The following is a 72089-nucleotide window of genomic DNA, read 5'->3' as shown; positions in this document are numbered from 1 at the left end:
TGTGTGCCAGTGCGTTGTTCGACATCCCCTGGTGCGGGGATTTGCCTGTATGCTATCAGTATCGCGCAGTTGCCGGCCGGTATATGACTCGGTTGCTGCTTTGATAGACATGATGCAACATAACGATGAAGATCAATCGCTTGATTATTGGCGATTGGGAGTGTGATGTGCCGACTATAAACAATACTTTTTGCTTTGCCTACGAACTTATAAAGTTGCAAATATACGAGTATGTTGCGCGTATATTTTAGAGTGATTTTCTAAAAATCGATTGAAATTGAATTCCATACAAATTTGTATATTGACACGTTGAAAATGCCCAAAATAGTTTGCACATACGAGTATTGGATTGTACTAAGCGCTCGCACTGTGGCACTGCTAATCGGCCGAGCGTTTTATTACAAGCTCATCGCGTTGCATAACATATAAAACAGCGCCAGCCCAATCATTCGAAGTTCACTTAGCTGTGGCCAGCAATACAAATCGGTAACGCATCGGTCAACGATTGTGAACGCGTACGCTTTCGAAATCGAAAACAGTTATTTTTTGTTTAGTCGCAATAAAGGATAATCACGATGAGAACGATATTTGTGCTGTTGTTGTTTGTTGGCACAGCTTTCACGGCAACTCATGTCAACATCTCGATTGCTCAACACCCGGCCACAAATCCGGCTGATGTCACCTATTTAGAGGGTACTGCACCAGATGAATTGAAAGCGGGTCCAGCTAAGAAGCCAAGTGGAGAGGAACGTTTCGCAAAGTTGCGCGCAGCAGATGAGAATGATAAAGCAGGCAAAGTTCAGGTGAATAGTGAACAAAAGCAAGAGGAGGGTTCGAGTTTCGTTAGTAATTCAAAACCCGCCCAGCAAGTTCAACAGAATTCGGAACAATCGAACGTGTTTAGACCACAGCAGCAACGGTTCTATGGTCGTATACGCCAGCAGAATCGGCAGAGTCAATTCCGTCAAGCCAATGCGCAGGATAAGCAGAATCAGGAGTTCGAGCGTTATATACAAAACTATCACAGTGGACCGACAGTAGAAACGGTAAGTGAGAGTAGTTTGTAGTTTGCGAGTATCATATACAAATGATTAGAAAACCTACACGCTTTTATTTTGCATTTATATTTATAAAACTGATAACGTAATTGATAATGATAAACCCAAACATAACTGTTCCCAAAAAAAGGCGAAATCGCCAAAAAAAAAAAAAAAATAGGACCACTTGTAGAAGGGAAAGTTTGATTATAAAACTTTGAAAGGATTAGAAGATACCTCTTTTCAGAGTGTCATATAAATAATATAAATATCTCAAAAACGGTTAAAACTATCTGTGTCCAGTTTAGTGAAAATTTTCGGGATAATTGGCCGATGGTATCAAAACTGTGATTTGGTACCGAAAGGAAGTTATATCGATTCATTTTTTCCCTTGCAGGAATAAATACGAATTTATGTTATTCCACTTGACTTCAAAGTAAATATTTCCGATATTAAGGATTACACCTGAACTAAGGTCTTTCTTACTTGTTTTATCTAATTCTATCACTTTAATTCCTTAGGTATTCGAAACAGCCGATCATTCGCCGTCTGGACGTTATGAGTACTCATCGTCGTCCTCGTCTTCGGCTGGTCCTGCACGACTTGTTGCTATCGATACGCAACCTTCACAGCAACACACCTTTGAAAGGCAAGTTGCCCTTCCCGCTGCTATAGCCGCATCAGCTTCAGCCGGAGCACCCGTGGATGATCAATCGAAATCAGCGCCCGACGCGAAGATCCAAATTTCTCCTGCATCCGTACCTGCACAACCAGCTGTTGCTGCCCCTGTAGCTGTACATGCACCAGCACCAGCTGCGACTGTTGCAGCTGTTGTGCCAACTGGGCCTACAAATACACTTACCACTGTACACAGTGGTAGTAGTGACGGTGGCAAAGTAAGTTTTGGAGGTGCATTTGGTAGTAGTTTTGGCGGTGCTAGCAGTGGTTCCCATGGTGTGACATTTAGGGTTGCTGGTGGTGGTGGATACAGTCCACCAAATTACGACCAAGTTCCCAGTTATGCTAAGCCTGATTATGGGCAACCCAGCTTTAGTTATGATCATGGAGATGCCGGTGGTTTTCTAAACGAGTATCCACCATCTGTAGATGAGCCAGCAGGTGGTTATGATGGCTTTTATGGCAACCAAGAAGATAACTACCATTCGAATGGGGGTTACTTGCCTGTAAACCCAAATGTGTATCAACGGCCAGTTGTCACCAAAACTATACAAATTGCCCAGCCAGCGCTGAAAGCAAAGAAATTTGAAGTACGACATCCAGCTATTCAAAAGGAATTTTACGACATCGAAGAACGAGTTGTGATTAAACCAGCTGGCACGATAGTTGTTGAGCTGGAGCATCCTGTTGCGAAAATTCCAAAAGGTGAAACGGTGCTACCCCTCGGTCATCCTCATCCAGCCATTGCTGCTCAATATAATATTAATAGTGATACAGATATTGAGACTGAGTCATCGAGCGCGGGTTCCTATAACAACGGCGTACGCTCGAACTCGAATCAAGTTTATTCAAATGCTGCGAGAAAAAATCCGGCACCTGTAATTAGTGGTACAAATATTGGATCAACAGTGACCGCTACACCAACGAATAACCAAAATGCCAAACGCGATTTTGTGGAAGCCAATCTACGAAAACAATATGGTGAGGAGGCGCAACTTGTAGCTCCTACTGACACTACGCTCGGAGAGCAAAATTCACGGGGTAAAACCTTTTACATACCTGCTGACAGTCATGATAGTCAGCGTCAATTATCTAACAGGAACTTCTCGCCTAACACATTTAGACGTGAAGAGAGCAACTACCAACGTCCAGCACGTGTTGATGCCCAGCAAAACGAGCAAGTATACAGACCAAGGTTTTCTAAGAACGAAGAACAATCATTGCAAAATAAATCGCCGGAGGTGCCAAATGACTTTAACAACGATAATAATGAATATAAGGGTGAGTACATCACAGGTAATTTCTATAGTGCTGCTAACAAAGACCCTAAACCTGCGCGTCTACAATTGGAACCGGCGAAGAGTGAACGTATTACATCCGAGCCTCAGACACGTATCATAAAGCATGAGCACACAATTAAATTACCACCCTCGCAGCATAATATTTATTTAGCGCCTAGTCGGTATGAAGATCGTCCAGTACTTGTACAGGCACAACGTAAGCAGGCACCATCAGCTAAACAACAGCCTGCACATTTAGAAGAAGAACCCGCTCGCGTGAGTGAGGTTAAATCGTTCTTGGATCGCCAGCGTGACGGTGTTGTTGTATATGCCATTCCTGCGCGTCGTCCAGTGGCCGCACAACAGCGATATACACAAAATGAACGTCGGCAACCGCAATACGTTGCACCACAACGCAGTTACGAACAATTACGTTACGATCCCGACGCCGATGTCGATTCAACAGCAGTAGAATATAGTGCTCCTTACTCACATATGCGATACGATCCAAATGAATCAGCACGTCTTACTGCTGATGAGGAATATCAGCGTAGTTCAAACGAGAATGTGCCGCAAAGAACCGTAACAGTATACTACAATCGTGGTCCCGAGTCTAATGCACGCCTAATTGTGCAAAATAAATCAGAGTCTGAGACAAAGCAGCCCACAAAAATAGCGGAAAGCAATGAAGATGTGAAACCAAAAGCTGAGGAAATTCGCCCACTTGCACATATTCAATTACAAGTGCCATATGGTCCACAAGAAGCCGATGAACCCATTAGAGTTATGTCTTCAATTAACCCCCCTAAGGAACGTAGTCGCACTGCGAAAATTAATCAGCCTGATGCTAAAAAAACCGCCGATGAAGAAGTGGAAAATATAAATACTGAATCAGCTCCTAATAAGAGTGATAAACAACAAGAAAATGCCTTACGTTCGGAAAATATCGAATCACAACCCGACTGTGTTCAGAACGCAGAGAAAGTAAGTGCACGTTATGAAAACCCACAACCAAGTGACAACGAAAACGTGCAATATGTTGCAGAACCTCAAAACAGGGCACACATTAAGTCCCAACGATTAATAGACACTAGTAACTCAAATGCTAACAACAAAGAAAATGTTAAAACGGCATCCTCCGATGCGGAAAGTATTGACACAAATGGAAAAGATGCAAGTGCTCAAGCCACACCACCGGGGTCACGTGTAATTGCTGCTAATCCAGCGCCTAACGATGCCTCCGCAACTAGTGAAAGCTTCCATAAACGTCGCATTGTGGTAAACCATCCTTTCCAAACTGTGCGTGAAGTCGTCGAACATGAACCCATCACAAACTATCATCAAATACAAGTACATGAACGCGCCTCACCAGCCTCCGCCTACAATAAGGCGCCCTACTTTGCACCCAATGGCCAACTGCGTCAATTCGAAATGGTGCGTGTTCCAGTTATGTACCATCATCCAAGCAGCGCAACGCACGGCAATTTAGTTTACGCCTTGCCTGATTCTATTCCCGTGCACGAAGACAACGCCGAAGTAGAGCCGAGCTATCAGCAAAAACGACAGCGTGTGCGCGCTTAAGTCTGTTGGTTATTTATCAGTAAATATGATGCGGGTAATTTTTGCTGTTATTGCAGTGCTTGTTGTTGCCATTAATTAAGGACACTATGCTTACAAACATATAATTAATCAAATTTGAATACTCGTATTTTAACTCTTTATTGTTTTTAAGAAATATTATATAGTTTTAACCGATTCCACTAAGGTTGAAGGGTTAACTTAAAACTTACACTAATAATTGCCGGACAGCGTATTTACGCTATTCTTAATTAAGCCTCTAAACTCCATGTATAAGTTGTCGAATAAAAATGCAAATACGAATGACGATAGAAATATTTTGAATTTATTGATTTGAAGAGCTCTATAGGGGTGTACCATCATGTGAAGACGACAACAATATCATATATGTTGACTTAGATATTATACTCGAGACGGCGACAAATGTGGTCTTGTTATTAACTTACCTATTATGCTATAGTATATCCGTTCTTACCTGTTTTAAATTACTGATTGCTTGTAACATACTTGTAATAAACCTAAATATCAATCGCTCGTGGGCCTGATTTGTTTTGTCCGCATGTGAAAGCGGATGTGTCCCCGAAACAAAATAATAATATCGGTCGGTGATTAGATCATTTATTTTGGAAGAGCGCAGAGAAATCCAAAAGCACTTGGTTACAGTAACTCTTCTTTTTCGTTGCTGACCGTCCAAAATTGGTTTAATGAAACCGCACATAGATTTGATAAGGAGCCAGCTTCCATAAAAAGGATCGCGTAGGAGCACAAGATACACAGGATATCTGAGACAGTGGGTGTCTTAAAAGACCGAAACATCGGGTATGAAATTTGAAAATAAGAAAGCTGTTGGCCAGATGGGTGTCACTATTGTTTACTCGACGATACATGAATACACTGATACACACCAGAGACTAAGTAACCGACTGTAGAGTGGACTTCGCCCGGCAAATCTTCTTCGAACAATGCGAAGGCTGTCCTACCGGCTCACAGTTTTCAGTGACTTAGATTTAGTGGTTACAGGGCTCTACTATGAAAAATAATTTGGCCTATTAAACACCAAACTGCGGAGAGAATGCAAAGAATAATGTGCTCGTCCAACATAAAAACTATTCGGTTCACCCTACTGCTCCACGCACTGTATTCTCCCGTGTTGAAAAGTTCACTCGCCACCCAGAAATTTAAGTCGAATGAGAATGTTATCGCCGTCATAGAGGCTTACTTTGCAGACCTCCAAAAATCTTATTTTCAGGCGAGTTAATGAAGTTGGAGCATTGTTGTGTCGCACTAAAAGGGGACTATGCTGAGAAGTATCTCGTTGTTTTTTCGTTTTTCTTTTGTAGGATAAGTACCTATTGGACCGCCCTGCAGAGTCATGTATCTTCAGACTCTTCGATTTACCACTTTTTTATTCGTTATGTTTGAACTCTGTTTCTGTCCTGTTTGTTTGAAATTCGCGAAAATAGGACCATAACCACACTTCTTTTCAATATTACGACATCACTTCACTTTTTAGATAACTGAAAAACTGCTAAACTAAACTAAAGTTATGTTTTTACACGGTAGATTGGTTCTAAAAAAACCATGTAAAAAATATATTGATCATTTCGTTCATTTTCGTTATTAACAATTGCTCTGACCAGTAAACTTGGTTGTATCCACAAAAAGGGAATTCCTCTAAATTTGTGGTATGAACATATTTCGAAAAGATTAAATCTGAAAAATAAAATTTAAGCCCAAAGCATATTGAATCGTGCTAAATGGTATAAAATGGCGTAAAAAAATAAAAATTGTTTTATTTTCAGACCGTGTTATAAAACCTGAAATAGGTGTACCTATTATAAAGGAGTCATAAAAAATCACTCATACGCACTGACGTACAGCAAATGCTTCCTAATTCTATACTATTGAATGTTGAATACTATCAATATTCAATGCATATAATTGCATAAATGTGATCCAACAAGACATTACCAACATTACTATACATTTTATTAATAATTATTTTTTAAAGTTTTATAAACCGTAATTTATTAATTCTAACAACAATAAATACTCTTTTCAACAACTTACAGCTACATAGATATGAGCATTATAAAATATAATTAGATGAGTGTAATTGGCAAGAGATTAACAACAAAAACAAGACACATGCTAAGCAAAGCACTTCGTTCTCAACTGAGCGAATTGTTACATAATGTACAGCAAACGTGTCGTTTACGCCCAACCGGCATTGTGGAAGATTTTATAAATTTGATTGCGATCGATTTTTTCTGCTTCTCGATCGAATACGACCATCTCTTTGGGTGTCAGTAGTGATTCTTTGGCAAGTGCAGCGGCGATACGAGGATTGCTATAAAAGCGCCGACTCTTCGACAATTCGGGTGGTAAAAGTGAATCCCGCTGAGCATTTGCTACAACTGAAGGATGCGGTGGGCCCTCCTGATTGGGCTCAGATATTGGTTTGAAATCTGGTGGTGAAGTAGTATATTGTAGGTATTGATGCTGTTGATAGGGCAGTTGCACTGGTTGTTGGAAATAAAATTGAGCGCTGCATGAGATCGTGAATAGGGAGAGGCAAAGCAAGGCTGAGCGCATTTTGCTGAAAATAAATATTATATATTTTGAACATTAATTTAGATATAGCTTATATTTTAAATGTATGATTTTAAATGCTTCATATTTTGTTAGTTTATTTATGCCACGACTTAAAAAACAGTTTCAGCTAGTCTTGCCAGTTACGAATAACAAAAAATACTAACTGGTTGGGAATTTATTTAGTAACAAATAACGTTGGATAACAAATAATAAATATTGATGTCTAACTAATACCATATCTCCAATCATAAAAATATCGTTTTGCAATTTACTATATATACATACTTGTATATAATTATATTGAAAAATAAGCAAAAACGGTGTCGCCTTGTCTTGGAAAATAATCCATGTGAAGTTTCGTAAAAATATCTTGTCAAATAAAAAAAAAATTCCATACAAGAACTTGATTTTTATGAATCAGTTTGTAAGGCAGGTATATGCTATTGTGGAGCTATAAAGGGAGTCAAGTAAGTGTGCAGATCGACATCTAAAAAAACTGAGGGACTAGATAACGTATATACAAACAGATGGTCATATGGGCATTGCTAAATCGACTGAATTCGTTCTGCTGCTCATATATATATACTTTAAAAGGTTCCCGATATTACCTTTGATGTGTTACAAACTTCGTGGCCAACTAATTATACCCTGTTTTGGGTATAAAAATGGTTTCCATAGAACTTCACTAAATGTTCGCATCGATAAGTTATAATTTCACACTGTATATTTCACTTTTCTGATGGAGCAATTAGCCCAATGGATATTGGTATTAGCGGGGGGAATGAGAAAATTTTAGTGTGCGAGTACTTTGTGTTTGCAGTATCGAAAACAAGTTTTGGAAATAAATGTTAAAGATTTTTAAATGTTGTTTCATTGTAATAAATTCAACGGTAATTTTCCAAAGTATACGAAGCAGAAATGCCAAATATGTGTCTTTATTTTGAAGTATGACAGCCACGCTGTACTACTGTATCTCTAAAAACTCTGCCAAAATATTGCGAATTCACAAATTTACACATTGAGACCTCTTCCTTAGCAACAATAGAACCAAGCTGATTTTTACTAACTTAAATTGGCAATTTGTAGGAAGTTTCCTACTTCACGTAATAAGAATAAAAACGTTTTTCGTAAAGTCTGTGAAATAGGTGATCTTAACAGTAGTTATGGGATAATAATACTCTCGCGATATACTTTTAGCCCTCATTATCTATTTTTCTTCTGTTCTTCCTTCTGTTTTACAAACGTAATTACGCATTGATATTATCCAACAACTGATGGACAGATGGACACTATTGCAAGGTTTTCTTTGTCAGAAATACACTGGAAGCATTTCAGACACACCAACATGGCACGGCGGCTGAGTTATTAAGGACCGCCAATTCAATATAGTTGGAAAAGATTGACACTATTTGACGTTTAACTATGTATTCTGTTACAGAAATAGGTAGGCTTACCTATGTCACATTCTAGGTCAGTACAAAGTATTTAGAAAAATTCACCCTTTTGAATAATTTCACTTGTATCATAGAAATTAGTTTAATAACTTTCTATGTACGATGCTGAAGTCTTGTAAGAAACACATTTTTATATACATTATTCTTATACCACTCTTTAGCACTCTAAATTGTATTATATGTATTATATTTTTAATAGTCCTTTCACATTCTAAAAATTACATATAATCACATTATTATTGATTTCGTCCAGAATTCATAATCTTGTATTTTAATTAATATTACTTAAATATCCCTTTTCTGTGCACCCACATTGAACTTACATAATTTTCGAAATATTTTTATAACAACTTTTGTATTATTATTTAAACTTTGTTTTTTTTACACATCCACAAGTAAACAGACGAGTAGTTGTTACAAGATAAGCAACGTTTCAGCTACAACTGATTTTAGAATAACTTCGAAACGATCTTTTATGTTGAATGAGTTTGAATATTGAGCGCAAAGCAAAATCAAAAATCAAAATGAAATACTGAAACAAAAAAAAAAAGTAGATAATTGTGAATTAAGATTTCTGCAATGTTAAGTAATAAGAACACAACCAGTGCGCTGGATCGACGTGTGCTATTAGCATATAGCGTTTTTTCGCTGCGAGCCAACAATGTATAGTTACAAAAACAAAAAGCGTATTAAAATTGAAAGCTTTTGCGCATGCGCATGTGCAACAATCAACGAACAGGAGGCAGTACCAGCAATAACAAAAAAAAAATCTACAGAGGTAAGCAAGATTAGCGACGGTTGTGCTCTGAGAAGCAGTAGCAACAGAGACGACAAAAGTCGGTTATCTAGCAGCTAGCAGCTAGCTAGTTGCCAACAACCGGATGGGGGTTATGAATGAGTTTAGCATTTTGTGAGAGTTTATAGTCGGTGGATGACGTCCCAGAGAAGTGAACGCAATGCCTAATAGGGATATAGCACGGCTATATTTCAATTGTAAGTACAATACTGGTAACAGCGGTAAAAAATCATATAAATGTAAATTTGTTTACACACATACACGCTTACAGTAAACAAGTTATTCTTCCAACGTGTTCGCGGTGAACTTGAAGTCATTCTTATATCTAAAACACATAATTATGTGCACATTTACCACTTTTAATCAGTTGTGTTCAATTTAATTATTTTATATTAAAAATTAACATTCGTTTTGCTATGAATAGCATTTTTCATATTTTTTGCGTTATTTGTGAGTATCTATCAAAATAACTCCTTTCTCTGAAAATCATATGCTTGACCTTTTCAAAAGGTTAGCTTATTTTCTATTGATCCAAATTACATTTGCTTGTACGTTTGTCCGAGCAATTAATTGCACGCAGCTGATCAGCAGCAGCAGCTGTAACAAATTTAGAGCCAATTAGTTGCATTAATATATAATACTTATGTATACCATATGTGTCTATACGTAATTGCTATTAGTTGATATAACTTGTAAGTGTATAAGTTTTAGGCAGAGCTTAGAAAAACTATTTAATATGTGTTTTTATATAAAATACTACAATTAATTTTGTCTCTAACTGACGTGGCGAAAAAATATATGGTTCAAGGTCAAACATATCCTCAATTCGAATCGATTGATTTTTAGTTTACAAATGCTCATACATTTGTGCAATAAGAAAAAAGTTACAATTCTTTCGTTATGAGACCTTAACTAATTTCTATTATATATGCATATATAAAATATATTACGTCATTGTTGCAAGTCAACCATGGTATGATTGGTGATTTTCTGAGCAATAATAGATATCACTAATATTAAGCATAAATAAATCTTAAATTCAGTTCAACAGCGACTGTATTTAATTAATAACTTATTCTATATGCGTAGCTCCCCAATATATTGCACAATGCATCCTAATTTTTTCACTTAGGTAAAGTAATACCTTAAAGTAATCAGAATATGAATAGCTTTATATACACATTATATTCAGAATGACGAATCGAATAGATTACGTGACAAGCTGAACGTCTGTTCGCATATAATATAACTTGAGTAAAAACTGGGCTATCTTAGTGAAACTTTCTCTTAGTTTCATTACTACATTTTACTACGTGTTCAAGATATAAGTGATATAAAGTCAACTAAAGCGGCTAAATATAATGTATAGGGTATATGCTCTCTAAATCTTCTTAGACAAGTCTCAGATGAACCGAACGTGAATACTGTGACGGCACTCTTTGTGTAAAAATTTATTTCTATATCTTTATTGTTTCTTGATTTGCATACCGTAAAGTAGAATAATAAAATGGAATTTAAAATTATAATATGCAGAAAGTAGGCGTGGTTGTGGTCCACTTTTGTCCATTTACACACCATAACATATAGATATTAAAATAAAACAAGTAAGGAAGAGCCAAGTTCGGGTGTAACCGAACATGTTATACTCTTGCAAGTTGCGTTACGTATTACGTATATGGGAGATAGGGGTAGTATTGACCTGATTTTTTCTATTTTTGGATTTATGACATATTACTAACAGAAAAAGATGCACTCTGAGTTTCATTAAAGTACGTCACATACCATCACCAATATATAAGGAGTAAAGTCAGCCGGATGTTTCAAAATCCTGAATATCAGTTATACAGGAGTTAATTCAACGTTTCACCCAATTTTATCCATTTTAGGCATAAAGATGCACCACTATTAGACGCGTTTACTCAATTTTATTAAGAGGGATGCCGATACTTGGGGAATAACGTCAGTCGGAAGTTCGATAATCTTTATATTAGGTATTTGGGGGCTAAAGGAAGTATTGATCCAATTCAATTTTTGACTTACAAGCAGAATTTATCAGGAAAATACTTTTTCCGAATTTTAATTAGTAATAATATTATTGATGGTTGAAGGTATGGGCCGGTATCACAAAACTTTGAGACCGAATCACATTAATTTAAGCCATATATTATCGCTTTGTTTTATGAATATGAATATAATTTGCATATGAGGACTAAATGGGGCTATGGACCAATTTCATACATACATGGCAACAAACCGCATTTATGCAAAAATAATTCCACTATCCATTTTTAAGGATACTAAGGAAAATGGGAATTACTTGCGCAGTCAACAGACAAACAAACGAAGGGAGTGGCAGACGTTCGGGTAGCAATATTCTCGTAATTTTTATTAATTTTAGAATATTCAGGTAGTAATATAAAGCAAAAACATAGTTTTTTAATATTTAATTTTAATATAATATATTATACATACTTGTATATATATAATTTTGTTTGTTTCTGCATTACTTCAGGCTAATTTAGAATACTCAAACTGATAACTTGTCTCAAATTGCCATCAGCCAGTTCTTACAGGGCAAGCATTTCGAAATATTAGTTTTACTTTCAACAGCACAGAAAATGTTAACAATTTGCATACGTGTATAAAAGCACATTAGTACAATATATTGTTAGGTTAATAACTTGAAAACCTTGGCAATGATTTGATGATTGAAGTTCGAATTGAAATCTGTAAGTATTTATGCACGAATACACGAATATCATAAATGCGCTCACGTAAATGTATGTTTATATGTATGTATTAATTAAAAGTGTAATAGCAATTTGTTAGATATATATATAATAATTTGTATGTATGTATGTGCATGTATGGTTGTAAGTTGATTTGTTCGCAAAATACGTCAAAAGTTGGATATAGCAACAAAGTTCACAAAAGGTCGGGTCTTAAACGCGGCACACCCGCCTCTACCAGTACACTCCTACATACATATATGACCACTCAATTCACTTCACACTAAAATGACCAACGGCATGACAGAAAAGTGCGCCAGCGCACATTAACTGAGTGTTGTGGACAACATAAAGTTCATGGATAATCAAATATCATTTGATTCTGTTCTTTAGTGGTTTTACTGCTGCGGCTGTGTGTCTTGTGTGTAAATATATATAAATTTTTAAAAGTGGATAATTTGTATGCCAGTAGTAGGGCTTTTGTGAATTGTCTACAAATGCAATAAGCTTTAACGCTTCCGTTGTGTGTGCAGTCTGCAGAGCATTTATTTGTATGTCCGCAATTATCTTTTTATCAACTAACTTATTCAGTTTCATGGCCAAAGATGACTGGAGGCAAACATTACATAGCGTTTGAGGTCTGGAAATGTAATTCACTTTAACTAATGAAATGTCGAGCTAATTTACAATTTGTTTTATTAATAATATATATATATATATACATATATATGGTACATACATATGTATTTGACTTAGTTTTAGTGACATTAATTTTGGAATATTTAATGTAAACGTCATATGGTTCAATGTGTAAGAACATAACAATAAATTTGAGTACTTAAGTAAAATCAAGCAATTACAAAGTAATTACATAAAAACTATTTTGAAACTAGCTAAAGGAAGGGAAGCTAAAAAACAATAGTATATAGTTCGATCTTATCTATTATTCATAATCTACATTAATAGTATTGGCTTATCAAATACAAAAACATTCCAAGATCTCAATTTATTGTAATATTAATAATCTGTGCAAAATTTCATAAAGATACCTTGACAAATAAAAGTGTTTTCATACAAGGACTTTAGTTTGATCAGTCTGTTGTATAGCAGCTACATACATATATGCTATAGTTGTCCGATCAAAGGAATTTCTTCAAAGATTGTAGCGATGCCTTGGATAAAAATATCTCCCAAATGTCTTAAAGGTACCTCGTCAAATGAAAAAGTTTTCTTTACAAGTAAGATGTCCGATATCGGCGGTTCCGGCAAATGAGCAGTAACATCCTTTTGTGTGTTACAATCATGGCGGCAAACTTAATATACCCATAAATAGTATCTTATAAACATTTTATGTTAGTTATTTCATTATCAAGCCTGCCAACATTGAGGACCGGTTACTACAAGAGGACCAAGAACTAAAACTTACTTATAACTTAAGCTTTGGTTTCTGGTGACTGGTCCAACTTTAAGGTACAGGTAAGATTGCTAATATAATAATTGCTAATAAAGGAGCATCTTGCTGCAGAGTATAATAGTTTTGTTTACCTAACGATTGTTTTTATCACCTAACACTAATCGAGATTGATAAAGCGTTATATACCAGGTGACCGCCATCAGTTTGTCTGAGCAAGCTGTCACTTGGGTAAAAATGCGATATCGTAATCAAACTTTGTACACATGTTCCTTGGCAATAACTGGACCATTTCCACGCCCATTACCCATTAAACGAAAACCATAAAGTGCCATAACTAAGCACTAAACTAATATATAAAACTGTGTAACCCCGTCCTCTCGCCATATAACGGATTTGTTAAAAACTACTAAAAGCGCGATAAATCAATAACTAAATTCGCCAGAAACATTAAATTTTACACCTAAGATGATATAAGAAGGCTTTAGAGAAGTCAAAATCAAATTAAGACAATGGGCATGGCACCGCCCACATTTAGTTCAAAAGCCTTATCTCGGGACCTACTCGACCGATTTCAACCAAATACGGTACACAAGATTATCCTGACATTTCTAACATACATTACAGTAAGAAATATTTCTACAACCACGCCTACTTCCCATATAAACAATTTAAAATTCTAATTCCTTCCCTTTCCAGTACACAAGTCAAGAACCAATTAATATATCCGGATAAAACTTTGCACAAATAGTGCAGCTACCGAACATGTGGATCCCAGTTCCGATTGCAAACTTTTTATCGAAAATGTTGGTCAATCTGGGAAATACATTGAAATTCAGAAAAAGTCTTTCCCTGATAATATTATGCTTGTATGTCAAAGATTAATTGAATCGGATCAATACTTACTTTATCCCCCATATACCTAATATTATATAAAGATTATCGAACTTCCAGCTGACGTTATTTCGCAAGTATCGACAAATAAGTGAGTTACCTTTATGCCTAAAATAAATAAAAGCGAGTGAGAACTTGCCCTAACTCCTGCATAACTGATATTCAGGATTTTGAAACATCCGGCTGACCTTACTCCTTATATACTTGTATTGGTGAGGTACCTTTAATGAAACTAAGAGAGCATCCTTTTCTGTTAATAATATGCCATCTCCGCCTTTGTGCCACACAAATTGCGAGAGTATTAAATCTTCAGTTACACCCGAACTTGGCCCTTCTTTACTTTTTTAAATTATAATTAACATTTTAATTACAAAAACTCCAAGAATTAATGCTAATCTGACAGTATTTAAGCGGATATAACGCCGGATTGTTTTGTGACCGTGGAAAGAACCGGCTAGTGAGGCTACAGGCAAAAGCCGTATAAATTTTAAGATAAATAAAATCGCAACTAGATGGAACAGCTGCTGGAATATATTCGTTTGTTAATATTTTACAATTTTCGATTGATTTCTATAAACATTCATACGTATGCATTTTCCAAATCAACATATGTTATCAAATTTTAAAATAACTGAATGGATAATAATTATTTACCATAGAATTCTCATTTTCCTGGAGTGCCAGTCGAATTCGGTGCGAATCAAATCGGCCAAATAATTGGTAAGATCGAAAATTCACTTGAAAGTTTTCAGACGAATGTATTATTATAGTTCTGAATTGCGTAAAGGCAAAACTTTTTAGAATTTTTGCAGAATATTTGTGACTAGGGTACTATTTAGCAATAAAAGATTATTAAGATGAGATTGTACGATATGTATATTGAAATATTTCGTCACCTTAAATGTAAAATGTAAGTTTACAGGAGAAAGAAAAACGATAAAAAATATAAGCTATTTTGACTTTTGATTATAACTTACTTATATCTGATAGCAAACGTTTAAGCTTGTGTACATATATATATGTAATATGATGTCGTGAATTGTAATTAATTAAAAAAAATGAATTTCGCATTTTTTGAAGGTACGTTGCTTTGCATTTTAGGTGACGATATATACACATATATTAAGTGTAGTAGGGAGAAATCCATTATTTTGGCATGAAATTTAATGCTTTAATTATTACTTTTCGTATCCAGCCTTATTCAAATGGTTCCAAACGATATTTTGTACAATGTTTAGGTCCTAGACGTCCGGCGAATTCCATTATTTGATCGATTTTTTCTATAATTGGTCTTTCACAGCGTGGTGCATCTTTGACATCGAAATTACCGGAATGGAAGCACATGACTGCCTGTTATAGTATCAGGACCATAAACGATATTCTAATTTTCAGCCGCCTGGCTTGCGTTTTCGCCCTTATCAAAAGAGAACTGTAAAATATAGCTATTTTCTCTTTGCTCGTGTCCAATTTTGATGCGCGTTCAAAAAAAAATGAATCTACCAATCACAAAACGGTCGGATAAGCTTTTTTAGTACGAAATATCATCTTTCTAACGCCATTTAGCCGAACCCGATCGGACTTATACAACGCGAGATACAGATAAATAACGCCATTTACTGGAAAAATAATGGATTTCTTTTTACTACACCAAATTTATATATACCATATATATGTAGGTATAAGTAAATTTTTTATATATTGTATATTTGAAAATCTACAAAACACAAAAATCTGGAATGGGAAATTTTCAATTAATCTTATCTATTATTAGATATTTAAATTCTTTGCGTTGGTTACTCATACGCCACCGGTTTTAGCAACTTCCAATATTTTTGTGCAGCACCAACAATTAACTAAAACCGGCACACATTCCTACCCACCAAAAGCACGACGTAAGGTCAAGATCAAAGGAACGTTTTATTACACATACGCTGAAATTAACCCACACAGTCAAACCTTGAATCCGTTCAGACGCGAATATCCTTATATGAAACTGCATGTACACACATATTGCAATACATATGTAAATATATACCATATAGGTATATACATATGTATAACACAAATAAGTCGACTATTTTTGAACCAACACACAATTTAACCTTACATATACACTTAAATGTGCGTATATATGTGTATGTGTGTGATTATAGCAAAAATTGTCGTTTGCTCCAGAGTTGCTAGCAATGACATTGGTCGTCGCATGTTCGGCATTGAAAAGTCGGAATGTCGATTTTAAAAGTGCGCTCGTGCGTTGCATTGCACGCAGCAGACCAATTCATACACACGCTATGTGTGTTCATACGTATGTATGTGTGTGTGTATTTATGTATGCTAGTATGTCCATCTAACTGTTTATGCAGTAATTTATGTTTTGAGTTTTTTGCATTTTGCATTTACATTTGCTTACGCATTAAAAACCCAAACATGCATGCATTTTATCTAAGTCTACAACAAAAATATTACATGTTTTGTATATATATACATATTTATTTATCGTGTATCATAACAAAAAAGCATGAATGACCGGTTGGAGACAAATCTACCGCACTTAATGTGCATGTATGTATAAACGTACGTATATATACCATACATAAGAGTGCGGTGGCCGACTAAATGTAGAAAGAGGAGGTAGTGATAGCAACTGCACCACCGAACAGCCGTTTGGTTTGCTGAATCTATGGCAACCAACAAAAGTAAGCCAAGTGCAATAACTGTGTATGTTTTAAAGTATCTCAAGGATACACATGCATATGAATTTCAAGTGCAGTTGGCATTATGGTGAGCACAGTTGGCTGAAATTAGTTTATCTGAAATAATATATATTAAGTAAACTAATTTCGTTTAGATAATAAATAAAAATACAATATTAAAAAATAGCGTTATATCGCTTATTTTGATTATTATTTTATTTAGGTCTGATATCTTTATCTAATACTAACAGCTGGTAATATATGCTAGCGAATATTAACTATAATACTATTTATAAAAGATTTCGGATACCATATGCCATACTTGCGCCACCAAAGCTCTTGTATGGAACACTTTTTTATTTGACAAGATATCTTCAGGAAATTTGCAACGCAACAATATCCTGACAAAATTTGCAGATCAGACCATTATAGCATCTACATAGCTGCCATACAAGCTGATCGATCAAAATCAAGTTTTCGTATGGAATTTTTTATATTTGTGAGGAGTATGCCGAAGCTAACATACGAAATTAAATTGTTTTCTTATTTTTCTTTTTCTTTTTTATCTTTAACAATTAACCGATCGTAACAACATTATAATGATTTTATAGACTTTTGAAAAGTAGAATAAAATTTTATAGAAGTTACGATAGAAATCTTACATACTTTAGTTTCATTATTTTATACCTTTATATATAAGATATGTTTTTATACAAAATGTTGGGAAAATGTAGGTTAATTACTGCACCGAGGAACATTTTCCTAAATTAAGAAATCTGAGAGGAATATAGCAAGAAGAAGACACTACTAAATCTGAGCTTTACTAATAAAATCCTCAAAATTTGAACGTTACAAGTATATACATAAATATAAAAGTTGAAAATTAAAATCTAAAAGTTTTACAAATGAATGCAACCATTTATCGGAACCCCCTTATCTTATGATTATCATGCGCAATGAGTTTTGTAAGTCACTGTGGTAAGTAATTACAAAATTTTCTATACTAAATTTCTCTGACCAAAATATTTCGTAACTCAAAGTGCAACCAAAATGTAGCAGGTCATGCAGAAATCAGCTGAAGTTAACGAGGAAGTCAAATACTTTCTATTCAAAAATGTCATCTTTGCAATACAGTGTTACTGCTAAATGGCATACCCACATGTACAGCTGACTGGCTGCGCACATATGTCCATACATAAATATGTATGTATATCATGCATGCAAACACACGAGTAACATATAAACATAAACAGTGACATTGGCAAATCATCAAAATTGCTCATACGTCATGTTGTCCTTGAGCTTTAATGTGCAATTGCAACTAGTTGACATTTGTTTTGGGCTCACTTCTGGTCGTGTCTATGCTGCTAAGTTGCCGGCTTTACAAGCTACATAACCACATACTCAAACAATTCAATAGTTATTTTGCTTATTTTTGTTTTTTTTCTTGCCATATGGCACATTGTTAATTTTTTGTTGTTGTTATGAAAAAAACGAGACATGATTTGATGAGGCAGAAAAATGCATTTGAAAAGTGCACAGAAAAACAAATATGAACCGGTCGCACTTAGACTAGCGCCAAGGCAGTTGCCTTCCCGGCAGTAGCGACGCCGCCGTCAGCGTCATCACTCACACGGACACGCATAGGCATGCATACCGTTTTAGCACTTACAGTTATTGGCTAGTGCATTTATTGCAACTGCATAATTGCTCGAGTTTGCCGCACATGCATCCGGCGCTTGAGAATTTAGTTCTCACTCGGCGTTTGGCTCAAACAGAATGTTTGCAGATTTTTAGAGCATTTCATTTTTTCTTTACCGTAGAATTTATACCGTCACGAATAAGTGCAGCGTGTGTTGTTTTAGTTGTGTCACAGCATAATTAAATAAAATAAAATAAAATGAATTGTTTACAAACACAAGTGTAGCGAAAAATTATGTCACCGTGTTACGAACGAAAGTAACAGTGGCACGCTTAGTTTGGCACATGCCAACACATGTGAATACCAGTGATGAAGACCGCACATGCCATATGTACATATGTACATGCGTGTATTTTGCTTGCCCCTTAAATGAGTGAAAATCGTCAAACGAATTTTCTCATAGTTTTGATTTTTTTTGGTTTTGTTTTTGTTTTCGATTTTTTTTTGTTTGTTTTTTTATTGAAGTTGCCGTGAAAACTATGAACTCAGCTAGATTTTTACAACTGCAGCAGTTTGCGTGAATACGCCCATGTGTGCATGCGTGTGCATGTGTTTGTGTATATCGCTGCGCTTTGCGGAAATCAACGACTTATCACCTTTTTAACGGCCGTAAAAGCCGTGCAGCAATTCGATTTCCACGCTGACAGTTGGTGGAAAACCAAAGAACGTATCGTGCGCCTTTTGTAACGGTAGCAAAATCTGAATTCTTATAAACTGCTCCTTCGTTGAACTTCCGGCGAAGTTTATGTGCAAACGTGTGTGTGAAAATGGACGAAGTCAATGAATATGGCGAGGACGTGGAAACTTTGTGCAACTATGTGTCTTTAAGAAAAGTGATACCATTTGATGTTAAATATTGGCGTTGCTCGGCTGGCAGTGGTCTAGGAGACAATTACATGTCCGTAGTTAAACGTATAGAAGTGAGCACGCATGAATTTGACGGCGGCGTGACGGAGCGTAAAGGTGATATAAATACTTTGGTTCTTTTTAATTGTAAAGACATGTCAAATATGTAGTTATTACCCAAACAGTGGTGAATTTTTAATGAAATTGTTGATTAGGACAACGTTCTTCATGATGATGCATGATTTTTAGTCAAGAAAGTTAAAATAAAAAAATAACTACCTGAAACTGTACCCAAACTGTAGCAGCTCCATTAAGTTGTTTAACATAATTGAGTCGTAATCAGCATTGTCTTCCGGAAAATTGTTCTACAGTGCTTCCCATTGCATATAATATAATAAGGCGGTACAAGGAAAGTTTAAAATTGTATTTATCATGATATCCTGGGAATTTGCTTGCATTTCAATATAGCGTCATAATGGGTAATATCCGAACTTAACCACGATCATCCCACATAGAATTGTTAATAACTTTGTAACAAAAATGTCGAAAGTATTACATTTAAAAAAGGTTAAAATAGAAGATACCTGCACTTTACAATAAAAAAATGTAATTTCAATGACGGTGTCGAAATAAAACTTCATACACTTCGTTCTCTGTGCGCCAACTCTAGGCAAACTTGGTGTAAATCGGACATATTCTCCAACAAATTTTCGTTGTTCACGCTTGTTATAATAACGAATTTTAAATTTATAGCTATGCAAAAATATTTATGTGCACCCCAATATAGCCCCCCTTATTTATATTTATACAGGGTATATTAAATTTGCCACGAAGTTCGTAACAAATGTCGGAGACCCCATAAAATATATACATATATGCAACATGCTAAGTTGATTATCCGTCTGTCCGTATATACGCGAACTAGTCTCTCAGCTTATAAGATATCAATATAAAATTTTACATACATTATTTTCTCTACAGAAAGCTGTTCATTTTCGGAACCCTCGATAACAGCCCATCATAGAATATACATATGTACAAGTATGTACATAGTTGCAAAACAAACAGATTGATCAAAATCATGTCATTATATGAAAATTTTTCTTTAACTTACAAGATATATATCTTCGCGAAATTTGCAAGGATAATTGTCCAAGGCTACGCTACAATCTCTTGTTCAGATCGAACCACTATAACATATTGCTATCATACAAATTTGGCAGGGATTATTATCCAGGATAACAGTACAATCTCCGAAATTTGTTAGGTCGCACAACTATAGCATATAGTTGCCATACAAACTGACCGATTAAAATCAAGTTCTTATGCATTTGTGAGTTTATAGTTTCGGTGCAACCGAAGTAAATGTTTTTCTTGTTATATTAATTTTTACTTGTGTAGAATGAAACATTCTTTGTAAAATAGTTTTATCTACATACATACATATGTAAGTGCATACATATGTATGTAAATTGTTTCTATACAACGTCAATATGCATTTTTCGCAATGACCTTGCGCAACGTCAATTCGTTTTGTCTGCGCTATCGCAAATGTCTCGCACACACATGTAACTAGAAACGAAAACATTAGAACTGCGCTCAAACGCCCCCACCAAAGAATCTGCTCAATCCATACAGAAAAATCTTCTCACTTTCAAAGCGCGCTCATCGCATCTCTTTCATAAATATACGAATACTCTCCAATTTGTTTTCTAATCTCGCTCACGAAGGTCATAGCAATTTTGTTTGTTTTATATATATGTACCATGCATACATACATATGTATGTAGTATGTTTGTATCAATTTAATAGAATTTATACACATTGTTCGTTTCACCGCTATTTTATTTTTATTTCTTGAGAATATGTAAACAAAAATCAGCTGTGCATCAGAGTGCACCTTGCTCTCATATGTAGTATACATATGGTTCAGGTAGGCAAATATTTTCGAACAATCGATTTTTGGTTTATTTAATAACAGATAATAATTTGAAACGGACAAAAAATTATTTTAAGTATTTTATGCCGAAGGCAAGTAAACGCTTCTGTTGAGAAATTGAAATTTGTGATGTTTCAGATATCAGCCACAAACCAAAACAATGTGCCTAAGCCTTCTTAAGTTAGGCATTTAACAATTTTATTTTCATGATTTGTTATTATTTATTTATGGTTAGTCGTTTCACATTACTTTAAATGTCTATTAAATACCAAAATTTTGTTTCAGGTTCACAGTATTTTAGTTTTATAGTTAAAAGACAAATTTTAAGTAAATCGCGCCGCCTTCTATTTCGTTGCGATGAAGCATTTTACAATGAAATAAATGCCTATACTCATGTGATACCTGCGCTAGAAAAATATTTCATCAACGGAGACACAGTATTTCCACAATGCTATTATGCCGGCACGGATAAGAAGGGCGAACTGATAGCGTTGGAGGATTTGAAGCGGCTCGGCTATCGCATGCCAAATCGTTTGGTGCCGTTCGATCTTTATCATTGTGAAATAGTGATGAAGGCAAGATAAAAACACATGTAGAAATTTATATTAGTAAAACTACACAAACAGTTCTTCCACCTTCTTCTACAGGAACTCGCCAAGTTACATGCTACATCTATAGCGGCTAAACATTTGGACGATAGCAATTTTCGTGAGCGCTATAGCAAAGTTAACGAAATTGTGTATTGTGACGAGGCGGAAAGCTTTTATGGCAATTTACTCACGTCCTCAATAGAGGAATCATTGAAGAGTTTACGCGAATCCAACGTTGATGGCAGCCTTTCCGATTCAATTTATGTGATAGAGCAACTAAAAGCTGAATTGTATCAGAAAATTATGTATAGTATTAAAAATGCCAGCGATTGTGTTAGCGTAATGTGTCATGGTGATTTGTATGTCAACAACATAATGTTTAAAACCAACATGGAGGATGACAGCGCAAGCCAAGTACCGAAAGCGGTGAAATTCTTCGATCTACAGGTGAAACATTGAATTTGTCATCCAAAACTTATATGTATGTATATTTTTCAATTTTTTGTTTTCAGGCAATGCGTTACACATCGTTTATTTTCGATATTCTGCATTTTATGTTCACCAGCACAAAACGTGAACTTCGTGATGCGCATACGAATCGTTTGCTGGAAACCTACCGAGACGCTCTACATACGCGTTTGGAACAACTTTTAGTTTCAAATGAGCATTTAGCATCAGTACGAGAGACATTTTCATTAGAAAATATTACTAAAGAATTCACTGCACATGCTTTGTACGGCTTAGCTGTATCCATGTGGGTATTGCCTGCAGTTACATTTGATCCTAATAATATACCAAATTTAGATGCCATCAGTGAAGCGGTACCAAATGCCAACGAAATTAAAGTTACACAAAAATTAACCGAGGAGTATCATTCCAGAATAAAAGATCTGGCGTTAGAGTTTCATCAAAACGGCTACTTTGGTACTTGGTTAGGGAAATAGTTCAATGCACACATGCGTATACCTATATGCATTTAGTAAAATTTAGCAACAATTGTTTACTTTTAGTAGAACAAAGACATGTGATTAGCGTTAGACCTTGGTTCTGAAAGCTATTACCAAAATGACTAAAATACATATATATATATTTTTTTAAATATACTGTGTATATATAAAAACCAATGTTTTATTTCACAATTCACTTTAAAAAAGTTTATGGTTTAGTTGATTCCGAAAAAGAATCAACAAAAAATTAAATTTAAAAAAAAAAAAAACATTTATAAAAAAAAACAATTACCGGCACTCGAAATTAACTGTTCAATTAGCTTGTTTCAGGATGTACGAAATGCATCTCTCAATTATAAGTTTGTTCTGAACTTTTTTTCTGATTGCAATTCCACTAACTGCTTAGACAAGCATGCAATATTGCATTCATTTTGAAATTAACTAAATAGATGTTTAATGATTTTCGTAGCATTTTTAAATGTTGTTACCCTGCTGGCGCCTCATTTCCGTCCACCCCAACCCAAAAATCCTTTGACAAAACCGGAAATCGATGCGCCGGGCGACTGCAATTTATCATCCAGTGATGGTAGTTCAATATGACCAATCGCTAAATCAAAGAAGAGTGGCTTGCATGGTATTGCCTCCATTTCGGGTGTCATCTTGAACACATTTGGCGTTTTAGTGTGCAGAGACTGATCTTCCTTGTACTGCGACAAGCGCTCGTATAATGGCTTTGTCGATTTTTGAGACTTGGATGTGGAAACCGAATCGTCGGAAGTATCGTTTTCAAGCACACTGTATGCATGCGCAGAAAATTTACAACCATCAATAGTCGACACAAGTTTTTTCAAATCGTCGGTTAACTTGAATTCATCACTGACTTTACCGCTTAGTGCTTCATTTGCATATTTCGATGAACGTTCGTAAAGAGCAACCGCTTCTTTCCACTTTTTCATATCAATTAGAGTTAGTGCGATGTAATAACAACGGAATGCTTTAAAAGTGAGAGCCAAATTTTCCATTTCGTCTTTGTAAGCGGCATCGTCTTCCATCCCTTGAATTTGCAGCATTTCAGTGACGTTTTGCAAAATAATCTCGTATAAACGGGCAAGATCTTGTGCGCGTACACGCTTGCCTTCGCCGACAACTTTTGACTTTTGATTTGGGTCATCGAAGTTACATTTAGCCTAGGTACAAATTAAAACAAAAATTTAAGTTTTTTTTTTAAATTGCTGTTTTAACACTTACTTGCTCTACAAGACAGAGATTTCGTTGCAAAGTACGACTGTGTCTTATGTATGACAAATATGCTAATAAATATTGCACTCCAGTCACAGTCTGACCTGTAGTTAGCGAGCGCAACTTCGGATCTTGTTTGATTTCTTCTTTAACTGCTTGTATGGCATCTTTGCAATCCATCAAAATACGTTCAATCAATTCAATTTTTGAGTCTACTTTAGTAGTCTTTTCTAGCGACTTATCGACTTCTTGTATACTGAGCAAAAAGAGGCGAACTTTTTCGGGACGTACAGTAACCTTGCGATTGCGCCATTCGATGGTTTGTAGACCTTCGCTACTATCCATTTTGGTTTGACTAACTAATAGATCCAGATTTTCCAATAATCCCTGTGCACGCAATTCGAGCAAATCATCAATTTTATTAGTGCCACCACCACCTCCACCAATATTATAAGCACAATAACGAAGATTAGGCGTGAATTCGTTCACTTTAACACGATACAGTTCTTGTTCGTCCTCGGGCAGAGCCTTGGCAAGATTTTCATAAACTACTTGAGCTCGTTTCAAATGCTCTAAGGCAGAACCCCATAATTGCAATTCAAAGTGTAATGTACCGTGCATCCAAGCAACATAAGCTTCACATTCCAGCTTTGTGCGCGCATCAAATGCTTCAGACTTAAAGGAAATTTGTATATTAAAAAATGTTTCGATATTCAAGGCGTAAATAAAATAAACTTACATTGCAAATCTCTTGTAATTGTAAAGCATAGAAACATGCTCTACGGAGTTTATTTATCAAACGGAAACGTTTTCTTGGTTCCGTGTTGGCTTCTTGTTTTAGCTGCATTGCATACGACCATGCACGTTCCGCGCTTATTAATGGAATATGTATGAACCGTTCATCTGCTCGTTTTCCTGTCAGCTGAGCTAACGTCACATCTTTCCGTTTGAAGTGACGCTTGTCACCCTGAGGGTACTTCAAGGTTTTCCTCAGACGACGAATGCGACGAGTGCAATAAACACGGTAACGTTGATAGTCACCATGCCTCAAACCATGTTGTTGTTGAGCATCTTTCACCATATGTAGAACTACAATATGAAAAAATATATATTTTACACAACAAATAAGAGAAAGTCTAAGTAATGGCAAAAATTAAACTTCAGTTTGTATTTCTAGGTTAAGGGTAGTGTCTGAATGAACGCAGTTTTATCATCTTACTTTCGACAGTGAATATTTTGATGGGTTCCGGTGGCGGTGGAGCTTGCTCCGCTTCAGAGTTTTCCACATTTTCAGCTACAGAGGTTTCTTCCACCATTTTTAATTATAATAACAATTTTAAGACGTGTTAATTTTGATTCGAATGCTAAAAAACGAAATACAACTATGGACTGTAATGCGAAATGTCAAAACGTCATCGATTTTTGACAACACCTTAAATTATATGTTTCACATAACGAAGCTTTGTGTGGAATTGTCATTTTTTAAGTTATTACAAAAGATTTAAAGTTATTTCCATTAAATATTTTTAAATAATTAATACAATGAAATCTTCTTATCCATCAGGGCAGTTGGTAATCAACAGAATTTATGTAGTAATTTAAATTATATTAATAGATTGTATAATTTAAAATTACGGTACTATCGACAGAGAACGTATATACGTTCTCTGCTATCGATCAAAATATGAAGGTAACGCAGTTCTCTTTAATGACGTTTCCATTTTGACATTCCCTTTTGAAATTTCCTTGGCGAGGTGTTTAGTTCGCCGTATTTAGTAAATTTTTTAATCTTTAAGGTATTACAACTAAATATTCTATAAATTGTATTGCCTTAGTAATTAAGTTGAAAATCAAGGAATTTGTGTGTGCGTTATACGAGAAATTTGTGATTAATTTATATTAAACAAAATTGAGGTTATATTTTGGGTGCTTTGGTTGACCATGATAGTCTGTCTGTCTGTCTGTCTATTGCAAATGCAATGCCAACCAGGCTGACTTGTAAATACGCGTGTATGAATAGTTGGGGCGGGGAAGAGCACAAGTAGTGAGAGTAGATTGCTTCGTTGTCAATGTACATTAATACAAAAAGAAAACACGTTTTCACTTTAAAAATACGTATAATATTCGCATATTTCTCTCTTTATTAGCATGTCGCGTAGAAAAGACCACGAGGAGACAGATAAACAAACGCGTATTGCTATAGTTAGCGATGATAAATGCAAACCAAAGCGTTGTCGTCAGGAGTGCAAGAAATCATGTCCTGTAGTGCGTATGGGAAAGCTTTGCATTGAAGTCACGCCTACTTCCAAAATTGCATCTCTTTCAGAAGAACTTTGCATAGGTTGCGGTATTTGTGTTAAGGTAATATTATTTGTTACTAATTTTTGCAACACTTACTACAATTTTTATTTATTATAGAAATGCCCATTTGAGGCCATAACAATCATCAATATACCCAGCAATTTGGAGAAACATACAACTCATCGTTACGGCAAAAACTCCTTCAAACTCCACCGTCTCCCAATTCCACGACCTGGTGAAGTGTTAGGATTAGTTGGTCAAAACGGTATTGGCAAATCGACCGCTTTAAAGATACTCGCAGGCAAACAAAAACCTAATCTGGGAAGATATAGTGACCCACCAGACTGGACAGAAATTCTAGCATATTTTCGTGGTTCAGAATTGCAGAACTATTTCACAAAAATATTAGAGGATAATTTAAAAGCGTTGGTAAAGCCGCAGTATGTTGATCAGATACCTAAAGCGGTCCGTGGCTCTGTTGCGGAATTACTCGACAAAAAAGACGAGCGCCAAAATCAGCACGAAATCTGTGAAATGTTAGATTTGCTGCATATACGAGATCGTGATATAGCACAGTTATCGGGAGGAGAACTGCAACGCTTCGCTATTGCTATGGTGTGCATTCAGGATGGTGATATTTTCATGTTCGATGAACCATCGTCTTATTTGGATGTTAAACAACGTCTAAACGCCGCTTTAACAATCAGACATTTATTGCACCCAACAAAGTATAAAAATACACTTTTTAATGTTTTAAAACCTATATTAATGTAAAAACTTAATGCAGGTTCATTATTGTGGTGGAGCACGATTTGTCAGTCTTAGATTACCTCTCTGATTTCATTTGCTGTCTCTACGGCGTACCAGGTGTTTATGGCGTGGTTACTATGCCTTTCTCGGTACGTGAAGGCATCAACATTTTCCTGGACGGATTTGTGCCGACCGAGAATATGCGTTTCCGTACTGAATCGTTGACTTTTAAGGTAATGGGCTCTAATTTGTGGTTGAAATAAATAAATTTGAAAATAACATTTTAGGTATCTGAATCCGCTACCGAAGAGGAAATTAAACGTATGAACCACTATGTATATCCTGCCATGAAAAAGACATTGGGTAAATTTGAATTGACCGTGGAGCAAGGCCATTTCAGTGATTCGGAAATTCTTGTGCTATTGGGGGAAAACGGTACTGGCAAGACCACATTTATTAGAATGTTGGCCGGTAATTTACAACCAGATGAAGAGGTTGATTTGCCAGTTTTGAATATTTCTTACAAGCCACAGAAAATTTCACCAAAGTTCCAAAATTTGGTGCGTCATTTGTTGCACGACAAAATTCGTGACGCCTACGTGCATCCTCAATTTATTGCGGACGTTATGAAGCCTATGAAAATCGAGGAAATCATGGATCAAGAAGTACAGAATTTGTCTGGTGGTGAATTGCAACGCGTTGCTTTAGTTTTGTGTCTGGGAAAGCCAGCTGATGTGTATCTGATCGATGAACCGTCCGCTTATCTAGACTCTGAACAACGTTTAGTAGCGGCTAAAGTCATTAAGAGGTAGGCAAACTAATTATTTTCTATATTACGTTTGATTAATTTTTGTTGTATATTTTCATAGATTCATTCTACATGCGAAACGCACAGGCTTTGTTGTAGAGCACGATTTCATTATGGCTACTTACCTTGCGGATCGCGTTATTGTGCTCGAAGGTCAACCCTCAGTGAAAACTACTGCTTTCTCACCGCAATCTTTGCTAAATGGCATGAATAGATTCCTGGAACTCTTAGGTATTACTTTCCGCCGAGATCCCAACAACTTCAGGCCACGCATTAACAAAAACAACTCGGTTAAGGTACAAAAATTATTTTCATATACACCCGCACATATATACAAACATTGATATTATTTATATTTTTCACATGCAGGATACCGAACAAAAACGTTCCGGTCAATTCTTTTTCCTGGAGGATGATGCCGGCAATTAAACGGATATGCTATCCAATGGAAATACATTGCATTTGCACTCGGAACCGTATATTGTTTAGACATAAATGTTTTTATGCACTCAACAGTTTTGTAAGCTTTACAAAAAAAGGCGAAACAAAAAAACATAGCTCAACCCAACCAAATTTTGGTTTATATTAAGTGCGGATTTATATTTTTGTAATGTTTTTTTTGCTTGATACCAATTTTGTCTTGTAATGTTATCTATATTCTTCAAGCATTACAGAGTTTTATGTTACAAACTATTTTATACAATTTTTCAACAATACTAAAATCGGAAAATTTGTAATAGAAAAATAAATTGTTTACAAAAGCGAACTAAGAGCCGACAAGATGCATAAATGAAACTGTGTTGTTATTTTATAAAAGTTTTTTTTATTTTTAGAAATTTGCTTTAGAGTTCCATCACCTGTTGCATCTGATAAGAAGCTGCGTTCCACTTTTGCTCCTCATACTTCCTGTTATCTATTGATTTATACAAAAAAAAAAGCAGCGCATTAAATTGATTCGAAAACAAAAAATTTAGATGTTAAATTACATTAAAATTTTTATTGAGACTCCAGGACTAACTAAGTAGTATTTTTGTTTTCTTATAAAACATTTCGCGTAATAATAGACTTGAAAAAGCAAGCTTGTAATACTTTTGAAATAATATTCTATAGCATACTAATGCTTTCTCCGCTTTTTAATTTCATTTTCATATTTGAAGATATTTGCCGAAATTGGTAGTTTCCGTTACATATTAGGTAGAAGGCAAACATTTAAGATTATTGGTCCTACTCAAAGATCATGATCATAAAAAGTATGAAGTTTGATTTTTTTTTTATGATTGAAGCACAGTTGATTTATTACAATTGAAGTACAATAGTGATTCGATAAACCGAAACACTAAAGCATTTATATTTTTAACAAAATTTATATACGTTAGGGACTTATGGCACACGATAAAAGTAAAATTTAGTCACAGAAAGTTAATTTTTTAAATTTATTTTATTCTTTTTTTTTTCTAAAGAAATTATGTTATTTTATTTACTTTTATGGTATTACCCGTTCGCCTATCGAATTATTACCGCAACGGTATTTTGATTGTTTAAAAAATGCTTTCCGTTTATAGAAAATAGCACCTTTCTGATGACCACGATGTTAACTATAGTTTGGAAAAATATTAATATTATATTACGATTTTTATGTCTGCTACTCTCGAAGTTTTTGAATTATTTCAGTGCGTCTGTCTGTTTTTCACATTTTTAAATTGGCTTTTATTAAATTTATACGCATGTATGTAGATGTGTGTACATGCTAAACCATCATACTTATTGTTCTCTTGCAATCGTCCTCCAAAACGGAATTAAATTTTTGATTTTTATTTATTATTAGCTTAAGTATTAACTTATATCAAATTACAATAAAAATGCGCCAAAAATTGACTCAATTTACAGGTGTGCACACCACGGTGGCGCGGTGCAATGCCAGAAGACAATTCGAATTCATTACGTTCGTATATTTTTTTAGAGAGACACTTAGAGAGCGAAGTTAAAAATTTGAACTGCATATTGCAAAAATTAGTTTATCTTTCCTTATTTAGCATTGGAAATATTCACTTGCTCTATGTTAACTGGTGATGACCACGAGCGGTTGCGCTGATTAATCGGATATCATAAGATCTTCCATTTCATTGCTTAGATCTGAAGCTTGCTTGCGTAATCGTATTGCCTGTGAAAATAGATACGTAAAAATTTTTGAATTCTAAATGGGTACATTCGGAATGTAAGTGTAGTCTTACTTTCGCACGCAATTCCTTTTCCTGCGTGACCAGTTCTTGTATTTGTTGCATAGTTTTTGTATTATTTTTCTGTTCGATGGTCCAACGCAGATAGAGCTCTAGAATTTCGGGTAGTAAACAATTTATAAATATTAAGGAGTAACTTTGAAGTCAATCAAAATCATTACCGCTCCACAATTCCAATGAGATCGGTGCCACACTTGGCCAAATTACACTTGAATTTGGTTCGTACAATGGGTTTAGCATGTTTTTCAGCACATCCGGTCGGTTGAGGTAAGACCACAAACTAGTGGTGCGCGTATGTACGCCCAACTCATGACGTTCGCGTTCAGAATCACACAAAAATGTACCATATTGGGAGAAATAACTATGCTCATAAAGTAATATTAGCATTTGTAAGCTAAACTCGAAACTGCAGGGGAATTGTGTATATAGCTGGTAAATGCAATCCAGAAATAACACAAAGGAGGCACCAGAGTTTTTCGGCCGATTCTGTGCAGGCGTATAGCAGCCATAGCGATGGCGTGATGCAAAAGGATGACCGGCCTGTATCCATTCACGTTCTATCAAAGCTTGTATGCTAATTAAAAATGAAGCTTTAATAAGAAAAATTCCAGATAGTAGCATTGCCAGAATTGCAAGCATTACCCGCGCACTGTGCGGCAATCAGGATTAAGTATTATCTGCACCAATGACGTTATAATTAGTGTGGAGTCCAAACCTTTAGAGCCATGCACCAACACCGGACTTCCTTCTTGATCCAGACATTGCGCAACTACACAGGCAGCGTTTAGTGAATTCAGCACGAGACTTAACCAGCCGCTTGCTTCAAGGCGTGACAACCATTTGTCCGCGGAACATGAGATATCATTGCATGCTGTAATCAAGAAAATAATATCAAAAAGAGTGAGCAGCTTGGAAAATGTGTTAATACCTTCAATAAGTTTGGTGTAACTATCCAAAATTGCTGAAGGCGCCGACACATTGCCAATAGCTCGATTCACTTTCTTCCATTGTGAGTAATGTTGATCGGTTTCAGTGTTTGATTTACCCTTTCCCCAGGTGTCAACAATGAAACCCTTTTTACTGCGTCCCAGCACAACGTTCAGTATCGCTTCGTCAGCACGACAACGTTTAATACCTTGTATGGAGACGGGTTGCGAGCTGCGCATTAGCGTAGCCTATAAATACGAGGAAACACAAGCAAATAAAGCAATATTTATAATCGGTTAGCGGTTTGAAAATAGTAGATTATTCATTAAATCGTAAATGGCATATACACAATCTCAAAATAGCCTATAGCAACAGCGCGTATTTATATGAAAAGGCACAAACAATCAAACATAGGCGCACACATTTATAAAATTATTTATCTAAATGTAGTACACAACTGCATTCATAGAAATATGATGGAGATTAGTTAAATTAATTAAAATGTATTTATGTTCATAAGAAATGTTCTATAATTTGGCAACAAACATACAAATCATTACGTACATCGTGGAGATGACATACATTTTCTTCTTGTCTACTTTTTACAATAATCACGATAATTTATTTATCCACTCACCCCATTTTCATGCCGATAGCTGAGCACCGGAAATCGACCGCCATCTCTGAATGCAGCCGATTGCACAATTTGCTCGTCCGTAATAGATTTAGGCACAATAAGTGCAGTGCCATACGTTGGGCACACACTAAAATCCTTATTGACTGTCGTGATACGCCATTCGCAGCCACCAGCAGCGCCAGTTACCGCTCCACCGCCGACACTACAATTTTCATTACCATTTTGTAGATTGTAGGCAACACCGGAAATTAATTTTGTAAATTCTAGTTCGGGGCTATAACAAGCAAAAGACATATGAAAAGAGAATCATGAAATATACTCATGCTTTGTATTTACCGGAACATAGTGAATCCGTCCTCAAGTATGGTATACATTGGTCGATAGAAGAAAGGATATTCGAGTTCAGGATTGTGTAACGAACTGAGTGCTTCCAACGACGCTGCTACATTAAAATATTCTTTAGCATATTTAATCTCTAGTGAAATGATGCGTAAGTCCTTGCACTTCAGCGTTATGATGCCGCCCATCACCATGTTTTGCACCATACAAGGTTTTTTCTCCACACAGTCGATATTTTTGTGCAGCAACTGTGAATGAACAATAAGGAAAGTTGTATATTAGCAAACATACTTATACATATGTGTATATATAGACCGTACGTAAGAACGGGTGTATGTGATCAATGCTCAGTCAAATTTGTTGACATGGTAAATGCTAATTTTAAAGTAAACAGTACGCCTGACTGAACTAATTGAATATGTTATGTACAACCAAGGATTGGTGGTAAGAGACACAAAAAAAAAGGCACACTTCCAACATCTTTCCATGTCAGTGCTTCCTCAACGACTCTTGTTTGACTGCATATTCATATTGACCATTCACTTACCCATAACTCTTGGCTATTCTCCTGTCTAGCGCTCAACAGCAGATGATGACCGGTGATACAGAGCGTTCCTTCAACTGTTGCATGCAGATGGTCGTGTAAGAAGACTCCATCTAGCTTTGGCGTTTTTATGAGATCGGCAAACTCCATATTTATGTGATTGTCAAGTTTATGTTATTATGTTTTCCGGGTCACTGGCACTATATAACGTTGCACTTTGATTTGCAACTGTATACGTTGTGTGTGTATTGCAAATGCTATTATTTTCAGACACTGATTCAATTAACTTTTCACATTTCCATTATCACAGTAGAGCATGCGAAAATGGGGTATTACGGTGCAACGCAATGGCAGGCTCGATTGATAGAACGAATCTATCGCACCAATGAATTTGCCTTTGCCTTAGTTTTGTGTACAAGTTACTCATTTACTTTTAGTGGGGGCGGATGACACTCGTCCATACTTTGTTGATATTGTTTTTTTTTTTTATTTTTTATAGTTACTTTTCCGCTACTGTTGTTGTTAATATAATGTTTAAACAGTAATAGAGCTTAAGACACTTATCGTAATATAAATTTTTAAACAATTTCAAGCCATATTTAGCCCGATTTACAGAATACTTTTCAGAGAAAATATGATAAGAATCGACGGACGAACTGAATGCGTCTGGCAGTTTTATTTTGTTTTACCAAAAGCAAAAGTCAAAAGCATTTTCTTTGACAAAAGCTTGACGTTTGACGTTTACATTTAGATTTCAAAAGCTTACAGCTCAGCATATCACTGAACCAAATATAATGTAAAGTGCGTTACGTTTGAAATATTTTTATATACGTACGTAAACAATTTTCTTTAAAAAAATGAATTAAATCGACTATCGACTCAACCTTATACAATATAATAGAGTGATGTTACTCAGCAAACCACGACTACCTGTACTCCTATACCTTTAATGATTTACCGCGGAAACTAACACACCGTTTAAATCATAAGGCCTTTTCGTAAGAAAACGATGAACAATCAGAGGTACACGCGAATTTCAGTTAGAACCGTCAATTGATTGATTTGATAATCACTTATCAAAGTTTCAGTTTTACCACGTCCACAAAATGTCGTTAAAAAACTATAAAGTGCTATAACTTAGCAACAACTGAGGATCCCTGTAAAGAGGAACATCTGTATTTGAAAGGTCTTAAAAAGTAGGACTGGCCCACCCTTTATAGAATTTATATGTATATCTCTCTAACTACTAAAGGAAGAAGATGATGGGAGTTGGGAAAAAATTGGACAACGGGCAGTGCACCGCCTACTTCTAATTGGGAACCACACGAAATTTTCAACCTCTTGATATTACAGTTTGAAATCTACGCTTTCTGCCCATATAACACAATTTTAAATTCCATTTGGTCCTTGCGAAAAAAAATGCTCTTCCGCTATGACAACGCACCGCCGGTCCTTTACCGTCGCCACTGCCAAATCGCTCTAATTTTTATACTCTCGCAACCTGTTGCTACAGAGTATAATAGTTTTGTTCACCTAACGGTTGTTTGTATCACCTAAAACAAATCGAGTTAGATATAGGGTTATATATATATAAATGATCAGGATGAAGAGACGAGTTGAAATCCGGCTGACTGTCTGTCCGTCCGTACATCCGTCCGTCTGTCCGTCCGTCCGTCCGTGCAAGCTCTAACTTGAGTAAAAATTGAGATATCTTTATGAAACTTGGTAGACATGTTTCTTGGTACCGTGAGACGGTTGGTATTGCAGATGGGCGTAATCGGACCACTGCCACGCCCACAATACGCCATTAATCAAAAACAAATAACTTGCCATAACTAAGCTCCGCAATAAGATACAAGACTGTTATTTGGTACACAGGATCACATTAGGAAGGGGCATCTGCAGTTAAAACTTTTTTTTAAAAAGTGGGCGTGGTCCCGCCTCTAATAGGTTTAATGTGCAAATCTCCTAAACCGCTAATGCTATAATAACAAAATTCACTGGAACCAAATGTTTTTAGCACTTCTATTGACGGTGTGAAAATAGTTGAAATCGGGTGGCAACTCCGCCCACTCCCCATATAACGGTACTGTTAAAAACTACTAAAAGCGCGATAAATCAAGCACTAGACCATTAAATTTTATCTCTGAGATGGTATAAATTGGCTTTATAGAAACCGCGTTCAAAATTAGTCAGTGGGCGTGGCACAGCCCACTTTTAGGTGAAAACCCATATCTTGAGATCTGCTTAACCGATTTCAACCAAATTCGGTGCATAACGTTCTTTTCATGTTTCTATTTCATAGTGCGAAAATGGGTGAAATCGGACTACAACCACGCTTACTTCCCATGTAACACCATTTTCAATTCCATCTGATTCTTTCACTTTCCACTATGCAAATCAGGTAACAATGATTATATCGGGGTAAAACTTTGCGTGAATAATGCAATTAAAGTATGCCACCTTGCGGCCAAAAATTGTCTAAATCTAACCAAAACTGTTCAAACCCCTAAGTACTAAATATGTGGACCCCAGTGCCTATAGTTGACCTTCTACCGAAAATATCAGTCAATCCACAAAGAAATCTCAAACGAGTATACCATTTGACTTTGCGGGAGTATAAAATGTTCGGTTACATCCGAACTTAGCCCTTCCTTACTTGTTATTCTTCTTTTTGTATCTAAACTTGAACAAGTCACTCACCGTATAGAAATTTGAGTTCGATGAGTTAGAGTGTTGTCGCCATCACGGAGATCTGTAAAAAACTTATCTTTCGCTGGATCAAGTGTATTAAGTTAAAATCTTTTATCTATTCTAATAACGAGAAATGTAGTCTAATAAATCTATATATTTTATTTAATGAAAGTATAAACCATTTTTATCTGTTTTTGTTATTGAATAAAAATTTGATATTTGACATACTGACCTACGTGTTGGATTCGATAAATATCTAGCCTGACGGTGCGTTAGGTGGGGCAAACGGCTCACTCTAGAGTCTGAACAACATACGCAACCGTGATACCACTTCATAGTAGTGTTTGACGTTGTTTAAGCGCAATAAGGAGTTATTGCGTCGTTTCGGTATCGCCGACGTAAAATGAATCCACTAGTATACACCAGAGACAAGGGAACAGGCGGAGGGCCAAACGATATTAAAAATAACAGATTTTTTGCTTTAACATACCTTTATTAACAAGTCTCGCTTACTATTAGGCAGACTATATAATACATATATCGTTAAATCAATGGTAGGAATTCAATCGGGCTATAAGATAAGGTGATTTCGCGTTATCAATCAGCAAAATACTTGTTTGTTATAGAAGAATAGGAGAAAGTAGGAGTTGTGTACTCAATTTTTTTATTCATTATATTTTTATTACTATTGGAGGTTAAGGTAAGAATCAATAAGTATGAATCTATATCATATAGTTTTGGAACCGAATAACATGTTCTTGAACAAGTCATCAATTAATCTATTGAAACATCATTTTATGCTCACCGTTATACGAGTATATGGATACAAAGCCAATAGCAGAACATAAATCGGCAATCTCGTTAACCTATAGTATATATGTACGTGGAAACATAACGAAAGCAACAGAAATCATTATATTATTTGCGTATAACGGGGATTTAAATCGATATTTTTAGTATATTTAAAGTCAAAAACATTGATGAGATCTCAAATGACGTTCGGTTGGTAGTTTCAAACTTTTTAATAACACTCGTACAAAATATCACGGAGATCACTACTATTCAGCCATATACAGAGGGTCGAAAATAGTTTATTTTCACTGGGCTTCAGTTGATTATATATAATATATTATATTAACCCTAAAAACACAAAACTGTAACTTACCTCTGAACGTAATTTTTAAATTGTTTTGTAAATAAATAGTTCAGACACATTTCATGCATTTATTTTCGTCAATAAATCTAATCTCTTGCAGCTACTTTTAGAAATTTAGCTTGAATTTTGAATCGATTGTTTTGCAAATTTTCACTAATTTTTTGCTATGCATAATTTTTGTAAAGGGACGCTTACTTGTAAAAACTATAGTCCATGTAGACATTTTCTAATTTTCTATAACGATTACCACTCAGAAATTGCTTTGTAATATGTATTTACGTCCTACGAAATGTTTAGAGTATTTTTTTTTACAGTTTTTTTTTTACAAAATGCAATCACAATGAGTCGATGACTAAAGAATTTGGAAGAGCAGCTAATTTTTGTTTTTAAATTAATTAAATTGAAATTTGGAAAAATATCTAATTTTTTAAAATTATATATTGTGTATATAGTGTAAGACCTGATAGTGTAAACCAAATGCACAAAAATTGCCTTAGTAGTGATTAATGTTGCAAATAAAACAAAATGTGTTTTCGTTCTTACTAGTCATAAATGCCAAGTTGGAAGTTTCTTTAATAAAAAAATTTTGTACCGCTTACAAACTTAAACATATTTTAAATTAATACAAAACGTTTTTTCAATAATATAATAATAATAATAATAATGGTTATTTAATTATAATCATAATTGTAATAGTAAAAAGCAAAACTTGCTAATTCGGTAATAATTTACAAGAACTGAAAGTAATTAGACAAAAATTAACTAATTCAAAAATTTAAATAATAAAGGAATAACTTAATGCAAAAGTTGATTATGAAACGAACAAATGATTAATCGAGAAATGCTTAAGTATTCATGTAAATACAATTATATGTTAAAAACGCTAAATTATGGCGCCCTTTCTATACAGTAATTATGTAGTATTTCGTATGCATGTATGTGTTTGTGTGTATGTAATCGTTGTCAATGTTATTAATAAATGCGACATTGATGTTTTATTTTGTAGGTTTGGGTATTGCATTAATGTATATACAATCTTAAAAATAATTATGCGAAATTAAAATTTACAATTAAATAAAATTAAATTAAATATTCATTTATGTTACTCTTTAAATATGTAAGTTTGAATTCAACGAAAACGGTAGTATGTAGCATGAATGGAATGCTTTTGTTCAAATGAAAACGGTAAAAGCACAAACAAAATTCGATGTACGGAAAAATGAAATGATTACAAACGCGAAGACACAAATGGGAAGACTGTGTTTTTCAAAGGATCTTAAAAAAGTAAAGGAAACATACTAGAAGCCATGTATTATTTTTCATTGAAAGTACAACGAACAGCAACAAGTAAACTGTAGTTTTAAATTTAAATTCAAGTAAGCGCAAATTTATTAAGTTACATAAAGTGTTGCATTGTTTTTCGGTGAACATATGTATGTATGTAAATGAAATGAGATTATTGATTTTAGGTTTGTATGTTTGTATGTTTGGATGTATGATTTATTATTACAAATTCAGTGCGAGAGGAAATTATTTGTTTGCTATAATATTTGTTTAATGACACGCGGGACTGTTCATTTTTTATTTTGTTAGTAAAGGAAAAATTTATTTATTTTCCAATGTGCTTTAGAATATTATTCAACTATTGCATTTCCTTGTTTTAATTTTACAATAAATAAAATGCTGAGGAGCAAGTACAATAGTGTGCGATAAAGTTGTAGAAACCTGTTGCTATTCCACATACGGATTACTTTCTGCAAATAAGCATTCACATTTTTTTGTTTTTTTTTCTTTCTTTTTTTTAATGTTCATTGACTCTTGTAACCTTTCAGTCTTTAAGTATATAACTAAATGCCTCTGAATAAAATATATTTTCAATATAATGGAAACGTTTATGTTAGCCAATAACAATTTATGATATTAACATATACTGTAGATTTTTTTATAATTTAAACAAGTAACATTAAGTAATGAAGTTGGCAATAATTTAGAAACGCTAGAAATTAATAACAAATATCTTTAATAATTATGTTACAATTAATTTACAAGACATTCTTAAGAATTCAAGTTATATAGTATAATTAAGTTGTATACAAACTCTTTCAACATATATCTTTCGTTTTTTTTTAAATAAATTTAGATAGGTAAAGCTTATTTGCAGAATATTATGCGTTGAGATGTTTCAGTGTTTAGATCTGTTCCTGCTTAAACTTCATTAAGTTAGTTTATAATTAATTAATTCTGCTCTGCTATACAATTTCCCTACACGAATGCATAAAATACTTGTATAATTTCAATTATTACTAGTTGCATAACAGTTATCGCTTTCTCCTAGTTCAACAGTTATTATACAAAAGCTTTTATCAGAACAAATTTCATTTTTTTTCAGCTTGGAGCATTGCATATAATGCAGTAAATTGGAGTTAATTTTTTATCTGTTTCAACTATGCACTACTGACCTCTGTGAATTGAGGTGCCCAGTGTATGTTAAGTCAGAGGTTTTAATTTAAGTTTATAAATAAATCGTGTTACATGCTACGTACTCGTATAAGTATAATATATATGTAAATATATATTTATATCTATATATAAGTATATCTACAAACACACTACAAAGCGTTTAATTTAGAACTAACGCTTGCAGTTGCACACTCTTGCCTAATGTCACTTAAAATTTGTATACAATTATATAATAATAAGTAGGTATATATTTATATAATAGCGTTGTATAAAATAAATAGTCTCACACGTATATACGCATGCGTATACGGATGCGATTATTTTAGTATATTAATAATAATCCGTACAAATAAGTATTTGTTAAATAGATTTACGCAATAATGTATATATATATTATATAATAAAAAATATTTAGAACATAATTTTTTATACAGAATTTGAACTTTTGCTTGTAGTATTGGTTGCTTGGTATTTATGTTACATTTCTGGAAAGTGAGTAAGTTATACGTTATAACTTTTAACAGCACACCGTTGGGGGCTTCTGTCCAAATCAGCACTATAACGATTATCAGACGCATTACTAATTGAGTTTCATAGGTAAAAAAAAACGTAAAGAAATGAGCGTCATGCCCACTTATAGCTGCCATTTTACATAAATTTGTTTGGTAAGTAAGTACCTATTGCTTTTCAAGTGTTTAGGTACATAACGTCCCAAGCGAAGCGCTTCTTATCTATCTTCTACTACACATAGGTATATTACAACTACATACTCCTATTTTCTAACACTGAAAAGTCGGTTCAACGCGCCACAATTTTCATTGCATCAGCTATTTTAGCTGGTACGGATATGCGCGCACATGTTGCATTTGTGGTAAAACTTGCGGTTGCAGCTGTTGTTGTTGTTGTGTGTGCAATACGACTTGTTGTTGGTGCTGCTGGTGTTGTTGCTGATGCTGTTGATGTTGCTGCAAATTGAAGTGACCGGCCGCATGCATCATATGCAAATAGTTGTCATCACCAATCGGCGCCTGGCGACTGCCATACTTCAGTTCACGCGCTATGCCAGCTTTGTAGTTGCGATGATCGCGATCGATGGCGTATGCTACTTTGCGCAGTTGTTCGATTGTATTTTGAAATTCCGCATAAGCGGCTGGCGATTGTTGTTGCAACGCCAAAGCGGTGGGCCCTAGTGGATTGTGGCCCTGCTGCAAATGATGAAAGGCAATGGGATCAAGCGGTGCCACCAGTTGTGTCATATGCGACATAATTAACGTGTGTATGCGTTGTAGATCAAGCGCAGGATCGAGTGAGGTGACAAGATCCATTTGAAAGTAATTGATCGCTTCAGCGGAGACAGTGCGACAGCCGGGTGCGTTCTCGTCCGAACGCGAACAACAACTGTATATGCCGTTCACAAAGGCGGACGGATGAAAATACTGCATGCGGATGGAATTGGTAAGGCAAATCTTGTGCAACAAATCGACCCATTCGCGCTCTTCCACACAATTCGTTGCCTGTATAATAAGCGAACGCTCTTTACGGATGATCTGCAAGAAAAAATTTTAATTAATTATTTGAGGTTAATAAAACTTTATAGTAATTGAATTTTGATAAATACAAATTATTTAAGTTTAAAAAAAATTATGGTAATTAAATGATTTAGAGAAATAAAAAGAAAAATTCCACATTTCAACATTGTTTGTACACATTGTTTTAAAGTTCCAGCTATCCATAAGAAAAAATAGTGAAAAATTTGTAAGCGCCTTACACAAACAAAAGTATATTATAATAATACACAAATGTATGTATGTATGTAATGACTTAGGATGTTGGGACATCAATAGTTAATTATTTTACAACTAGGTGTAGCAACAATTTGAACAAAAGCTAATAAAGTGCACACAAATTGTTGTGAACCGGCGCACTGGGACAAGCATGCGCCAAGATAAAACGATTAATTTCTGTAGTGCAATAATTGACACGTTGCAAAAGTATGAGCATTTACATGAATACGCTATGTTTCGAGCCGTGAATAGGACAGAAATTATTGCAGAATTATAATATAGTGTTTTTTTTCAGATTAATCCAATTCTATCAATTTATAGTATTACTATACTACATTTGGTATATTTAAAAAAATGTACCTTTATTTCTAACAGTATTAAAAAAGGCTTAAATCGTAAGTGAATTTGAAACTATATTTTTAGGCTGCAATAAGGATACGTACAAAAATATACACTAAATTGTTCAACGGAAGTTTTTTGTACTAGGGAAAGTGTTAATGGCGCGGAAGCCTGCAAGTGGCAAGTATAGAAACACATACTAAACATATGGGAACTGATGAATAACACACGAGATGGCATATAAATATCGTATTCTCTAGCTAACTTGAGCGTACTGTTATTATATTTTTTACAACTTCTCTACAATAGCTGCAAAAACACTATTGAAATTGTTTCGTGTGAAACGCGATGCTCATTATGTTGCGCTTTTTTATTGTTGCAATAACTATTGCAAAAACAATTAGACTTGGTACACTTAGAGATGAATATAAATGCAGCGTACATATAGGGTCTACCAACAAGAACCACGTGATGTTCAAATGAAATAAAACACTCAAATTTGGTCAAAATGGGTTCGGTTTTTTTTTTGTTATGCAGATCATTTTATGCCATTTATGATTTGAACACAATCATGACGCCATTTGTATATCTCCACCCGTTTATGCCAATTTTCAATGTCCCGCTGCAGCATTTAAGCTATAGAGCGCTGAGTGTTGTCTTCGAGCTCCTCAAGCGTTGCTGGCTGATTGCCGTCAGCTTTTGATATAACATACCCCCAGAGAAAGTAATCTAGAGGCATTAAATCGCATGATCTTGGCGGTCATTTGACTGGGCCATTTCCCGGAATGAATGAGTCGCAGCGCTTTGCCCGCAATATGTCCATGTGTCCATGAGGCGGTACAACAATCTTGTTGGAAATAGAGATTGTCCGGGTCGTTTTTATCAAATTCCGGGGAAAAAAGTCGGTTAACGTCGTATTATAACGTTCGTTATTGATGGTAACGGCATTTCCAGCCTCATTTTGAAAGAAAGAAGGCTTGATACCAGGCATACCATGCAAATGCGTTTCCTGAACCACAAGAGGATATGACCCCAAAATGAAACGTGACATGATAAAATGGCAAACGTTACTGAACACAATGACAAAATTTGACACAAACCCGTAAACAAACATGGCCGTCACGAGCTGTCAAAATTAGATCATCCCTATTTGTAGACGCTGTATATTTAAATGTATATTTTACACACTACTGGTTAACACAATAATACAATGTGCAACATAATTCGCCATCAAAACAAACGCCCGATGCCAAGCGATGATTTCACTATGAATATGGTGTCTTCAATGCGCCGGCGAAGTCTTCAGGTCTAGTGTGTTGCAGAAGCCGAAGTTAACGTAAATAACATTTATGTGTATATAGTTTATTATGTTTATAAATGTAAGCTTTTTTAGGTGTATATATATGTGTGTGTGTGTTGAAGTGGTGAGCTACTTTACTGTGGGCGTTGGAATTATGTTAATATATATATTTCTCTTATAGGTACTTTATATTGATGCCCATGAATGAAGATATGTATGTTCGTACCAATACCTATACTATCTAGGTATGTGTAAATGGCACAGATATTATGTTCGCTTGCCACACCAGAAAGATAACAAATGTCTGGGAAACACGCGAAACAATGTACATTTTTAATTATAGCAAAGAATTTATGTAAATCTTCATTTCAGTCGAAGAAAAGTAAAAACTTGCTAAATGAATGGATGGGGCGGCATTGTTCGAGCGTTAAAAATAGGTGAAATCGTGGGTAATCAAAGAAAATGCGAGTTTACGCAAACAATTTTGCGTGTAAATTTATTTTTAACATTACGTGCACGCATTGCTGCATAATTGTACATTTTCATAGGGTTATAAATATACAGAAAGTGTAAAGCGTATTATAAACCTTAGAAAGGCAAAAGGGAAATTTTGATTTCCGCGCATTTAAGATTTCTCAAAAGCAATTGTATTGTGCACGGTGAGAATTACTTGTACACTGTTGCTATTCAAATGCAAATATCGATGAAAATATTTGCTGTGTGGGTTTTCATTTATTACCACTCTTTGCCGGCATATCTATGCAAATATGCGCAGTTTTATATTTTATATATATTTGTGGTCACACCCATTAAGTTCCACAAGCTAAACGTTGCCGCATATTTTTTAATTATTTAATACATACCGTAATACAAAATGCCAATTAACAGAAAATAGGCAATACCGCCTATGATCGTCTGGCTAATTGTAAAAGAAGTCAACCGCCAATGTTGGGCCAAACAATACAACTTAACTGGCATATGTATGTAAGAGTGTCGATATGGCGCCCACAATTGAGCGCAAAATTGAACACCGAAGTGGTTTTGCACAAGACACTTTCAAGTGTGATTTGGAATTTGCGAAATGCAATAAGTTAGCGTTGACAATACTACTAACTGCCAAACATCAAAGCCTAACAGCAATGGCGTTGTGACATTGTGAACTATAAATGGCTTTGCAATTACGCGTAATTACAGCATAGCAAATATGTCCACATATGTATGTATATGACATCAATAATATGTGGGCATTATGTGTATTCGGTGTATTTAAAATCGGCTTGTTATATGCTCACTGTCATTTTAGTGGTGCTTATTAATTTATTGTGCTTTTTGTTTTTATAATACATAGATACTAATGTATGTTTGTTAATACATCTAAATGTACATGCATGTACTTATTTAGTGTGTTACTCACCTTAAAACAGTTTTGCATTTTAAAACTTTTCTCATTCAGCTGCTCGACGCGCTCAATCTCCGACAATGGTATATCACAGATGGGTTGTTTGCCCTTTGATTTGGCATAGCTGAGGGTTTTTGTGGTTAGACGAAAGTAACGCTGTTTGAAACGCCTACGACCGAATCGTTTACGGCCCTGTGGATATTTCGTCATCATCCTGCATGTGCAAAAGTGTACGTGAACATAATGTTAGTTATAGAATTTGCATTTAGGTTGCTTATATACAATATGTGCGGTGTATTAGATAGAGAAACTGAGAGTATAAATCGCAAAAAAAGAAAACTTTAAATAAAGAAATTAAAGTAGAAAATAATAAAAACGCCTAGCAAACGTGATACATTCAAATAAAAAAAAAAATTATTTCAAATTATTAAAAAATTTCGTTGTCCATATTCGAAAAAAAGGTAAAGTACGTGTTTTAACATGCATAACTGTTGTCACTAAATAGAAATTGGAAATTTACCAACAAGAAAAAACGTTTACTTCGGCTGCACCGAAGCTATAATAGCCTTCACAGGTGCATTCCATATAGCATAAAAGCGTATAGAAAGATCCTTGTAGAGAATTTGATCTTACAATTTGTATGACTTTAATACATTATAAATAAATATTACTTTACTTTGTCACAATTGATTATTTTTATGGAGGTATTTATTGCAAAACTAAAATGTTAATATAAATTTTAGAAAAACGAAATAAAATTGCTCATAGTATACAGAGTTCAAAAAAATGTTGAAAATAAAAACTTTGGACCAACTCTAATGATTCGTGCTAAAATCTTGAATAATCCTTACCCATCGCTATGTTAGTAAATTTGTTAGTTACGTTGGAAATACATTTCAGATGAATTTATGGTAGATGTTAGCAATGATTTTGCGTTGGTTACGTTGAAATGATGGTGGTTGTGCAAATGTGTTTATATTTTTCCGAAGATAAAAGAACAAAGCGAAACCGTATATATGTATATATTAGAGAATGCCAGCAATAGACCAAAAGCTTTAATTTAATATATTGTTTTTCAAAAATTACAAAACTTACCCCTCTTTAAGTAATACTGGTTCGAGTGTACCATCTGCAGGGCACACAACTGGCAACAATATATTGGCTGAATCTCCTTGCAGTCGACAATCCTCGCCTGGCGTGGAAATCACCTCCAAGAAGTGTTTAACTGCCGTCACATGCTTCTCTGTGTAGAACCGCTTATATAGCTGACCCGTATATTCTTCTTTGTTTGGCTGCTGTGAAGAACGTGAGCTCACCAAATTCCCAAGTGATTGTATGGTTTTCGAAATTAGTGTTAACGTACGATTCGTTTGGTGATCCTATAAGCAATAGAGATAAAATTATAATATTCTTATAAATAAAAGGCTAAATGTCAATAGGTAAGTACTCACAAGTGGTTCTGACGTTAAATCGAACAACTTTGGACCAAGTATGGCTGGTGCGAAGAAACGTAAAAATATGAAACCGGATACCACTGAATATCGCACTTCATGATTCCGTGGGAAATGTCGTCCAGCACATTCGCGCAGATCGTGAAATATCTGACAGAGCACCTTCGGACAGCGCTCCGCACTTTTCGTAATTGCATCGAATACACGTTCCACATAAACTTGCAGATGATTTAAATTTGTATCGACTGCTGAACGATCCTTAACTTTGGATGGATCTATTTCGCAGGGTTTCTTTTCCGCCAGTATTTGCGCGAGTACCGGACGCAGCGTCTGATGTAGATAAGGCAGGCCAGATAGTCGCATAGCTTCGTCCATCATTTTTGAAACAAGCGTATTACCGCGAAAAATCGTTGTAGGATCAGTAAGATTTGAAATTTCATAGTCGGCCAAAGCTTTGATAATCGATGCAATACGACCAGTGTGTGTGAATAGCCGTACCAATGGTTGCGCCATATCCGTCTTACACGACACTAGTTCACCTAGTATAGAGACGGCGGACACAGTGATAGGTCGTTGGTCGACCGACTCCAACAGCAGATTCATTAAGTCATCATAGGTCGCCAGCGGGAAGACATGATCAGCGGTATAAAGTAATTTGAGGCGTAACGTACCGATCGTGCTGTCGCAACTGAGTCGTGTACCAGGTGGGGTAGCGCATGAACGCGGTGTGGACGATAACGAACGATTCGTTGCACTGGCTGAGCGTGGTTGTAAAAAATACCACGCAGATTGTTGGGCGACGATTTGTTGTTGTTGACTTGAAATGGGTATTTTCACTTCACCGAGGAACACTTTATCGGCCATGCCCGCGGAATTATGCCACAAAGCAACGGAAATCTCACAGAGATCAGCACCGCCGAGCGGATAAATTGTATAACCCTTATTGGAGTTCGTTGTACTGGCATCATGATGTGAGGAAATCGACTTTGCTGTCGAGTTATCAGCATCGATACAGAGATCAAAGTACACCGTCTCATCGAATTCCGGATTAACGGTTTTCTCACGCACTTTTGTGCGTCTCGTCACTTGTCGTTTGTTCGTGTAAGTCGCTGTAAATATAACATACGGATCACAAGTGCCATTCTTTTTAGCTAAATCAACACATTCCAAACAACGGACCGCAACACGTGCATGCCGTATTGCCATCACATTCTTCCAATTCGTACTGTGTTCGTTATGTGTGCCGAAAAGACCACGCGATTTCAGGGAACCACGTTGTATATTACTCAGTTCACTATTCTCTTTGTAATCATTCTGATGCGCTTGATGCTGATGATGATGGTGGCTAATATCCTCGATAATGTCACTGCGATCATATTCGCTGGGTCGTATTAGGTTTATACGTTGCTCATGTACTGGCGGTTGCACCTCTTCATATTGCACCTCAATGTGAGCCATACCCTGCACCTCGGAATCCGAATCGACCGGCCGCAATGCAAACCAATTATCCTTGTGGTTGTACATATGCAGTTCTTCGCGTTTAATCGCTATCTTGCCAATTGGTTTGTCTTGTTTCATGTGTCGATCACGATCCCAAACATATATGGAGAGATAGCGGAACCGTCGTGGTATTTTGAACTGATACTCCTCGCCAAAAAATGGCGCCAATGTGCGTTCGATGGTAGGCGTGCGACAGATTTCTTCCTGATCAAGTGCGATTGTGCAGTATACATCGCGTACGCCTTGTGTGCTGCAACTGGTGTTCGCCGCATTGCGACTGCTCAGGTTCTTAGCTTCCCCTGTAAGGAGTAAATATATATATTATTTAGTATTCGTTATTCTACAAGAGAAATCGGGTATAGTTTAAAAAAAAAAGTGCAAATCGATTGTTGTTCTCCCAACCTTTCGACTTCAATCGCAACAAAAAGTGTAGAGGCTCTATTTATCATTCAAAGTGAGTGCAAGTTCTTAAATACAATTTAAGGAATAGTTAAAAACAAATGAATTTGTATATTTCTCTTAAAAAAATTGATAAAGCAACCAGTTTTTTAGAAGATTCAATATAAATACATACATGGTAATAGCTAATACATACATATGTATACATATGAATAGATAATTTTTTTTTGTTTAAATTATGCACGTCACATGTGAGCTTTTCTTTTTAACACAGCGATTTCGAATAATTTTCTAACAAAAATCACATAAACATTCATCTGCTATCCGCTCGCCCCACGCGTTCTTCATTTAACGCATATAGAGTAGCGTATATACTAGAATCTAGCCACTTACTCACACCCGTCAGGCCATGTCATCAATGGCTAATGAAATCGAATTCCACCACGCCTTGCGACCTTGACGTGCCTGCCTGCCTGCTAGCCGTATAACTCATTAAATGTATACTAAATATTAAACACGAACCTGTAGAGAAATCAATGAATGAAAATGGTAGTGGTATGCCCAACTTTTTGGCCAAGTGCCCAAAACTAGTGATGGCGGCAAACGCGCAAGCTATTGCCGCGCCAACCCTCAAAGGCTATACGTAAGCAAATTATAGTAGATACATATCGGGTACGCATAAAATTATGATATACTATATGTATGTATACAATATGTTTGTATGCATGCCTGTATAATTTATGAAATATCAATGTGACAAGGCAACCGAATGTAGCAAAAAAAATAAAACCTACTGAAAGAAAAACATATGAAAATGCCGCAAGCAGAGGAAGCGAAAACGTGACTTCCTGCCATTCATGGCGTTGACGACGGAGATGCCGGCATTGGCATATCACACGCATATAAAGGCATTGTGCCGATGTTGTTTCAGCGGAAAGTCAAAGTCATTCAACGGACGAAAAGGCATAAAGGGAATGAGTACAACCGCAGCGTATAAGAATTTGCGAAATACTACATACATACATACTACAAACTGAATGTCGTAGTAAAGGTCGGAGAACATCCGAGCTGTGGTACAAAAGAATATGGTATATACCCAGTATGGAACTATAAACAGGCATATTTATTATACTTCTACATATGTGCATATGTGTGGCTGGTTTAGCAGCGCGTGGCGTTCAACGTAATACCTAGCTTCTCCTCCTTAGCGGAAGTGTCATTAATTTTACGACGGAGACGACGCAGTGAAAGGGAACCAAAAAACTTCTGCTGATTGCTAGTTTTTATTTTGTATTTCAGAAATTTTCTTTGAATGATCACACCATGGCATTCAGCACTTCCTTCCATTAATACTTACATATGTATGTGTTTATGGAATTTGATTTTTTATAAAACATATTTTATTCTAAAATACTAGAGTATAAGGTATTTTTAAAATAATGTTAAAAAATAAATAAATTTCCACTTTTCAAACGGCTCTTCATTTACAACATCAAAATTTGCAAAACAGACAGTTTGGCAAACGCTGCCAAAAAGACTCATTGATAAGAATAAGCAGTATGCATGAATGAAGTGAACTTCACCCATTGAATGAAGGTATACACATACATACGTACATTCGTAGGTGTTGTGTTGACAGAGGCAATTATTTTATTTTGACGTGACATTCTACTCGCGCAAAAAGTACTAAGAGTGTAGGGAGAATTGAGAGCCCGTGTCGCCCGCCATTCAAGAAAATTGCCAGAATATCAACAAGAGCTATTACGAAAACAGTCAATAAGCGCAATCGTAGCAGTATATAGTAGACATATTTATGTATGTAAAGTATATATATATATATATACTTATGTAGGTTTGCATGTGTATATACAAATATGTATATATGGGACGAGCGAATATGATATCGAATCGTCTAAAGCACCGTAAAGCCGGGCAGTAGATAAGAAAAACAAAAACTACAACAACCACTTCTAGGAGAGTGAATGAAAAAATAGCAAGTTAGCGGAAATGAAGTACAAATAGCAAAACAACAAATGAATGAACTGCCAATTCAAGGGAAACGAGCAAAATAAAATGGAAAAGATGTGCTAAGTAATCTTATCATTTAGAATGCGATTAGTGAATGCCACCAAAGGAATGTTGTGTGCATACATTGCTACAAACTTACATATATACATACATATAGAAATACTATACTTAGATGTAAGACTAAAAATATATGTACTGACGGAAAATATACAGTTACTGACAATAACATAAAATCAAATAGATGGTTCCGAAATAATTAAAAATCTTTAATTATTTGTCCGATAGAAAAGTTGGATCCCATTAAACCACGAAATAAGGAGGAATTGTAAGAAAACGCCCAAGAAGTGTGGTATTCAATACGGAATAAGGTCGGAATCTATGCCAAAAAGTTGCGTTGCCGTACTCGTAAATAAAAGTTTTGCAACAATATCTAACTAATATGCATTTTTAAGTATAATGGTCGACAACTCACGAGTTATGATTCAATGATTCTAAACTTAAATTTAAATTAATTTATTTTTGCTTTTAAAATGTTTAAAAAAATTTTTTTATTGTTTTCTCCCAAGAACTGTGGTAAAACTTTTTTTTTTTTTGAAAATAATTCTATTTTATTGTCCGTAACTGTATGTACACATATATATTAAAGCAAAGCAGAATTGTTGCCTCAGCTGTTTTCTCAACGCGCAATCGGATTGGAAAGTGTAATAAAAGGCGCGTATGATAAGTGGATAGAGCAAGCAATTCACTGACTTTAATAAATTTATAACGTTTTATAATATTTTGCAAATCATTGAATCGTATATCTAATCACCGAATCCGTTTATTTTAAGTGTCTGTTTCCGAGCGGAAGTAACGCACTGAAACCAATCAACAAACACTCATTTCAATCAGCACAAATACAAGGTCTTAGATTGCTTTCAGCCCCTTATAAAATGTGTCAATAAAATGAAATGGAAATACTATATACCTTTTTTCTTAATATTTATACCCTAACCGGGTTATATTAAGTTTGTAACATCTAGAGGAAAACGTCGAAGACCCTTAAAAGTATATTTATAAATGATTAGCGTGACAATCTGAGTCGATTAAGCCGTGTCGGTCTGTCTATATATACACGAACTAGTCTCTAAGTTAGGCTATCGATCTGAGATTTCGCCAATATTATATCACTATAGCGGTAAACTTTTTTATTTGACAAGATATCTTCACGAAACTGTCCGATCGAAATCAAGTTCTTGTATGGAAAGCTTTTTTATTTAAAAAATTATCTTCACAAATTTGGCATAGATTATTATCCAAGGCATCGCTACAAATATACCATACATTATGTATATTGGTAATGTACACATATGCTTGTACATATATTATACACACATTAATACAATGACACAATTTAGCTTAATGAAATCCAATGACGTTTTAACTACAAAATGACTAAGCGAAATTGTGTTATCAAAGAGGAAATTGTTCAAATTAAAAACTTTATAAAAGATAGAAAAATACGAATAAGCAACAACGAACAAAATCATTGATTGATTGAAAGGATGTTGGAAAGACACATTATCTTGCGGTGGCACTTTATCACGGATTATGCAATTTTTAAACAATTTGTATAATGAATAAAAAAAATGTAATAAAATCTCCCTCTTAGCACTAGCATTATGAGGAAAATAATCGAAGTAAGTTTCTGAGCAAGGACTGAATAAACCAAATATAAATTTAAATTCTAAACGTATTATGTATGTATGTATGTATTTATTATTTTTCATTACCGGTCCGTAAAAAACGGATACACGCTCAATAACAATTCCGACAAAGGAGTGCACACACCCATGTCTCGGTTAATGATATATAATATGAATAAAAATCAAAGCTTACAAATGCCGCTTTTCTAGCGAAATATCGCTAAACGAATGCTGAATCAATAATTTTGTATTTGCAAATTTGCATTTTTCTTTTAAATTTTCATTAACATTGGGTACACATCACATATGTATATGTTGTATGTATGCATGTATTTATGTACAATATGTTAGCATATGCATTGTGTATAAAAAAACTTACAAAGCAGAGAAACAAAAGTAAATATTAGTTATACGGAAAGTGAAATAGAAATATGAATAATAGTTATATTTACTTATGAACTGCGCAAACGGTAGCGAATCCCCGGTAGCGCACGGTACATGCATATGTATGTAGAAATGTAAATAATTATTTGCGTTTAAAATCCTCGTATCATTTTATTTGGTGGCAGGTACGAAAAGTGTGTGCGCGTAAAAATAAATAATTGCACAGCGAACCGCCTCAAAGATACATATACTTGTATACACGTATGTTAATGTTCGATAATATTCATAAATCGTTTCATTAATTATACGCAAAGTGATTCATAAATTAAATTAAATTTTTAAATGAAATAGTTAAACAATTGATAGTTTCAGAATCGGAAACTAATTTTCCACAAAAACGGCTCAATCGATCAGGCCAACGCCACTCTGATTTTAATCGATTTTGCTTGAGATAACATCAACGATTTTATTTACATATATTAGATTACTTAAAATCAGATAAAAATCGGTATTTATAAAATGTAAAAGTATCACAAAAAAAAAATTTCTAAATTGTTGCAAAATTTTAAAATGTGGGCAAATTTATGTGCCAAATTTCGTGAAGATATTTTCTAAAAAAAATTTTTTTATACAAATACTTGATTTTGATAGGTCAACTTGTGTAACAGCTTCCTGGGGAGAAAAGGATGTGTGCAAAATTTCATCCGATATCTCAAAAATTGAGGGACTATACAGATAGACGGGCGGATATGGCAATCGACTCAGCTTTACATTTAATATTATAAATATAATAAAATATATGATACTTTGTTTTTTGTAATTTACGAAATAGAATACGAGTATAATAAGTTTCACATTATGAAATTACACTCAAAGGTGCTGCAATTCGCGCGAGTTTATGTAACACGAGTGCTTTTATGATTTTCGTAAACAATTCTATTCGCAATTCACTTAGCATTTAGCAATGACAACTTGTCGCCAAATATGGTGGCTCAGCAAAAATAAAAAAAGTAAAACAAAATCATACAATAGCAGTATAATAATAAGAAAAGATACAAGCAGCAGCTTACAGCAGTGGCAAGCACCGGCAGAAAAAGTTTTGATTAATGAGAAAAGGAATCTATTACCTTACCAGCTGTTCAAATGACACTTTCGCATTTGCTATTGTTCTTTTTTCGTCCGTTCGTCCGTCTGTTACATGGCATTGTAAATATAATATACATTAAAATGATTTTATATATAATACTGTTTGGTTTTGCCATATTCAATAGCATTCCAAACATGTTAGTGGTATGAGTCTCCTTCAAATGAATTTAATACAGCAAAAACAACAAATCGCCAAGTTAATCAAGTCGCTTCATTTGGACGCCACTGAAGGTTACAACATGAACGAAATTGTACGAATATTTTTTTTTATGGTTTATGAACTTCTTTGTATTAAATAAGTAGCGAACGTCAAGTGGCATAGACGAATAATTTGCTTATTATTGCCGTGAAACCAAGTCGGGCAGTTTTTGACACACAATACTTTTTTAATTGAAAGCGAAATAGCTAGTATTTTTATTTTCAAGCCTAAAGTGAATTAAAATGGCATTACATGAGTTAAGTGCATAAAACACCCTACATTGCCAGTCGCAATTCAAGGTTAATAATATATGGCTCATTACATTCTAATGTAACTGTGAAATAAAGCTTTTGAGCCTACTACAAAATTTTAACGCTTAGGTTTCGAATAAATTAAGTTAAAATAATTAACAAATTACCTCACGTTACTATTTGATACAGCACTTCTATCTTAAAGCTATTAATACCACCAGTGTCAAGCCGAATTGGATAGTATTCTATGCGAGTCTACGTTCTCGTGCGTAACATATAAAGCAGTAACAATTATATTGAACACCGGTTGCGAAGGGATGGGTTCCCTTGGTACTATTATAGTAGCTTTCGCTGTATTACTATCTAGAAAGAAACATATAGGTAAAAGTTTCAATGGAAAATAAGAAGAACACCATAAACTTTTTTCCAACTAAGGTGTCTCGATAGTTTGGAAACTATGTATCTATCAACTCCAAGTTCGGGCTTGCAGATCATTGCAGATCTCTAGTGAGGGGATGTCTCGACTCCCTAGCTTGTAAAGGATAAGGGGGTGAATATTGAGCTTCTTGCCCTTAGCAACCTTTCAACAGTTATAGGAGCTCTAACTCGACAATTCCCGACCAGGATTCTTGCGGGACAATTCTAAAGATTACCACCATCTCAACACTTTCTTCAAATAGCGAAAATAGAAATAAAGTACCTAAGTTCAATTAATATTCAAATGCAAACGTTTTCATCTGGCTTCACAAAGGACTGCACTTAGCCGTCTAAGTGTGATGCCTCCGCCATTTTGGGGATAAGCTACGTAATCTAAAACCTAAGTTGTATCGAAATAATTTCGAAGCTATCAAACCTGACTTATAAATGCATTGTGGAATTTTTACTATACACGGATTTTTCTATATCAAAGAAGGATACACATATGTATCTCGCCAGATACAAACTACAATGAATACATACCATACGTATTGGTTAGTTATACTGGAAGGAAACTATAATTAATGAGTGAAAAATGGGAAATAAATAAATTGAGTAAACTGCAGCTGCAATAAACCATACAAATATCAGACTTTGAAAAACACGGCGAAGGAAACAGTTGTATTTGCGCTCAAAGCGATCGATGAGGGCAAGATGAATAACAGAAGGTATTACGATCACTGCATACTATACAATATACAGCACATAAGCGCATGTACACTAATATTTGTATGTATACATATGTTCGGTACATGTGATAGCTTTGACAGGAAAACGTAAACCAATTCGTAACCAGTTCAAAAATAGCCATAATCGTTAATAACAATATATTTTTCAATTGGAAATCTAGCGGCCCGAAATACAAGTGCAATATATACAAATTTAGAAAATTAATAATAAGAAGGAAGGAAAAATAATAATAGGGACTTAGTAATATAGAACTTGAATTATGAAGACAGATACAGAAAATAGTCAGCAGTGCCGATCATAATACCTTCAGCTACTGTATTATCCAAAAATAATGTCAAACGGCACACATATTGTCACCTCCTCGGTTATTAATGTTAATAATTCGTTTATTCTGAAGAAAAAAAAAACACAATTTTCCAACAGGGTATGGATACAAGCAAACTCTTCTATTGTACGTGTGAATTAATATGTGCGGTGAACTAGGTACAGGTTTAATATACTCGTACAGTACAAGTCGTCTGAAACGATGTGTTGCAATAGGCGTGGGCCAGCACACTTGTACAAAGTGCAGTTAAAACGAGTATATGTGTAGCCAAAGCAGCTTCATTAGCTGCATCATCATCAACGGCAGTCGCAACGGCAACACAAGCAATAGCAACAGCAACAGCGACGTCAACGCCATGCCCGTTTTATGACTTTAGCGCAAAGTGTATTGTACCGATGCAGCCGCAGCAATAAGACCGGAAATTGAACTTGGTTCTTACACGTACACACACAAATATACACATATGTATGGATCTGTATAAGCAAAATGTAAAAGAAGCAACACAACAATAACAATGATGATGGTGTATCGACCGGTGCAGTTAGTTAAGATAGAATGTGTGTATCGTTTACCTGCAGGCAGGCAGGAAAAGAAGCCGGACCAACAACCAACCAATACCACTAAATATATGTATATTTATACACATAAAAAACACATGTGCTTGCACACATGCTAAGAGATGTTGAAGATCATGAAGCACAGTTCTCATTCTCATTCAACGGCAGCGTAACGATTGACCTGCAACACAGCCTCACCGATGGCAATATGTGATGTGTACAGCTTGCTTTGTAGCGAAGCGAGAAAAAAAAACTGTGTTTACAACCAACTTTTGTTTGGACCAATGGCCAGTAAGTTGCGTGTTCGCAAAGAGTGAGCCATCATTTAAAACTGTGGACTTATTTCATCAAATGTCCAATGTATGATATGATTAAAATGCAATAAATGACGGTAGAAGGCAAACACGTATCCGCATATATGTATATTGTAACTACGTACTTGGGTGTAGTTGAAGAAAATAGTAGTATAATTTAGTATAAGTAAATAAGTACACAATGGGTTTCCAGTAGACACGGCCGTTTGTCACTATTTTGAATTACATCAGAAAATTATGTTAAGCGATGAGAAATTTTTTTCGTTAATAGTAAAATTATTTTGCTCAAGAATGAAACTACTTTTTTGAATGAAAATATGACTTTATTCTCGAGTAATGCAATTGTTGTAATGGTTCGCCCACATTTCGATGCCGGTTCAATGTTTTTAAGCTTCGAAATAGGTATTTTTTTCTATCTTAAGCTCCTCATTTGGGCAGCGAAACGCTTTTGAAGGTCAAGGTAAATATATGGTGAATGGGGGACTAGCTCATAGTTTTATTTATCAATCGTAATATAAGCTACAATGTTTAAAGGCACTCATTTTGATTTAAAAAATGAGATTTATATTATCTTAAAGTGTTATATTCACTTCGAAATTTCAAACAAATAATCGATTTTTTCGCATATCGAATTGAATTGAATGTACATGCATTCAAACTTTAAACGTGTTTTTTTCGGATCGCTGTTTTTAGAGTAGGTGAGAAAAAATTCTCCGAAATGGCTGTACCGATCGACTTGAAATTTTCACACGACCTTCTTAGATTATTTGTCTGATAATGATCGAAGGAATAAGATTTTTGATAATTTCGCAGAATTTTGTTACTAAAAACGAATTTTTTATGGCAAGCCGTAATTTTGTCAAAAATTTAAAAATTGACTAGCCCTTCGATCATTACCTGCGTTCACCTGGGTAATAATATTTTTTTGTTTTTGCATTTAAGAAAATGTTAAGCAGAGAGAAATCTTCCTCACCGCCGGTCACCTTTTGTCGGAGATCCTCTTGGAGATTGGCTACGGGATAAAGAATATCCAAAACTTTTAAAAATGAATCGCCGATTAAAAAAGTATACTAAATTTTGAAAATGTGCATTTTTTTAATATTAATTAACTTAAGCGGTAGCTCATTTAATTCAATTAAAAGCAGCCAAAAATACACAGCAAGTGAACATTTTTTTGGTTAGTCATGAATCAACCTTAACATAAAGGCAATGTGTTTATAAAAATTAAGAAACAATTTTAATATAAATAATAATAATAATACTAAAAAATATATTAATAATATAAATTCCCTAAATAATATATTAATGCTCCTTTCAAGTAACCCTTTACAACATGCTGCATACATATGTATGTATGATATACATATGGCTCTACCCTGCAGATCTTCATTTTCATGACTGTATCTAATTGTATAGATATATACTTGTATGTATGGATGAATTTGATTTCCAGGAACAGGGGATGCTGATGATGCAGCACTTCTTATTTGCGTCGCCATGGTGGGCTGCCCAACTCAAATGTGTTCGCAAAAGAAAACTATCAGCTTGCAAAAATGAACTGAACAATAGAACTTTAGCAGCCGACAAAGCTGTAAAGTAAAGATTCAGCGGAAGAAGGAGGAGTACGAGAACACGTTCGCTTAAAGTGATTCAATGTGTGCATGCGCACACAGCAACCGAAGCAGGCACCAGGATGTAGCTTTGGTCACATAAAAAGAATACAATAACATCAATAGAAAACGAACAGCAGCTACACCAATGATAGCTTCAGTGGCGAGAAGATATTGCGCAACACCGGCAAACTTCCATCTGCTTTTGCGATTCAAAAGTTATGCGTATCCGTTTTAGTTTGCTTTTACACAGTGCGAGTATTCAACCTATGTATACATATATGTATATTTATATAGTTTGAATGTATATGTACATATATAAATGTATAAAGGTCGAGTTAGCAAACTTTTTTTATGACAAACTTTGAAGCTAGCTAAGCTTTTAAGTTTTGAATTCACATAAATTATAATAATAATAACGGTAAATAGCTTACCACAAAAAAAAATTCTATATACGTTTTCTACAATACTAGACATTAAAGATTAAACTTTTTTTTTAAAAACTAATGATAAAAACAAAATATTTTTCCTAATTGAGGCTAGAAAGTAAGTGTCCAAAAAAATTTTACATTATTATATGCCATTAACCTCTAGCATAAGTACATATGTATGTATATAGCAATGGGGTGATATTTGCGTGCTCACAAATCATGAAATGTCAAATTTTCTTTGCTTTCTTTATTTTTTCATTAGACAAGTTAAGTTTCAGACAAAACAAAAACAGTTGCAATTAGCCATACAAACATTATCCACTAAGTTTGTTGCGTTACTAAGATTAAGTTACGGAATTTAAGAGAAAGTGATAAAATATTTGCGAACAGCACAAACAAAAAACTACTGTGCGTAAATTAACTTAGAGACAAAAGATGGACAGTTGGTATAAACATTGAAAAAGACCAGATAAACACTGCCAAAGGCCTAATTTACGCAAGCGATAAAAATATAACAGCACAGCATGTGTGAGTACAAAAGTTTATAATGAGGAGGAGAAGATTTAGCTTTATAACAATATCAATATTGCCGCAAAATGCTAAAAAAAATATATATCTATGATTCTTTTGTAGAACTTGTTGAACTTTATCATATGCAACAACAAATTCTGGGTACTAAATATTTCGAATTTTAATAAGTTTATATTACATTTGAAAACCGTAGCGCAGCATTAACCGATCATTCCGAAATTTATTTAAACTTTTCTTCGATGGAATAATCAGTTATTATTATTAAAGTAAAATATTTTTGAGTTGAAGCACCAACTTTCCCCCAACAGTCGCTTGTTAACTGATAATTTGTCGAAAAATTTATTTTAAGAAAAAACGTTAACTTCGATTGCACCGATGCTATAATACCCTTCACAATACAACATATTCCTTACAATAACTTGATTCCGATCGTTCAGTTTGTATGACAGCTAGATGCTATAGTGATCCGATATTGGCGGTTCCGACACATGAGTAGCTTTTTGGAAAGAAAAGGACATGTGCGAAATTTCAGATCGTTAACTCCAACACTGAGAACTAGTGCGTGTTAATGCATACAGACGGGCATGACTAAATCGACTCAGCTCGGCATGCCGGAAAAATTTATATGAACATATATCTATATTTTATAGGGCCTCCAACGTTATCTTGTGACTGTTACAAACTTCGTGGTAAACTTACATATAATTATATACAATATATTTATTCTATTACATTTACAATTTTTTAGACCTATATAAGTCCTGCACTTCATAATTACATCGCGAGCTTTGTAAACTTAAATGCGCCAATTTCATTAAAAATAAAATTATAAAAAATAATTTCATTCACACTATAATTTTGCCGCACTTTCTAAACAACGCATTAGCGCCGTGAGCTTACTTGCTATCAGCAGAGCATATTATTGTTGCTTGTGAGTTTAATCTAGTTAGATACATTTATGAGCAGTAAGCACGTAAATGTCAAAGGATCATTTACTTCTACAAATGCATATGTATATATGCACATATGTCTGTATATATGTATGAAATATACACACCCAGATAGTGCAGCAACAACTAATGGGGGGCCAAATTGAAAGTGGTCTCAATTACAGGGGAGCCGGGCTAGAGGTAGCAAACACCGCACTATTTTATTCTAACTTTACTAACATATGATCATATGTACATACTTATACAATACATATAGTGTGTAGATATTATTTACATATGTATATAATACATGTTTAAGCTCGCTGCTTGTGTGCGTATTAAAAGTCAATTCTAATTTTAAGGTCAGCTACAGAGCTGCAGCGGCTAATGCGTGCAAGCTTAAAACTGGGGCTGAGTTGAACCCCATGGGGTCAGGCGTGAAATAGAATAGTGCCGCCAAGCCGCAGCAATATGCAGGCATACGAACATGGCTTTCGATTATGATACTCATGTGGCACCGAGTACGCTTACATACAAATATATATTTGTAAATAGATCGCATTCGCATTTATTGTATTTCTTTAAAGATAGACATACTTGTATGTATGGTATATATATGCAAGTGGCTAGGCATGCGTAATTGTAAGGCTGATGAGTGTAATTATGACGCGGCCGATAATGATGATGAGCAACTGCGTGTTTAAGCCAACATATCAGTCAACAGTCGACAGTGCGAGTAGATGATTCGTGTAAAATTCTATGTTTTCTGCATTGTATTTTTCTATTTTATGTATGTTTTTTTTTTTGTTAATATAGCAACTTCAGCAAGGAATAAAAGAAAACTCAAAGTCAGAGTCAATGTTCGCGCACGACTGAAGTGTAGACAAGCCGACTTGCCGACTTAGCTTGAGTTGTCTCCAGCTTAGTTTTTGTTCCTCTGAAAACGAGCTTGCGTTTTCTCTTGTCTTACTTGTATCTTTTAGTTGTTGCTATTGTTTTTGTTGTTAATGTGCTTGTACTTTTTGTTGTAAGTTGTATAACAACATCGCGTTTTTTTTTGTAGCTACTTTATACAATTTAAGTAATTTTCTACACTTCTTCCAGCAATTGAAGTTACTATACCTTGCTTTTCTTTAAGTTGTGTCGTTCTAATGATTTGAGTGGAGCTTTGTTTTTTTAACAACTCCACGCTTGCGTTAATTACATACGTGTATAACAAAATATTGTTTAGACACATTGTGACTGCGTGTGTGTTGCGTGCAGACTTCTTTGTCTTATTTTACTGATGTGAAGTTGTTAGACGCCGTCAACGCTGGAATAAACAATAGCTGATGAGCATTGGGTTCATACCAAGTTGCGGTGGCGTCGTGGAGCAATAAAGACGACTCACTCGCTGACTGACCAAACGTCTGCAGTATACCTATCTTAGTGTAGCTGGTCGCAGTTGGGGAAATATGTAATTAAAAGCACAGCAACACAAATATCAGCATCCAAACACAAAGAGATATATATATAACAACATTGCAAAATGGTATGGCACATCATTTAGCTAATAAGTGTAGGTTCAGTTCAAATGAAAATATACAAGCCATGGTGCGGAATAAAATAACTATATAGTATTTAAAAACAAACAAAGCGCAATACACGAAAAAAACGACTAGCCTTCTTCGAAATATGTAGTTGCAAGTTTTCGTTGGATACAATTATGGTAAGAAGTAGAATAAGTAAAATATACATATGTATGTATATATAATTAAATACACGTATATTTTCAAAAAAAAAAAAACAAAAAAATACATATAAACTTTGTTTACAAAGAAGTTGTATAGATGCCCATTGTACCTAAGTATAGTACATATGGTATATGGTATAAGTTCACAAATTTTCTTTTGAAAAGTGAGGTAAGGAAGTAAAGCTTTAGTTTCAGACTTCCTAACTATTGTAGCATTTTTCAAACCGAGGTTGCTGCTATTTAGGTAGCGGTAGATTGACTGCTCCGGAGATAGGTGACTATACACTCTGATAGCAGGGCGACGATACAAGCCTTAGCTCACTAACTGCGCATTCAAAGCTGTTAAGGAATGTCTTACTTCGTTTTCAAGGGCATCGAATCACTTTGTTATAAGACTAGTATGGGTGACAGGCCACAGCGGAATCACAGGTAACTGCAAAGCTGACTAGGTGTCAAGGAAAGACGCCCTGGACCCGCTATCAGTCGAATGGAAACGAATCGGTGCGCTACTCTAATCGTGCGTTCTGCTACTCGAGCGAAGAGATCCGGTGATCCTATTATTACCCTATCGGCGTCAGCGCTGTAAGGTTGAGAATCTTATCAGATAGCAGCTGTACGGAAGAAGAAGTGGTGGAGATATATCAACCCTTTTGATTGACCAGCCTTTGCGAGATCAATACTTAAATACTTGGAAGCTCACACTTTCAGATAACCCACTAAGCTGGTAGGAATATAAATTAAACGCCTAAGCAGATTTGTATTGGCCTCAAGTCGCTTTGTCGACCAATAAGATAGGATACAGGAGTACTAATTTTATAGTTTCACAAAGGACTACATATAGTAGTCCAAGTGCGACTCTCATCTTGAGGATCAACCATCGAAACTAACTTAACTTATGTAGTAAATGAAGCTTCTTCGAAATTGGTGTAGCATTCGCCTAAACAAGACGACTCGTTCAGGTTACAGATACATATCTACATATAAGCAATTGTTATGCTCCAGCAGGAAAACTAGAAAATAAATATATCAATTATTGTGATTCTTCAGTATTTATGACAGAAAATTGTCAGGCCCTATTTCATACATTTCAATTAATTGATGACAGTTGACAATTATGCTATAATGTGTTGATTGTCTATTGAGCAAATACCTAAAGTGTAACTGGAGTTTCACTATTTCGACCAGAAGAATTAGGATGTTTGCCTGTATTTTAAACCCGAACCTCTCTGTTTTATTTGGCATTAATATTTTCAAATATAATAAAATATGTTTTATATAAAGTAGTAGACAGATTGACCTTAATCAAACGATTTCACGATAAGATGAGCAAAACCATAAAGGTTCATAAATTCATTGAAAGAAATATCAGATAACTGGCAATGTTTATTTTTAGCTGCAGTTTTTTCTTAAGGGACAATTAAAGTTACAATATAAAAATACAGAAGTAACAACATCCAAAATTCTTCTCTCCAAGCAGTAAGCAAGGCGAAAACTCGACCAACAATAAAAGTAATGATGTGCCGAGTACCAATTTGGTGTGCTACAATAACAACAAATATATAAAGTGCTAATGGCAAGTTTGAAGCAACCTTTCAACTGGTCAGACAAAACTACAATGTAATTATAAAGGATCGTGCCTGCAATTAAAACAGTTGCTTCTAGTGGCTGCTGCTTGTTTTTAGCTTTTTATTAATTACCTTTTACAGTAAATTAAGTTTTTACCACTTTACTCTTGCCCCTCTGATATACCCCTCTACAATACATACAAATATTTGTATACCTTGGACAGAGTATCCTACGTTTGCCGCGAAGTTTGTAACACTCAGAAACGTTGGAGTCCTTATAAAACATATATACTTGTATAAATGATCAGCATGACGAGCTGAGTCGACTTAGCCATGTCCGTATGTCTGTATATACGCGATGTAGTCCCTCAGTTTTTGAGATATTGATCTGAAATCTTGCACACGTCCTGTTCTTCCCACATAGCTGCTCATCTGTCGGAACCATCTGCCATCGGATCCGAATTAATTGCTTGCATGGTAAACTTCTGAGATATGACAAGATATCATCACGAAAATTGGCATGGGTTATTGTGTAAGGCAATCGTGTAATCTTTGAAGAAATAGTTCAAATCCTGTCACTAATCGAGCATATAGCTGCCATACAAACTGACTGATCAAGGTCAAGTTCTTGTAAGAAGTCGTTTGAATTTGTGAAGGGTATTATAGCTTCAAAGCAACCGAAGTTAAGTTTTTGTTTTTGTTATATATAATATTATTATATATTATATTTGTTGTTACTTTTTGTTGTTACATTTCATGTAATTTTTTACTACTACGCTACTTCTTAAAATTGCGTATTGTAGCCAAAACTAAGAAAAAAGTAAAATCTTAGAAAACCATACAAAAAATTGAAGTTATGATGATAGCAGAAACAATAATAAGCGTCGACAAGTCATTACATTTCCAACTCTAATAGTTGGGTGGTTTGACGCACGCACTTGCGGCTGCATGTGTTGAAATCTCGCTTGGGTATTATGATGCGCTAAGTAACAAGCCGCAAACTTACAACCGTACACAACTTTGTGAGCCAGAATTAGTGTTGTTGCCACTACAGTCACCTCAACCGCTGCTGTGTGGTCTGCTCTCCTGTGGCCGATTTGATATGAACGCGACTAAGCTGGTACACCGTTGACGGTTAAGCCCTTTTTTGCGGGCACATGAGACACATAACCATGACTTGTAAGTTTAAGAGCACTTGAAGGCGTGCATGCGTTGAAATCGAGCACGAGATGAGTCGGTTGGGGACGCAATAAATTCGTCATACAATACTTGACAACAGCAATGAGACAATAAATACAATAAAAAAAAAAGAAAAAAAAAAGTTCAAATCTACTTTGAAGTCGCTCCATTGCGCTACTGACCAAATTTGCTTCCTGCTCTGTTAGTGTTCATTGTTTATAAATGTGTTCGCCTGTTTATATTATTGGTTTGATATCCATAATTGGCTGTGCGCATGACTAATTGTTTCAACATTATTGTATTGAGCGCGATATTGATACAATGAACATTTTGCCACGAGATTTGTAACACCCAAAAAGAAACTTCGGAGACTTTATAAAATATATAATATACATATATAAATGACCAGCACGACGAGCTGAATCGATTTAGCCATGTTCGTCTGTATATACGCGTTTTTGAAATATTAATCTGAAATTTTGCACACGTCTTTTTCTCTAAGAAACTGCTCATCTGTCGGAATCGCCGATATCGAACCCCTATAGCATATAATTGCCATACTGCTTGTATGGAAACGTTTTTCATCTGACGAGATATCTTCACGTAATTTGACATGGGTTATTGTTCAAGACAGCGGTGCAATTTTCGAAGAAATTTTTCAGATCGAATCACTGCCATACAAAATGACCTATCCAAATCAAGTACTCGGTGCAACCGAAGTTAACTATTTTCTTGTTCTTGTATTCAATATTTTTGCGCAAGTTTGTCAAAATCAATGTGACTCATATGAACTCAACTAAGTATTAAAAATAAAGTTTTTCTATTTGTTATTAAGAATTATTATAAAGAATATACATTTCTATGCATATACTTGTATGTATGTGCGTATGTATTTTATATGAGCATGTTTTTTACCGAGTTAAAATTAGTTACGAAAGCGATAAGACGTCTACAATACGTACAAGATTAAACACGTTAGTTAGCAAAATGGAAAAAATCTAAGCACCAAAAAATAATTAAACACTATAAACACCGGAAAACCTACTTGCGTAATACCGTATGATAAGAATATTTATGTGTATAACATGTAGGTAATAAATATAAATTTTTATGTCGCAAGTTACCTTTCAATCATTTATTGATACGAGATAAACTTCAGTCCAAACGGAAAAGTGCAATTAGAATATAAATTAGTACATAAATTAATAATAAAACTAACTAGCTAGAAATTTATGGGCTTGTTAATTTTGCAGTAGTATAAAATATTAATACAATTTTTTCTTCAAAAAAGAAAAAGTTACCGGAACAAGGGTTTTATTGAAGGTGCACACTGTGGCTATAATTTCGAATATGTATTTTGCATTTTTTTATTGGACGTTTACGTAGCAATCTGTCGATTTTTTATTCAAAATTTCCAAATTTGCCAAAACAAACACATGCGAAATTGCTTTTATTACTTGAGGAACCTCGATATAAATTTCGAACCAAATAGGGGGTTTGACTTAATTAGAAGTATGGCTCATTTATATTTTACAGAAGTACTAATCTCTCTGTATCAATATATTATATTTTCGGAAAAACCTTCTAAATTTTTGCTGATACTCTACCCTCATTTCATTAGCATGAATTAATATTATATAAAACCATATACATATGTATGTATATATATTCCAAACAGAATTTATGGTTGATTCTCCATAATTACAACATTACTTTTACTTTATCGTTCTCTTTAATACATATATGTACTTTCGAATTTTGTTTTATAACATATGTATGTATGCATGTAGTGATTTTTTTTTTGCTCAGGAATGCCATTTTTTAAATTCCAAAGAACTAGAAAGTAATATATTTCATAACTTTCGTTTGAGTCATGCACTTTCATACGAATTTTGTGATAAAATATGATTTAAAAATTCCCCTAATTTAAGAATAATTCCGGGTAGATCGCTTCAGTGCCCTTCGGAGTAATTAAATACTTAAATAAATTTATTTAATTTCAGCAATTTTGGCCAAGCATTTTATCATTATGATTTCAAAGCATAATAAAAGCACCTTTTACACAAAATTGTAGTTCAGACTTGCATAAGTGGTCACATTTATACATACATACATACGAATATATTTTATTCTGCACTGGGGACCAAGAAATGTGCGCACAGATAAGAAAACAGGTAATGCTGCCAGCCAATAAGACGGCAACTAGGGCGATGAGACAGGAAGTTCAGCGAAAAAAAACAACGTGGAACATATGTATGGTATATACATATTTATGAATTTACACAGTCAAATGTACATGCAGCGACAGCGAAAATCTTCATGGAGCGTGCAAAAACCTTAGCTATGGCTTGCCGGCATTAAAAGTCCAATGAAGATACCATATACTTGAATATATACATACTTATGTACGTATGTGTTTCTTAGTTGGTTTTTATGCCTGGCTACGTATTTGCTACGTTTTAATGCGTTTGTTGTGGTTCTGTCATACGTGAAAAATTCATATGATGAGAAACGGAAATCAAAAGTTGAAAGTAACAAAGTGCGACTTTGCATAAAATTATGGGGTTGAATAACAAAGAAAAGAAATTCATATATACATATGTATGTATTTAATATACTTATAAAAAGCGTAATGTTACAAATATAATAGACCAACTGGCAACAAAGCGAACCAACCGTGTGTAGGAATAAATAATCTTATTTACGAAGATGGGTGTGGTGCGGTTAGTAAAGCAGGCGCGTTTGCCATTTATGTATACACAACTGTTATTATGTTGACTGTGAATGAGCTAAACCGAGTGACAAATAAAGCTTACAGCAAGAGCAAAATATAATAAAATATATTTACATATGTATATACATACATACATCTATTATATTTCATTGGTATAATTTTGCTTTTAAAAAAAACTTCACAAATTCATGAATATAAGTGTCAAACAAAATCTTTAGTATCTTTTGCAGTGATTATTATTTTGTATAATAAAATATTTATAATTTATAAAAATTTTAATTTGTCCAATTTAAATTATTTAAACACCTTTATATACACATAGTTTTGGTCAAAATAATAGTAGTGTTACTGTGGCATATAGTTTAGTGATTATAATTTCTCCCGTTGCCTAATTGTTTTGCGTTCTCAATAAGACACTGTTATATAAATTTAGTAGTGAAAAAAGGACTGGGCCTGGCGGCAAGAGTGGAATACATTCGTGTAGACATTTGCGAGGTAGTGATTTAGCAACTCATAGCCCAAGAAAATTGCCAATACTAATAAAAAATGACATTTGAGTCAAAGGCTGAAGTTTGCAAAAGAGTACTTCGATTTCCCTTACTAAAACGAAACATTTTTGGACAGATGAAGCTAAAATTATCCTATTAGATGACCAGCCAATTCCAAACAATCCAAAAAAAAAAACTACAAAAATCGTTAAACATGGGGAATCCAGTATAATGATTTGTTCGCGTTTTTCGATTTATGGAATCGGATATTTTGGACTCAGCAAACTATGAACCCTACTAACTATCTTCGAAATACTCAGGAATTTATACTGCCTTATACCCGTGAAGTAATGTAACTACACTGGGCCTTTCAACAAGATAACGATCCAAAGCACACAAGCAAGTTGGCTATAGAAAAATAGGGTATGTTATTTACAAAATCCAGACCTCAACCTTCTAAAAAATGTGTGAAGGAGATAGTTGCTGATGCTAATTTAATAAACAATAATCAACACTTTGGGAAACTGTGGAGCGCGTACTTAATGAACGATGTCTGTATTTCTCTTATACTTGAATATAATTTTGCCACGAATTTTTATACTCAACAGCTTTTAATCCGTCTATATACTTATGCAAAACCTGTCGAGATTAAATTAGATAAGAAACATAAATATTTCTTTTCTACATTATGCGCACTACTATTATTTTGACCGTAACTGTATTATATTATATATGTACATAATGCAATAACGGTAAGATGTATTATAACACATTTAGTTATAATTGAGTCTCCAAAAAAAACTCCAAAAAAAACTCCATTTTATTTTCCATTTTAATATAAATATTAGGAATAAGTATTTACATTTATTCTAGATTTTTTATCGGATGCAAACATTAAAATTACGTTTACACATTAAAAAAGTTTTAAGTTGGGTTGTATGCCTTTTCATTTATCAATAAATTGTTGGTTAAATTGTAGAATAATATATCTGCAGAACATTCTATCAATCCATACTTATATTTTATTAACCACGAATTAGTGGCTTCTATTCAAAATCCCAGTCAGACATATCTCGAAAATATGATTTCTGCTTTCTTCCAATCACAGATCGAACAAATACCTGCGAAACATGACGGAGAAGCCTACTCTTAATCACGTTCAATCTACCTACCTACTTGTCGGATCAGCGCTGCGCGTTCGCTTTACCATAACATTCCGGCCATTCATGAAACCCACATATAAAATGATAACAATACCAACAACACAAGTTTTCACAAACACACAAAGAATCATGCAGTAGCCCTGCGCAATTCCAGCGCATGTACAGAAAATTCATTCATAAAGGGACGTAGAGGGAAATATAAAAGCACCAAGCAAACAGATATAGCACTTCTGTGTCGGCAGCTGGTAAAAAGCAGCTGCATTTGTATAGGCATTCATTGTTGTTCCAGTTTCAACGCGTTTTCAATCAACACCATACCAAATGTCACAAAAATCATGGTATGTGCATGTGTGTAAAGGAAAGCAACAAATGGGAATTCCACGCAAGAGAAAAAGGAATAAATATATATGTGATAAACCGACACTGTATGTTGCTTATTCATTTATTGCTTGATGTTATTCAAATCTTCAATATTTAGTCAGTATTTTACACTCAAAATGCACCGCCAAATTCTGTATATATGCATATTTCTATTGTTTGTGAATTAAAACAATACTTTGCTTTACACTTTTTAATTAATTTGGTTGCAGAAAATATGAAAATAATTTGAAAATTATAAAAACATGAGATGGTAGCGTTTCATTTTACACAATAAGCATTGTTTTAAGCCAGTGAGCGAGCGAACCCACACATATACAAATAACGCGCATCAATCGCGACCAGCAACAACATTCCAATGCACACACGAATCTCCAATAGAAAAACCCATGTAAATGCCAATATTTTACAAGGGTGAGAATAACCGAAATCGAATCGCACTTTTTCTTATAATTTAATAGCAATTTGCACTAATTTACATACCAATTTTCACTTTTAATTGCTCTTCAATTCGTACTTCGCGTGTATTATCGGCCATGTTGGATCCATAACTAATGCTTGTATGTTCCATACTGTGGTCGTCTCTTTCCTCGTATTTCTTTTTCAGATGCATTTCGTTAGTTCTCCAGTTCCGTACAATATCGTGTTCGTTACACGAGGGAAATTTTACCACACTTATGTACTTCAGTGTTGCCGTCGTTTATTTATTTAATGCATTAATAATGCGAGAGGATAGCACAATTTTTTTTTGATAAGCAATATATTTTTAAATTAAAACATTTGAATTAACATAACTACTATTTACTTTTTTGATCCACTTGACTTGCGGACATTTTTTACCTGAAATTTAAGAAATCACATAGGTTAAGTTAATTTTAGAAAAAATTTTAAGCCGAACATCGTTTATAACACCGCAATGTTGTAGTAAAATTTTTTAACACACACAACGAATCAAAACTTCCATATTTAGTGAAACAGTATTTATAACTCAATCTATCAAATATGCCATAACTTTATTATTTTTTTAGCATTGGTTTAACAATTCCAATGTGGGAGTTTTGGATGTTTATGAAATAAAACTTTCAATTGCATTAAAGTTTGATTTTTTAAACAGTTTTAAATCTATTTAACTTTTAATTTCTTCACTTTAGTTTTAGTTTATATTAGCTAAAATGTGTTTTGGTAACTTTTGAAAACAGATCCATTAATTTTTTTTTTTTTTATTCAACCTAATAAGTATTTATAATCTCCTTTGAAATTTCTGTTTTAATCGGAGTTTTCAAAAAAGTATTTCAACACATATTTTCTGCCCGCCAATCGTCTGCAATTAACCGTGCGAAAGAAACCAATTAGCATGAAACGGTTTGGGAATGATATCAATCTATGGACAGGTGAGAAATTAACGCCATGCGCCAAAGACGGAACGGCAAGAAACTGGTATTGAAGAGGAAATCCTTTTTACCGCTTGCAGCAAAGTGTAGAAAGAATTTCTGCTAATACTACTTAACATTAACAGAGCCTGTATAATTTACTGTTAAGCTTGTGCAAATGTTTTCTGAAACCTATTCATATATTTTTGGTTGTCCAAGCAGAGAATTTAAATGAACATTCATTTACATTCTCTGGCAGAAGTGAGAGAGAGCGCATAAAAGAGTTCGTCTTGCTTGTTTGCATAGATACTGCACAAGTACGTGGATAATCGGGGTGCGTCACAGAGGAAATAGGAATTTTGAGTTCATTCATAAAAATCTGCTTTGGTTGTGCTCAGGTTTTTAGGATTATATTTCATGTATGTACAAATACATATGTATATATATGTATTTATCTGATTATGCATATTGCGTGCCCAAGTAGGTGTGTAAATACATATGTATGTTGGTATAAAAGTATATACGTATTTATGGACGTGGGTATTTGCTGCGTGTATTTTCGACATTTTGGAAATTGTGCGTAGTCGTTGCCGTCACTCCAGCTCTTTATAGTGTTTTGTAGTAGCCGTTGTCATTAGATGTACATATATATGTATATAATAACACACAATATACTCATTATGTACATATGTATGTATATTTGGATTTTGCCAAAGCAGTTAAATTTGTGAATGAAACGACTTGAAGCCGTGATGGTGTGGAATGTCAATTGTATGCGGCAAGATGAATGGTATTTTGGGAAGAAATTTTTTGGGTTTCGAAAGTACATACATACATTTGCCATAAAATTGCGTAGGTCACAAGATCCAATCGCAAATAGTTTGATTATTCTTATCTCAATAAATACATATGTACGCATATAAAATTATATTTTTTGTACACTTCGTAGTTTTTTCGGCATCTTCTATTTATTTGCACTTGATGATTGAGAGTCACGGTTTAATTAGTATCTATCACTTTGTATACACATTTTCGACAAATTAGTAATTTTTTATTATAATTTAATTTAGTGTAAATATCAGTATATTACTCTTTATGAATTTAACAAATACATTCATATCTCTTTCGGCAAATAATTACACTTTTCATTCGATAAAATTCGATTTTGTTAATGAAAAAACATTACTTCCGGTTTCTGCAGTGTGGTCTACTTTTCACATAGAACCAGAAAATACTTATATGTTTGTATGTACGTACAAGTAAAACGACGAAATCGGAGTCGGCGGGGGATTTTGCTGCTACACAAGTTTCATTCAACCGCAAAACGTATGCCCGCAGTGAAAAAGCAGCTAATACAAGTTATGCACAAGAATTACGAATCGCGGCACTACCGGATAAACAACCAATACGATGGACGATTTCTTTGCTACTATTTTCCGTTTACGACCACTGTATAGTGAGTTGAAGTTGATTTCCGAACGACCAAAACGGATTTGTTGTTGTTAGCAAGCAAGCAGAGTAGACCATATTGCTCAGGACAGGGTTGCTGTATTAACGTGGAATATAATTTATTTATAATGCAACTCTGCTTTTCTATAACACAGTGTATGTACTATAAAACACTTTGCCTTCTATGTCAGTTAAATATAAGCATATCCAATTCCTTCTTTCTTACCTGTAATGCGTTCATAAGCGCTCTGATTACCGATTGACCTTTTAATAAATATATAATATTGACTTCTTACGCTTTTTTTCATATTTTACATTTAGTATAGATACTCATACATGTGTATATATTTTGTACGCCGATTTCTTCTAGCTTAGGTTTCTTCAACTAAACTCCGAATCACAACAATACTATGAAAGGAAATGTCACCAAAGAATTCAAAGATATAATAATGAGTATAGATTTGTATGTGATACCTAAAAGTAAACAAGTAATTTTGGGCAAAGTTCGGGTGTAACCGAACATTTTATATTCTTGCAATTTATCAGGATCAAAGTCTTAAATGACCACATGCTTTCCTGAAGCGTTAAAATAAATTTTCAGTCAAAAACCGTCAAATTCGGTATATTTTATATAAACGTGAAGAGTTTAAACCAAAATCTATTTTTTTTTGTCCAAAAAAAATTGTAACTCTAAATTTACTGAGTGAGCCGCCTGTAGGTGTTAAAAAATTTTTTTTTTGCCCAAAAACTTTCCTTTTTTTAAAATATACAGATTTTACCCCCAGGCTGAGTCAAAAAAAAATTTTTTTTCGCTCCACCCTAAAACGTATGAATAATATACTTTATACTAAGTTTATATACAATACATTATATTAAAATATTTTATTATTTCAATATAAACCAAGCAGTCTCAATAGTAAATTTCGTTTCTATGAGGGGACGGCATTAGAATTATATCTATATGTTTTGCATAACCGATTTTGGAAGTTCGTAAGTTTATAAATTTTTAATTTCGAGTGATTTTTTGATGACAAAACGCCG

General features: G+C 34.6%; 7 protein-coding genes across 7 annotated transcripts; 3 read left to right on the top strand and 4 right to left on the bottom strand.

The window, feature by feature from the left end:
* The first annotated feature begins 103 nt into the window (after positions 1 to 103).
* On the top strand, positions 104 to 4871 carry LOC106626199 (uncharacterized). The gene is made up of 2 exons (XM_014246011.3): positions 104 to 1046; positions 1559 to 4871. The coding sequence occupies exons 1-2, from the start codon at positions 576 to 578 to the stop codon at positions 4574 to 4576; spliced, it is 3489 nt and encodes a 1162-aa protein (XP_014101486.3). The 5' UTR covers positions 104 to 575; the 3' UTR covers positions 4577 to 4871.
* A 1697-nt stretch (positions 4872 to 6568) lies between these two features.
* On the bottom strand, positions 6569 to 7181 carry LOC106620365 (uncharacterized). Its single transcript, XM_070111378.1, has one exon. The coding sequence runs from the start codon at positions 7166 to 7168 to the stop codon at positions 6788 to 6790; it is 381 nt and encodes a 126-aa protein (XP_069967479.1). The 5' UTR covers positions 7169 to 7181; the 3' UTR covers positions 6569 to 6787.
* Positions 7182 to 18761: 11580 nt separating this feature from the next.
* Positions 18762 to 23342, top strand: LOC106620348 (uncharacterized). The gene is made up of 4 exons (XM_014238821.3): positions 18762 to 19810; positions 21918 to 22207; positions 22280 to 22669; positions 22735 to 23342. The coding sequence occupies exons 1-4, from the start codon at positions 19615 to 19617 to the stop codon at positions 23164 to 23166; spliced, it is 1308 nt and encodes a 435-aa protein (XP_014094296.3). The 5' UTR covers positions 18762 to 19614; the 3' UTR covers positions 23167 to 23342.
* Positions 23310 to 25814, bottom strand: Srp68 (signal recognition particle 68). The gene is made up of 4 exons (XM_014238832.3): positions 25628 to 25814; positions 25148 to 25497; positions 24418 to 25083; positions 23310 to 24356 (listed from the first exon to the last, which is right to left on the bottom strand). Exons 1-4 carry the CDS (start codon positions 25722 to 25724, stop codon positions 23670 to 23672), a joined length of 1800 nt encoding a protein of 599 aa, XP_014094307.2. The 5' UTR covers positions 25725 to 25814; the 3' UTR covers positions 23310 to 23669.
* A 307-nt stretch (positions 25815 to 26121) lies between these two features.
* On the top strand, positions 26122 to 29062 carry pix (ATP-binding cassette sub-family E member 1 pix). The gene is made up of 7 exons (XM_014238827.3): positions 26122 to 26204; positions 26556 to 26769; positions 26827 to 27437; positions 27497 to 27692; positions 27747 to 28267; positions 28329 to 28563; positions 28637 to 29062. Exons 2-7 carry the CDS (start codon positions 26557 to 26559, stop codon positions 28694 to 28696), a joined length of 1836 nt encoding a protein of 611 aa, XP_014094302.1. The 5' UTR covers positions 26122 to 26204; position 26556; the 3' UTR covers positions 28697 to 29062.
* A 1001-nt stretch (positions 29063 to 30063) lies between these two features.
* LOC106620356 (myotubularin-related protein 9) lies at positions 30064 to 33628 on the bottom strand. The gene is made up of 8 exons (XM_014238833.3): positions 32955 to 33628; positions 32405 to 32655; positions 32069 to 32342; positions 31433 to 31679; positions 31147 to 31375; positions 30666 to 31078; positions 30499 to 30596; positions 30064 to 30428 (listed from the first exon to the last, which is right to left on the bottom strand). The coding sequence occupies exons 1-8, from the start codon at positions 33099 to 33101 to the stop codon at positions 30360 to 30362; spliced, it is 1728 nt and encodes a 575-aa protein (XP_014094308.1). The 5' UTR covers positions 33102 to 33628; the 3' UTR covers positions 30064 to 30359.
* Positions 33629 to 37331: 3703 nt separating this feature from the next.
* Positions 37332 to 71052, bottom strand: RasGAP1 (Ras GTPase activating protein 1). The gene is made up of 6 exons (XM_036362653.2): positions 70857 to 71052; positions 68713 to 69069; positions 45535 to 47333; positions 45179 to 45462; positions 44099 to 44297; positions 37332 to 40808 (listed from the first exon to the last, which is right to left on the bottom strand). Exons 2-6 carry the CDS (start codon positions 68840 to 68842, stop codon positions 40089 to 40091), a joined length of 3132 nt encoding a protein of 1043 aa, XP_036218546.2. The 5' UTR covers positions 68843 to 69069; positions 70857 to 71052; the 3' UTR covers positions 37332 to 40088.
* Between the last annotated feature and the right edge of the window lie 1037 nt (positions 71053 to 72089).

The sequence above is a fragment of the Bactrocera oleae genome, chromosome 6, assembly GCF_042242935.1.
Source record: "Bactrocera oleae isolate idBacOlea1 chromosome 6, idBacOlea1, whole genome shotgun sequence".
Lineage (NCBI taxonomy): Eukaryota > Metazoa > Arthropoda > Insecta > Diptera > Tephritidae > Bactrocera > Bactrocera oleae.
Note: the sequence above shows the minus strand (reverse complement) of the source record. Positions and strands in the feature narration are given on the sequence as shown.

Excerpts from the sequence above, each read along its gene's own strand:
- LOC106626199 (XM_014246011.3), top strand. The coding sequence starts at position 576 with ATGAGAACGATATTTGTGCTGTTGTTGTTTGTTGGCACAGCTTTCACG. Across the intron at positions 1,047-1,558 it reads GTGGACCGACAGTAGAAACG|GTATTCGAAACAGCCGATCA; the intron begins GTAAGTGAGAGT and ends TTAATTCCTTAG.
- LOC106620365 (XM_070111378.1), bottom strand. The coding sequence starts at position 7,168 with ATGCGCTCAGCCTTGCTTTGCCTCTCCCTATTCACGATCTCATGCAGC.
- LOC106620348 (XM_014238821.3), top strand. The coding sequence starts at position 19,615 with ATGGACGAAGTCAATGAATATGGCGAGGACGTGGAAACTTTGTGCAAC. Across the intron at positions 19,811-21,917 it reads CGGCGTGACGGAGCGTAAAG|GTTCACAGTATTTTAGTTTT; the intron begins GTGATATAAATA and ends ATTTTGTTTCAG. Across the intron at positions 22,670-22,734 it reads TGAAATTCTTCGATCTACAG|GCAATGCGTTACACATCGTT; the intron begins GTGAAACATTGA and ends TTTTGTTTTCAG.
- Srp68 (XM_014238832.3), bottom strand. The coding sequence starts at position 25,724 with ATGGTGGAAGAAACCTCTGTAGCTGAAAATGTGGAAAACTCTGAAGCG. Across the intron at positions 25,084-25,147 it reads AATTACAAGAGATTTGCAAT|TCTGAAGCATTTGATGCGCG; the intron begins GTAAGTTTATTT and ends ATTTCCTTTAAG. Across the intron at positions 24,357-24,417 it reads ATCTCTGTCTTGTAGAGCAA|GCTAAATGTAACTTCGATGA; the intron begins GTAAGTGTTAAA and ends ATTTGTACCTAG.
- pix (XM_014238827.3), top strand. The coding sequence starts at position 26,557 with ATGTCGCGTAGAAAAGACCACGAGGAGACAGATAAACAAACGCGTATT. Across the intron at positions 27,438-27,496 it reads CATTTATTGCACCCAACAAA|GTTCATTATTGTGGTGGAGC; the intron begins GTATAAAAATAC and ends AACTTAATGCAG. Across the intron at positions 27,693-27,746 it reads CTGAATCGTTGACTTTTAAG|GTATCTGAATCCGCTACCGA; the intron begins GTAATGGGCTCT and ends ATAACATTTTAG.
- LOC106620356 (XM_014238833.3), bottom strand. The coding sequence starts at position 33,101 with ATGGAGTTTGCCGATCTCATAAAAACGCCAAAGCTAGATGGAGTCTTC. Across the intron at positions 32,343-32,404 it reads GACGGATTCACTATGTTCCG|CCCCGAACTAGAATTTACAA; the intron begins GTAAATACAAAG and ends TGCTTGTTATAG. Across the intron at positions 31,680-32,068 it reads GCTATCGGCATGAAAATGGG|GCTACGCTAATGCGCAGCTC; the intron begins GTGAGTGGATAA and ends TCGTATTTATAG.
- RasGAP1 (XM_036362653.2), bottom strand. The coding sequence starts at position 68,842 with ATGCATCTGAAAAAGAAATACGAGGAAAGAGACGACCACAGTATGGAA. Across the intron at positions 45,463-45,534 it reads ATTTAACGTCAGAACCACTT|GATCACCAAACGAATCGTAC; the intron begins GTGAGTACTTAC and ends TATTGCTTATAG. Across the intron at positions 44,298-45,178 it reads CCAGTATTACTTAAAGAGGG|GATGATGACGAAATATCCAC; the intron begins GTAAGTTTTGTA and ends TTGCACATGCAG.